Source organism: Pinus tabuliformis, chromosome 7 (assembly GCF_031772625.1).
Source record: "Pinus tabuliformis cultivar Carrire ecotype Pingquan chromosome 7, CPIR1, whole genome shotgun sequence".
In the NCBI taxonomy this organism is placed as follows: domain Eukaryota; kingdom Viridiplantae; phylum Streptophyta; class Pinopsida; order Pinales; family Pinaceae; genus Pinus; species Pinus tabuliformis.
In genome coordinates, this window is record NC_142293.1 from 16,252,711 (window position 1) to 16,324,799 (window position 72,089).

The window sequence follows — 72,089 nt, forward strand, 5'->3', positions numbered from 1 at the left end:
CTATTCATTCTTTCTGCTACACCATTCTGTTGGGGATTATAAGGTACAATTGTTTGATGTTTGATTCCATGTTGGCGAAGATAGTTGTCAAATTCATTTGATGTATATTCTTTACCATTATCAGTGCGAATAGACCCAATATGAGATTGTGCATCATTTTCAATCAATTTATGAAAGTTCTTGAATGTTTGAAAAGCATCAGATTTGTTCTTCAATAAATAAACCCAACACATTCTGGTGTAATCATCAATAAATGTCATGATATATTTATTTCCATTTGCAGAAAGAACAGGAATTGGACCACATAAATTTGAATGAATGAGTTCAAGCTTCCTATGTGCTCTTGAATGTGAATCATGAAAAGACTGTTTGCTATGCTTTCCTAGAATGCAAGCATCACATTGTTTATGTTTCCTAGGAATTGTAGGCAAACCAGCAACACCATTTTTCTTCAATAAGCGGAGACTGTCATAGTTTAAATGTCCAAATCTAGCATGCCATAATAAACTTGATGGAAGTGTACCTTCTTCATGATGAGAAATATATGAGAAATGTTGTGCATGAGCAGAGGTTCCTTGCAGTTTGAGAAGTCTTTCTTCTTCTATTCCCCTCATGACAAGTGAGTGGTCAGAAGCTTTTCTTACCTCAAGCTTTCCATGAAACATATGAATGGAGTGACCTTGCTGGCGAATGTGGACCAAGGACAACATGTTTCTCTTGAGCTATGGGAGATATAGAACATGATCCAGAAGAAAGTCTGGAAGACCAGGCAGTTTAATCCTGATTGTGCCAAGCCCTGATGGCTTGATTTTTGACTAATCTGCAAAGTATACTGCTCCATCAACATTGTCAGTGAAATCTTCAAAAAAATATTTCCTATGAGTCATATCACAGGTTGCTCCTGAATCAAGCAACCAATCATTTTTCGAAGAATCAAGTGAAGCATTAAACAAATCTTCATTTACTCCAATGTTACATTGTGCCTCAATATAGTGAGCGGATTTAGGTGCTTTAACTTTGTCTGTATCATCAGTTTTACCTTTCTGCTGGTTTCTTCTCTGCTCAATTTTGTCCCATGGTAGCTTGCATGTAGAAGCATCATGTGATCCATTTCGTTTGCAACGAATGCAATGCAGATCTGCCTTTTCTCCTTGAGAATGTCTGCCCCCCCTGCCTCTGAAATATCTTCCTCTTCCTCTTCGTCCACCTCTTCCTCTTGTAGAGTCTTGAGCAGGATGCTTTTCTTTATGAGAAAGGCACACAGTTTCTTCAGAAGATTCAGGGACTGTCTTCTTTCCAAAGGCTTTCTCTCTTTCAGCAAACTTTTTCACAAGGGAGTCAAAGGTTATATCTTTAAGATTTCCATTTGCTTGTAAAGACTCAAGATAATTGGAGTAAGTAGGATAGAGTGCCTTGAGAAAAGCAATAAGAGGGATATCCAGCTCAACCTTAGTGGATTTGATCTCATTCATTATGGATTTTACTTCAGATGCAAGAGCAAGAGGATCATTATTTTTCAGTTCAAGAGTGAAGAGTTTAATCATGAGCTGAACAACTTCAAGTGCAGAATGTGAGTCATAGAGTTCTTTGAGCTTTTGTAAAGCTTCAAAGGCAGTTGAATATGATGAAATATGGCGACTTACTTCTTCATTTACAGATGTTGCGATTAGTGCATATGCTTTGTTGTTCTTGTTATCCCAAATGACGAGCTCTTTGTCTGATGTAGGTTGTACTGGGTCATTGTCTCCTTCTCCGACACACACTCCCTTCCACAACTCATTGAAGATGAGGGTGTGTTTTATCATCCTGGACCATTCATGATAGTTCTCCTTTCCAGTGAGAACTATTCCTACCATAGAGATGATTGAATGCATTCTGTAAAAAATAACTTCTGCTTGATAAAAAAAAACTTCTGCTGATAAATAACTTCCTTACAGCCTTATGCACTATATTTTCTACAAATCCCTCTAATGTTTGACAGAAGCATCAGAATTTCATTGAAATATTATGTACATATCACTTCAATATATCACTTTATGCTTCAACGCAGCATTACCAAAAATAAAAAAAAACTGTGCAATATCACTATATCACCTCCACAAATGCTTCATAATTCCTAGAACTTGGCATAATCCGACCAGAACCAGATCGCTTGGGATCTGCAGAAGTTACTGGAGAGCTCCGCTGGCCTCCAGGGTTGTGCAATGGAATAGGACTCAAGTCAGCTGCACGTGGACGTGATGATGAATCAGCATCAGACAGAATTGCTTGCCTGCTACTCGAAATCACTCCTCGTCTTGATGTGCTGCCAGTTTGGCTAATCAGACCAGATAAATGGACACGATCTGGCCTCTCTGGACGAGCAATTACCACATCTTTTCCAGCTCCAGCATCATTTTGGACTGGGCTTTTATGCTTTGATAGACTACCAGCATTCACAATAGCACTAGAGTTTCTTCTTCGAGAACCATCAGCATGTCGAATCGTTATCTTGCGGAGTTTAAGACCAGGGATGAGGATACCCTGTCGCTAATCGAACTCACGACATGAGGATACCATGTTAACATCCATCAGACATTCCGGAAGGCTTCATCAATTTCTGCGTTCTCAGAGGCGAGCACCGGCTCCGCAACTACCACTCGGTGACCATTGAACGCATAATATCATACTTGAGCAACATCACCAATGGCGCACAGAGATATGATGGTATGGCATTATAGTATACCAACCAAGCAGAGATATGGTGGTATGGCTACTCAGAGATATGACCGAGCAGAGATATGGTGGTATGGCGTTATAGTATACCAACAGAGCCGTGGGTGGAGGCATAGCGAAGGGGATTCATACCACCAGATTTAGAAAATGGCATGCGTGCTGGCTACAATGTGCAGGATGGAATTGGTGAAGTGGAGGTATGCAGACTCAAAACATTGTAAAACCACAATGTATACCACAACAGATTCAAGATAATGTAAAACCACATCGTTTTCCAGCGGCCACACCATTCGACATAGCGAAAATTGCCTCAATGCAACGAATCGATTCTTAAACGGTAGAATAAAATGCACAGAAGATGATGGAAAAGATGCGCAGATGACTGACCATAGCAGTGAAGACTGTTACCCTAAATTGCAGGTATGAGAGAGGAGCGTTATTAGATTGCCAAAACCAGGAGAAGCAACGCTTTTATGAAAGGCAGCATATAGGCAGAATAAGGAGCACGCCAAAAAAAGGAACCTGGGACCTGCGCTCTGATACCATGTCAGGCCAGGTTAACTCCAGACTTGGCAGAAGAAAACTGATTGATTGATTTCATTAGGTAACTATTGTTTATATACAAGAATGTGACTGATCAGTTCATCTACTTGATGTCTGTTCACATTCCGGGTACACCCAACCGTTGAGGATTAGGTGTCAACACAATTTACCCTTCAAAAACTGAAAGGATTCAAAACATAAAGGTACGAAATCATCTTGCATCATTTGATCATACGTTCCAGCTTCCAAGTCTTCATCTGCAACTTGACAATCAATGGCATTTGGGGGCTGCAACTCTGGATATGAAAAGTCTTGAACAAGGTTTTCATTGCCCTCAAGATGGTCCAGATCAGGCAAAGATCCTTCACTTACTTCAAAATTTGTTGTACTTTACTTGTCATTTCCATCGCTGATATATGATGGTTGAACATTGTATTCGAGCTACTGAAAATGAACTTCCTCCTCCCACAAACTAGCTGTTGATTCGTATGAGAGATTAGCTTCTATTTGGAGAACATAATCATCATCATACTAATCAAACTGAGGCAAATCATCAGTATAAAATACATCATCAAGCATACATGTCATATCAACAGATCTCTTTTCTCCAAGATGATCTAAAAGACAATCATTATCAGATCTATGACAACTGGGATAAGGAAGAAGATGTTTTGGATCAGCAACTTGTTCTTCTTCAATCAGCAAGCCATGGGATTGAACATCATAATCATTCCTTGCGGCGATCTTTTGCATCATCTCTTCCACTGCACTTGCCAAAATGTCAAGCTTTACCTCTAGAGATGTCGATTCCGCTGGATCTATGTTTTTCATCTCTTCTTCCTTCAACTTTGCCCTCCGGATCAGCAAATGAGCCTCTACATCGACTGCATTGTTCTGCATCTTTTCAAGTGTTGTAAGGTTCCTTTCTCTCAGTTGAAACTCCATTTTCGGATCAAAGGCACCCGGGTAGTGCAAGAGAGCAGATCCAAGAGGAGGTCTTATATTAACTGGCATCAAAAAATAAACTTGGTTAAATCTGGCAGAAAATTGCTGTATTGTCTGCCCTGGCAATCGTTTCAGCTGGTTATACTCTTCTATAATCAAGAAAGGGTTCTGTCTAACCACCCACCTATCAAGGAAAACTTTGACGAACTGCTGTAAATCTGAGATGCTCGCATCAAGCAAGGTTTTGAACCAACTCTTGACTTTGCCTTGCAAAGAAAGAGCAAAAAGCCTAATACTGAAATCTTCTTCATCAACTTCAAAAAGATCAAGAAAAGACTCAAAATTCAATATATGTCTCTCGGCAGTGATGTTGTTGCTTCACTGTCAAATCTTGATAGATATAGATCACGATTTTTAGGGAAAGCATGGGATATAGGAGGTAAAATCAGAGGCTTGTATCGATCTGGAATTTTACAAGGTATAGTGGTATCTACAGAAGGTGTAGAACCAGTCATGGTCTCTTGGGGCTCATCAATTTGAATACGGTCATCACAAGATTCAAAAGAAGGGTCTTGATCAAGCTCAAAGGCACACAAATCTTTGGTATTTACAATCTTCAAAGGGAAGGAATCAAACACAGGCCGAGGATCTCTTCTCAAACATAGTATACTTTGCAAATACTTGTTGACATTCTCTGGAAAAGAGAAGAAATAATTTATAACAAAGAACAAAATGTCTTGGATGAAATTCCAACTTGAATACCTGATCTGTCCATATTTTCCTTTCATGTTTTTGCTAGTCAGGTTGATCCTCCAGTGGACTCTTTGGATCTTATCTCGAAAATTATTTGGAATCACCAAGTGAATGATTTCAGCCTTTCCAGTTTCTAATCGTTGTCCACCATCAACAATCAGACCTGAACTTGATACATGTTACTGGGGCAATTTGCAAGTCAGATTTTCAACTTATAAGACTAGACCGGAGATTTACTGAAGCAACTTTTATCTACTTTCGCTAATGCAAAGCAAGAGCGTTTCGAAGGCTACCTGGCTAACCTTAGGCTCCATCTGTAGTTTATGAAACAAGAACACTAACAAACAAATAAGCTTTTCTTCCCCAGTATGGCCACCACTATGTTAGGGCCTAGATTTACCTCAGGTTGAAAAGGTAGGATCCAGGGCCAACATCAAACCACGCTCAGCCTCGTAGCTAGCCCTACGAGGACAAGAGAGGGCTCTCTCCGGGTCAATATTAGCAAAGGATAATCAATGGGGCTTGAGATGATTGAAATAAAACTAATTTTAGACTAGGTATGAAGTACATGGATTTGATTTATTTTTTGGGGGTTTTGTTGGAATCAAGGGAAAAGCAAATTTTGGGGTGTGGGGATTAAGGCTTAGTTCTGCAGAGATCTCGATGGGGCAAGGTAGGCGATCGTTTTGGCACTTAAATTTTAATGATATGGAGGGAAACGACAAGTGAGGTGTTGAAGAGGGAAAGGGTAATCATGAATCCTCCTCAAACAGCTGAAAACATCAAACAACTAGAGCAAACCTCAAGTAGAGCATTGCACTTTCAATGAATTCTACTTACACTCTTGTTTGTTTAGTTCAGAAGAAATGAGATAGATGATGGCATACATAAACAAAATTCACAATTACAAAGAGAAGCACTGTATCAATACAAATTGCCACATGAATCCCAAAGAGTGTTGCAAATCCTGGTCTCAATTTCTTAGCCAAAATACTGAAAATGAATGTACAATGAAGCTCAAAGCTTTCTCAAGAGTCCAACCATGCTAATGACTGAAAAAACATAAGATATAGGAAAAAAACTCATCCTAGCCTCTAGGGGTCGATCTCATGAATTTAGGAGCTGTTTCAACTAATTCTAAACTGAGAACTACAAATTAGGCAGTGGAACAACTTGCCTCTATAAACTAGGGAACTGATTCATTCAATTGCAAACTACCTTTTCATGGATGAATCTACCTCCATAAGTGAAAATTTGACATATTTACCTCATGATCCATCAATGTACATTAAATTACATCAAAATTTGTCCAATAGGAAAGTGAAAAAGTCAAACTAGGCAAAGTTGGGTGAAAAACAAAGCAAAACTTGGTCAAAGTGGCAATTTTTCCTCTATGCGCCACGCCTGATTCTCTATGCATTGCGCCTATTTGGACCCACCTTTGGAGGCCTTCCCAGTGTCTAAATGAGCTCTAGGTGTGCGTGATGGAAAGGTTTGCCTGTCTACTTTCCAACCCAAGTGGAATTTTTCAATTTGGACCCCATTTTCCCCTCCAAAAGTCCATTCTCCCAGCACTGCTTCCTGTGTGTCAAAATAAGGGCAGTGAGGTAATTGTTTGAGTGTTTTTGACCTATTTGAGGGCTCAAAACCTACCCAAATTTCTTGGCAATAGGTAGGAAAGCATAAATTTTCATGAAAAATCGAGAAATGCAAAGTTTTTTTGATTTGGAGCCCCCTAGCAAAATCGAGCGCCACGTGGCAGAGCGCATAGGGAGGAAAACTCTGTTTTTTGCGCAAAAAAATCCAAAATGCAAAAATTGCTCCAAATTTTTTTAAATTTGGGTTGGAACTTCTCTATCAAGAGCTATGTTAAGCCAAGGAAGCCTCACCCAATATCTAAAGTCGATCATGCTCCTTTTGCCTCTTTTGCCTCTTTGATGCCTTCTTTAATTTTGCCTTTAAACTCCTTATTCTTGCCTTGCAAACTTTATTCCTTGCCATGTAATGAAAATCCATGTGTCTCAGCAATGCCTTGTCCTTGTCGGCCTTGTACAATAGTCTCTCTAAATGGATGTTGGCTCTTTCAAGCCAAGACTCCTAATGCTTGCTAATGTGTGAAGTTTCTTGATGAGATTTATGGTGATTAGGTTTTTGCTTCCAAAGGTATGTTTGTATGAGGGGCTGTGGAGGGAATGTGGAAGAACTGTGTATGAGAGGTTGGGTAGATTGTTTGTAGGGATTTTGAGGGAATGAGGGGGTTTTAGGGAATGATATTTAGATTTTGGGAAAACAATTAGGGTTTAGGGAATTTTGTGGTTTGGGAAAAATAGGATTGGGGATAGGGATATATGATTTTGTTTTGGGATTATGGGAATTAGGTAATAGGGGAAGAAACTAGGAAAATGAGAGAGGGAGTGGCAAGCTAAGGGAATGAATTAGCAACCAAAAAATAGTGCAAACCCTAGGTATTGTTTCCTTTGAGAGATACAAGAGGTAGGGTTTGATTCATCTTTACACGATCAGCATAAACCTTAAAGAAAACTCCTCGACTAGCAATGAAGAGATGGTGAATTACTTGCACATTCGAAGATTTAAGCAATTTTGGCAACTTGAGAGAGTTTAGGATAAAATTTGGCTTGGAAGCTCTATGCGCCATGCCTTCTCTATGCACCGCGCCAGTGTAAATTTGCACTGGAAATTGCAGCCGATGTGCGTCGCGCCACCTGCCCAATGCATTGCGCTTTTTACAGGAGACTTTTGGAGGCCTTCTAGATGTCCAAATTGGGTGCGATATAGCTCTTTGGAAAGGTATTTAAGTCTAATTTCCAAAAAAACTTTAATTTTTAAATTTGGAGTTCATTTTCCCTATAAAAAATCAAATCTCCCAAGATTGGTCAAAATGTGCCAAATGAAGCTGCCTAAAAGGAGAATGCTATTGCAGTCAAATTTTGAAGGTCTTCCTCAACTTCCAATTGAGATCACGATAGCGCATTGGAAAGATATTGTGTCTAGTTATCATTTGACTCATCAAGCAAGTCATTTGGCCAACCAAGCTAGGAGAAAACTTGATTTTCCCAAAGTCACTTCAGAGGTGCATCAATTCTCCCAAGGCAACTATATTTTTGACATTTCTCTAAAACCATGACACCTGTGTAAAAAGTTAAGGAGTTTTTTCTGAATTGGCCTATTTTGGACAAAAAACTCTCTCAGATATCCAAAATTCATATTTTATTGCTCAGAAACGTCATTTGAGTAAAACCTATCCCGATGTGTGGAACAGGCAATTTGTCGAAATGAAGCGAAATGAAGGGGATAAGGGGCTCCTAAATTCTTGAGAAATTTTTTGGAAGTAGGGAGGGATGTTAGAAAGTAGGGGAAAGTGGAATTTCAAATATTGAGTGAGAGGAAATGGTCAAAAAGGGAAAAACACAGGCCTAGCCTAGAAAATTGTCAAGTTGTAGCAAGAAACTAGGGTTTGTGGAAAAATGAGGAATTTGGGGGATCTCAGTGATGGGAAGTGTTTAATAAGGTACATTAAGGATAGGGGAAGGTGTATGAACATCAGGATACAAGTTTTTCTAATGATTTGACCATCCAAGAGAAATTACCCTCAAAACCCTAGGAGAGGGAAATGAACCTTACCTAGGCACAACTGAAACGTGAACAAGGTGTAAAATGACCCAGTGGAACTTGACATGATGATGAAAAACCTCTGAATAATGGTACACTCAACTGAATGATGACATGGACCGAAATTTGGACAACTTTGAAAGGAGTAAAAGCAAACCCTAGACCTAATACCTAATGACCAAATTTTGTTTGAAGACTCACTGAAATGACAAAATTTGACCTTAACACCTTAAAATCATTTTGTAAGAGAATGTTTGATCACTGGAGGAAGGCTGCAAAGACTGACACTAACACCAGTAATCTCCAATATTCATGAATTTGGGCTCCGCCTCCATACTAATATTTATCTGTTTCATTTTCAGTGGCATGGTTATATCAAGATTCTCAATTTGCGGTCCCTCGAGATCGTGGTGACCCTCATTTTTAGGGATATTAATATTTCATGGGTCCTCATATTATTCTTCAACAATCACATTATAGCATTCCAGCATGTGGCTCAGCTGAGTAGTCCAATCGAGTTGAATCAGATCCAAAGGATCCTACGGTATCCTAAAGATTGTTACTTTAACTTCTTGTAGTGCATCGTCAATACAATCAAACCCATCTTTGAAGCTAAACTTCATTATGAACCCTTCGCGCAGAATATCACATTCGCCTGTGCCATAGCAAAGATCTGTCTCCAAGTACCATTTCATTGGGATGACATCCAAGGTGTGACAAAACAAGTACACCCATTTAGGTTGGGGCTTCGCTCCATAGGCCTTAGCCCATTTGTCCAAGTGTGCATGTGGATTGTCCTTCCCGTCATACTTGTCTGTCACTCGTACCTTCAACTTCCCAAAGCATGTTCTGATCATCCTCCTACACTCGCGCCAATCATCAAAACTACCCTTGTGCGTGCCCCACCATCTCGCGGGCGTAGTGTGCAATGCCTAGTCCAAAGCCTAGAAGTGCTGCTTCTCTGGTACTTCCCTCTCAAATGCATATAAAAATACATCCGCATCATTCAAGCCATCATATGTGGGAATATTTCTTACCTCTGATTACACACAGTGCAACATCTGGGTCATCATGTTACAACTCAGCATGGTCACTTCATGTAGGCGATTCTTCCAACGCTCTAATTCTTCATCCAATTCTAAGTTGTAGGAACTCTTGTGATCCCATGTAATTCGTCCATATGCTGTCGAATTCACCCAATCTTGGTCTCACACTATTATTTTATAAATTCAATCCAACTCGTCATTTCTTTCATAATTGCAGACTAGCTCAATATAGCATGATCCTTCAACAGGATCTAGGGGTACTATTATGCGAAGAAATTTATTTTCAAATATCATCTTTTGCTTCTTTAGGTTGATTGCCCTGTTCATGTCAGTAGCCTAATCAATGCCAAGGAGCACAAGGTAGGGGTTGTTGTCATCCACAATTTTTATTACTTCAAAGTCACCTAAGCGCTCGCACTTTCAATATCTACAGTTACTCCTTGCATGCATCCCATGGGGACGATCTTCTGTTGATTTTCCATCCTTAAATGAATCAGAGACCACTACAGCAGGGGTCTCCCCATCCACTGCCAAGTCTTCTTCGGCAAAATGTTCACATCTGGCCCCAGGTCTAGAATAACTTGATCCATTTTATATTCTCCTATCTGTGCGGTTAGTCTTATCTCACGTCATGTCCTTGCTTTATTCTTACCAATATTTCGTACCACATGTGTTCACCCAGAGTGTTTCCAGTGCATCTATTTATAAGTTCCTGTAACCTCTTCATAGTCTTGCTATCATGCAACAGCTTCATGCAGGTCTCTAGAAAGGTCGTAAGCATCAAAGGTTCCATTTCATGAACAGGTTCATCCTGACTTCCCGAGGTAGAGGCCTCAGCGAAGCTCTTCTTTTCTTCCATGAACATTTCATGTGCATGCTCCAAATCAAATTCAGCCTCCTTCACTGGAGCTTTGCAAATCCATGCGTTGTCTTCAGATTGTTTCCCCTTATCGTTGCTTGTTGCAATTCCACTTCAGAGAATTATATTCACATTTGGATCCTCTTCGTGAGGCTTAGTACTCATCATCTACAGGTTTTGAGTCAGTTGTGGTGGTAGCACCCCTTTTTCATGTATCCTGGATATTAGTGTAGGACAGTCCTCTGTCTCATGATCAAACTGAGTAAAATATTTGTACGACATATGTGTTTGGTTAGTGCATTCACGGGCATAGTGTCCTGGTGCTCCACAATTGTAATAGATCAACTATCCCCAACCTCTGCCAAGTCCTTTGCCTTGGCCTCATCCGCACCCATGAAAGCCTATTTGTGGCATTCCAGCGCTCTGGTCAGGAGGCTGCATTTCTACCCGAACTCTATAGGTAGGTGTTGTTTCCATAACTAATTCATAACTTCAATAGTTGTGCTCATCATTCCCTACCAACCTGCAGAAGTTGCAGAACAGTTGTTGCAGCGTTTGTACAAACTTCTGTAGGAAATGACAGTTATCAGTCGTATGTTTCCCTATTACCTGACATATAGTTCACCACAACACAGGCCCCATGGTCATTCCTGCTTGGGTTTTCGGCCTCAAAGGCATTGGTCCTCCTCCTACAATATAGTTCGCAAAGACTAGGCAGTGGTCTTTGTCATGCCCATGACCTTTACATTTCAGGAACCTTATCTCTTTGCGCACCTCCGGTCGAACTGTGCTATCCTGCTTCAAACTTTTCATTTCAAGGAAAAGATTTTGCAACTGCGCATGGATCTGTTGAACCCCAAGATTCGCATCTTGCATCCGTGTTTCATGCAGTCTTATTGCAATCTTCAAGGCCTCTGCCCGAGTCGTAATATCTTGCTGTGGCAGTGCAACCCTTAGGTGAGGCAGGAGCGAAGCCATGAACCACTCACAGTGTTATCCATCTGTTAAGTTCATATTAGCTTCATGGATTTTACACTTCAATCTTTGATCCAATTCCCAAGGTGTCCATCCTGGTTTCATCGCGATTTCCTTGAATCCCATAATCAACTATGCCTTGGATTTAGGCCTACTGAACTCTTTATTCAGTACAGTCTAGATCTCTGCCAACCCAGCATTGGGTTATCATTAGAGTACTTGATGTACCATGTTAGCACGTGATCCTATAAAGCACTAATCAACGTTGCCTTCTTCATGTGATCATTTGTGACGCCCTGAGATTTCCATACAACTTTTACGACGAACCAGAACTGGTCCGTGTCCTCATTTCCAAATCTCTTAAACAAAGGCAACTTCACTGAATTCACCATGTTGAACTGGGGTGGAGGTAGTGGTGGTGTGGGCAAAGCCACAGGTGGCGATGGTGGTGAAGGTGGAGGTGGTGTGGGCAGAGGTGGTAGTCGCAAGAACCCTTCTTTTATCAACTGAACTGCACTTTGTGGAGAAGCCTACACTGCTCCCTCTTCGTCACTCAAAGGAGGTGAAATTAGTGGGTTATATCCAAGACCCTTTCTTCCTTCATTCCTGTAAGTATTTACACTTCACATAGCTCTGAACATCAAGGTAGCTGCATAACCCATTTTTCACACAATAACATATTAATCCAAGTGTTTAAAGACTTCAAGTACTTACCTCACAAACCTTTGAAAAAGTGTCACTCTGCCTCGCTATAACTGACTGAGGTATCGACCACGAATTCTATCACAAACCCCCCTATGATTTGATCGAGCCAATGATTGACAGTGCTGGTGATCTTATCCTCAAAGGCTTCTAGTATCTAAACTAACTATGGGCTCCAAACAATAGGACCATCAAACTTCAACCTTCCTTCGCTATCTACTAGCTTCGTGATCCACTCGTATAACTCAACTGGAAAGGAACAGAAAAAGATCTCGTGGATTTCTATATACAGGTACCTGTCTAGCCACTGTTCCTTTGTCAACCGTGGATTTCTGTTATCCTACGCCGTGAATTCGTGGATCTTCCTATCCAACGAGTCTTTGACCTCTTTCTTAGTTGAATTCTAGTGATACGACATCGCACATCTCTCATGCAGATTCCAGTCTCAACAACAGAACCATTTGTTGGCTTTGTGGGCCCTGACCCAGGTTCAACATTAGTTAGCCAAACAAATCCCTACACTACTGGCCCTTTCAGCATCAACCCGGAGCACAAACTAAAGTATCACCCAAAACAGTATGGGGGGATGTTGGAACCAGGTTTCTGCACCCTGAGATGGTTGTGATGTCGGTTTATACCCTCTACCCCTACTTTCACGTGGGTCGCTAAGACTTAGAAATCTATCAATCTATCCTTTATTCTGCCCTTCAGTACCTCCGCGAAGGTGTACAATTGACCTTCGTGTAGCCCTAACCCATGGTTTAGGTTCTTTCGTGCAATTGTGATAATGTATTGTATAGGTTCCCAAGTTATCTCAAGTGTTTTACTTATCTTACTAATAAATCACAATTAGCGTCGCGTAAACTGATGTCTTTACTTGCATTCAATTAATAGATATAATCACATACATTCGTGCATCAAATAAACATTCTAAATTAAACCCAAAATGCAATATAATCATATGCATTAATAGAGACTAAAGACATAGTAACTATAGAATACTTCTCTTTATTGATATCTTCCAGTTTAATACAGACTCTATCTGCCCTACGCACACAGTTGTGGACTTCCACCCTAGGCCTCTGCGCACTTAGCTGAAGAGCCTCTACCTACGCTAAGACCCAAAAACACTTAGACTTCTCTACCAAACTCAAATGCTTAATCCTTCTCTAACTTCTTAGAGCTTACTTACTTAGTTCTTTTTTATACAATCCAACTTGACACTTTACAAAATAATTGCGGACAACCCTTTATGACTTTTGACACCTTCGCGTTGTTAATCTAGGTTGTCATTGATGTCAATATGGCAATATTCTGGTAAGTAAACAATTATGTGAAGCCAAGTAGAACAAATCCATGAAGCAACAGGAGTATGTCAATATGGCAATACTCTAGGATACTAAATGAAGATATGAAGCTAAGGAGAAGCAGAGCAGATCCGTGAAGAAACAAGAGCAAGAAGCCAGGGAGAAAAGCCATGAGGAAAAGCTAGAGGAAAGATAAGCTAGCCAAGCCATGAATATTTCAGAGTATCAGAGGAGTTAACAGAGGAGACATATCAGACTAGAGAAGAGCGGAAAGTCAAGGGAGCTGAGATGATTAGGTTTTGAGTGAGAAGTGAGAGGTTGAGTGTTAGAGGGGGTTTGAGACAAAGGTCAATTTATTGTTGTAATTGAGCCGAGATGGCAAGACTCTGTAACATATGTTAAATTAATGAATTTGATTCAAGTGTGTATCATTATCGTGCCTGGTGTGGAATATTGTTACTCCATGTATCCGCGTTCAACAGTTAACCGGGTATTTCTTTGTATTCCCACTGAAAAACGTAAATCTCAATGCTTAACGCTTTTATTCACAAATCATGATTATCTTGTGTTAAGTGTTAATCTCGTGGTTAAACGATTAAGCGCTTTATTTAAGTGATTTATTAATGCATGTGGTTATATTCCAAAAAGCGGATTTGTAATAGTGGCAGTGGTTATCGGGTGGACGCTAGACAGTAAGTAGTATTTAGAGGAGCTCCCCCGATTCCATTAACCGAGTGACACATAGCACTCGGGTGGAGAGAGAAAACCACCTTTTTTGGGTGGTTATTTCCCTTACAAGTGGCTCACCCGCAATGCATGTAGGCCATTAGATCTAGCGCGGGTTGATTGACGACGAAGGATCAACATATATTTTTTGGGTTAATCAGGTTAAGTCAGGACCATTAGATCTAGAGCGAAGAGATCTACGACACAACAAGATTTCGATGGATTGTGTTGATCGGACCGAGTGTTGATCGTCGGATCTAATATAGAAGAAATCGATGGTGAGGAATGAGGCGACGATTAAAAGCAAAAGGTCAATGTGGGACCGAAGGGAGGAGTTGAAAAGAGGGATCCTCCGTATATAATGAAGTCTATTGTATGGATATTAAAAAGGGATGAATATTAAAAAGAGCCTCTTTGATATTTCTTAATTTGTAACTCTATTTTAATGCGGCCTCTCTTTTGAATTAATGTGTCCTGTGAGCATTGGCGAACATGAAGAGACAAAGGAAGCCAAAGTTCAAGTGATCAAAGGAGGAAGCCAAAAGGGCAAGCGAGCACAAAGGAAGCAGAAGTTCAAGTGAGCGAAAGAGAAGCCAAAGATTAGGCATATCAATATAAGAAAACAATGAATTTCCTTTATGAGTTGTTGTTGGCGAACTGGGAGAAAGGAGCAAGCCATAGGTCTAGCAGGACAGAAAAGGGACGAAGGTACAGTAGGACAGGAGGAAGCTGAAGGTCCAGCAAGACAGGAGGAAGCTGACAGACGAGAAACTTTGTTGATCATGCTAACCTGTGAACGACTTAGACCAACGATGAATTAATCAGGTACATAACAAAACCTGAAGAACAATTTTGTGAAAAGATAAATAAAGTTTCATTTGATATTGCTTGAAGGGAATCGTAGCTAGCACTAGTATTGAAGCATATGTGAATGTATTTTTGGGAAATAAGAGATTGCAATAGCAAGAATGGTACGTAGTAGTCACGCTGGAAGCATTCACCGTGACAGTGAGAATAGAGGCTTGAAACAGAGAGTTGGTTCTTGTGTAGAGCTTAGTGCAGCTAATAATAGACTCATTAAAGTTGTGTGGAGACATTATCAAGATCATGATGGCTATTTGATATCATCATGAGAAAACTTTTGCAGAATCTGTGCGGATAGTATGAAGAGTTGTAAAGACTTCTTCATATGAAGACTGGTTGCCATTGATGTTGTAGCATGGAGACTATAATGAAGCTGTAAACAGACAGAATTCAGTAAAGAAAATTTTTTGGAGCAGAAAATTATTATCAATCATGCCTTGACAAGATTTGGTTATAGCCCTTTGGGTTGGTGCCTCAAAAGTTGGCAGGTTTGGTGTCCTTGGAGTTGGTGCTCCTATATCCAAGTTTGGTGCCTTGATAGCAGAGGTTTGGAGCCCTTGAGGTTGGTGCCTCAGAACTGGAAGGATTGGTGTCCTAGGAGTTGGTGCTCCTAAGCCCAAGGTTGGTGCCTTGACAAAACAAAGTTGGTGCTCTGGAGGTTGAAGCCTCACAAAGGTCCAAGTTGGTGCTTGGAAACAGATTGGAACCATATATATTGTATCTATTTTATTGAAAACATTATATTAATAAAAGCATTTATTCTTGTTGTTCATCTTGTGTTCTGAATATAAATGTTTTAACTGGTAAAATAACAGTTGAAAAGAAGTACTGATTCACCCCGCCCCCTCAGTATTTCCAACAATTGGTATCAGATCCAATACCTTCACTCAAAGCCTAACAACTTTAGTTTTGATCTTTAGAACACAAATGTTGAATCCAAGGAAGAAAGTCTCCAATCCTCATAAAGGTGTGTCTCCCTCTACCACTGAAATAGAAGACAATCAATTTGAGAAGGCTCCATGGTTAAATGGAAAGTTTAATATATGGGAAGCAAGAATAAGGAATTTCTTAAAGACTCAAGGCACTGAAATTTGGAAATCAGTGATTATTGATAGCATGATGGATGGAGAATCCAAGGAGTACAATGCAACAACAATGAAGGCAATCTTGAATGGGCTACCTGATTCTATAAAGAAAAATTTAGGAAAATTTTCGTCAACAAAGGGTATATGGGACAAACTTCATGAACTTCACTCAAAAGAAGCATTGACCATGGCCATCAGTCAAGAAAATGATGGAAATCAAGAAGGAAATCCAGAACCCATCACAGAAGCTGAAAATGAGAATGATGATATCAAGGCTAAAGAAGATTTAGAAGATGAAGAGAACGAAAAAGATTTTTTAGAAGATATCCTCACTCAACTTATGGCTGCCATGGAAGAGATTATCAATTTGAAAAAGGAAAATTAGGAACTTAAGAAGAAAGCACTTGCTGGTGACCAAGACCAAACAATGAAGAAAGTTAACCCTGTCAAGCTTCAAGTACAAGAAATGGATGAAGAGCTTGCCAAGCTTAAGAGGGAATTTCATCAAAGAAAAAGAAAGCAGCATGAAGAAGTCATATCCATGACAAATCAATTGGATAAAGCAAAGAAATGGGAAGATACCTTGTCAAGTGAACTTGAACAAAGACGCAAGAGCTTGAACAAACTTGAAGAAGACATTGGTCAGTACAAGGTAGAGGCCTCCTCTCTCAAATCTCAACTACAAGAAGCAATAAAGTTAGCACAAGGACCTAAGAAGACAATGAAAGCATTAGCAATCATAGAAGAATAGGTCGATGAAGCAGAAAAGGAGATAAACACCATGATATGTCAAATAAAAGCAAAGGATGAAGAAATCTTCAAATTGAAATCTAACATCAAACTTCTCAAGGCCGAAACATGTAAAGCTACAAGGACCAATGAAGAAATGGAGAGCAGTATAGCAAAGGAAAATGAAGAAATCTTCAAATGAAGTTAGGTATCATCTCCCTTAAAATAGAAGCAAATTAAGCTACTCATATCAAGAAACTGAGAAACAACTTGCTAAGAAAAATAATGACTGTGAAATATTGGAAGAAGAGCTTGTCTCCCTCAAGAAAAATGTTGAAGGGATGGAAAAAACCTTGAAGATCTCTCAAGCCTTGGATGACATGCTCAGCCATCAAATATTTCTATTTGATAAATCAGTTCTTGGGTATGCAGGTGAATCCTCAAACAAGAATCATAATGCTTCAAACAAAAGTGATGTGAAGAAGCCAGAAAGAAATGGTGATGCTCCCAGTTCCAGCAAAGGCAAAAAATCAAGGCAACAGTGGAAGAAACCCTGCTCCAAGAATAAATGTAGATGATGTCAAAGATGCGAGAATCAATGGTTATCATCAAAGGATCTCAAGACATAAATACTTCAGAAGTACATCAAGGAAATCTCCATCTCCCAGGTACCAAAGTTTATTTCTTGGCTATTGTTATTCTTGTACAAACTTTGGACACATGGTAAAAGATTGTAGGGAATATCATAAAGATAGATATTATGGTCCCCAACTATCTCTGAGGAAGAATTTTTCTAGAAGAAATCATGAATTCTTATTCATGAACAATATAGAATGCTTCAAGTGTCATAACATTGGTCATATGGCATGTGATTATAACTTAACTTGGGCTCTTACACAAGCTAGAACCATGCAAAAGAAGAAAGTTTCACAAGTATGGAGAAGGAAGCAAATACAATCCGAACGTCCCTTGAACTCTCTAGCCAAAAACATGTGTTGTTGACCTGATATTCGACAATCTGAGTAGAGCATTTGATAGGAAGATTTTTCCAAAAGAGATGATGCATACAGTTAGGGGGAGCCTGTGATTCTTGATCATTATTGTAGAAGATATTAGTGAAATGTTCCTTATGAAATCCTTGTTGAGCTATATTAACTATCATTCATTGATAAAGATCATTTCTCAGGAGCACTCCATTGAAGAACTTGATCTCTTAACTATTCTTTGGACTGGTGTTGAAGATTTTTTCCACTTGATCACTAAGTAGAAATTGGAACAACAGAGAATGTCATCTAATACTAGAGAAATAGGGAAAATAACCATGTTGCTATTATTACAGAAGTTTATGTCTCGAGTCAGGGACTGAATGTGAGAACAGGTAAATTATGGACACAAATAAAGGCAACATTCAAGAAAACAGATACATCTGGGAATGAAGTATGAAGCAAGAGCAGTTGGCAACATCTAACAAAACTGAAGCATTGCAAAAAGATGCCAATCAGTGAAAAGAATTTAAAAGACAGTCACAGATTGGATATAAAAATCAGCTATTGGAGATAACTTGCAAAAACTTTTACAGGAACAAAAGGAAATGATGGATCATCAAAAGGACTATAGAAAATAGAATTTTGTGTAGTGGAATATAGCTTAGTAACTTAAGAAGAAGCATATATATACAAAGGAACTTGGATCTTAAGAAAGATAGAAATTTCAGTGGAAACTTGTCTCTTGATCGGACTATGAAGGCCCTTTAATTCTAATTGTGGAGACAACAAAATATGGATTGAACAATAAAAACTTGGACTTGAACATTTGGTGTGTGGCTATTTGCAATCTGTTTAGAAGAATTGAAGTGAAGAATCCGTAAGCATTGATGAAGCCATGATAAAGTAGTTCTGAGACATGAAGAGGGGATAATGTGCTAGTTGCAGCAATCCTTCTATCTTGAGTAAAAAGAAGAGCACTATGAAAGGGGGAGTAAAAAACCCATGAAGATCTACTATTCGTGAAGAAGAGTAGCAGTTCAATAGGGGGAGTCCTTGTGCACTCCTTTTCCATTGATGTCAAAGGGGGAGAGAGGAAGAATATTGCCATCAATAACAAAGGGGGAGATTGTTAATCTAGGTTGTCATTGATGTCAAAATGGAAATATTATGTACAGTAAAAAATGATGTGAATTCAAGTAGAGCAGATCCATGAAGCAACATGAGTATGTCAATATGGAAATATTCTAGGATACTAAATGATGATATGAAGCCAAGGAGAAGCAGAGCATATCCATGAAGAAACAGGAGCAAGAAGCCAAGGAGCAAAGCCATGAGGAGAAGCCAGAGGAAAGCCAAGCCAACCAAGCCATGAGTATTGCAAAGTATCAGAGGAGTTAACAGAGGAGCCATATCAGACCAGAGAAGAGTGGAAAGTCAAGGGAGCTGAGATGGTTAAGTTTTGAGTGAGAAGCAAGAGGTTGAGTGTTAGAGGGGGTTTGAGATAGAGGTCAACTTATTGTTGTAATTGAGTCGAGAGGGCAAGACTCTGTAATAGATGTTAAATTAATGAATTTTATTCAAGTGTTTATCATTATCGTGCTTGGTGTGGACTCTTGTTACTTTGTGTATACGCATTCAATAGTTAACTGGGTATTCCTTTGTATTCCCACTGAAAAACATAAATCACAGTGCTTAACACTTTTATTCACAAATCATGATTATCTTGTGTTAAGTGTTAATCTTGTGGTTAAAGTATTAAGCACTTTATTTAAGTGATTGATTAATGCACGTGGTTATATTCCAAAAAGCGGTTTTGTAATAGTGGCTGTGGTTATCCGATGGATTCTAGGTAGTAGGTGGTATTTAGAGGAGCTCCCTAGATTCCATTAACCAAGCAACACGTAGCACTCGGGTCGAGAGAAAAAACCACCTTCTTCAGGTGGTTATTTCCCTTGCAAGTGGCTCACCCAAAATGCATGTAGGCTGTTGGGTCTAGCAGGTTGATTGATGGCGAAGGATCAACGGATGATTTTTAGGTTGATCAGGTTAAGTCGGGACCATTAGATCTGGAGAGAAGAGCTCTACAGCGCAGCAAGCTTTCGATGGATTGTGTTGATCAGACTGAGTGTGGATTGTCGGATCTAATATAGAAGAAATTGATGGTGCAGAACAAAGCACTGATTAAAAAGCAAAAAGTCAATGTGGGAACGAAGGTAGGAGTTGAAAAGAGGGATCCTTCATAAATAATGAAGTCTATTGTATGAATATTAAAAAGGGATGAATATTAAAAAGGGCCTCTTTGATATTTTTTAATATGTAACTCTATTTTAATTCGGCCTCTCTTCTGAATTAACATGTCCTGTGAGCGTTGGTGAACACGAAGAGGCAGAGGAAGCCAGAGATCGGGAAGCCGAAGATCAAGCGATCAAAGGAGGAAGCCAAAAGGTCAAGTGAGCATAGAGGAAGCAGAATTTCAAGTGAGCGAAAGGGAAGCCAAAGGTTAGGCATATCAGTATAAGAAAATAGAGAATTGCCTTTATGAGTTGTTGTTGGCAAACTGGAAGAAAGGAGCAAGCCATAGGTCCAGCAGGACAGATAATGGTCGAAGGTCCAGCAAGACAGGAGGAAGCCGAAGGTCTAGCAGGACAAGAGGAAGCCGACGGACGAACAACTCTGTTGATCGGGCTAACCTGTGAAAGGCTCAGACTAGTGATGAATTAATCAGGTACATAACACAACCTGAAGAACAATTTTGTGAAAAGATAAAGAAAGTTTCAATTGATATCACTTGAAGGGAACAGTAGCTAGCATCAGTATCGAAGCATATGTGAATGTATTTCTGGGAAGTAAGAGATTGCAATAGCAAGAACAGTGCGCAATAGTCATGTTGGAAGCATTCACAGTGACAGTGAGAACAAAGGCTTGAAACAGAGAGTTGGTTCTTATGAAGAGCTTAGTGCAGCTAATAGTAGACTCACTAAAGCTGTGTGGAGACATTATCAGAGATCATGATGGCTATTTGATATCATCATGAGATAAATTTTGTAGAATTTGTGTGGACAATATGAAGAGTTGTAAAGACTTCTTAATATGAAGACTAGTTGCCATTGATGTTGTAGCATGGAGACTACAGTGAAGCTATAAACAGACAGAATTCAGTAAAGAAAAGTTTTGGGAGTAGAACATTACTATTAAACATTCCTTGATAAGATTGGGTCGGAGCCCTTGGGGTTGGTCCCTCAAAAATTGGAAGGATTGGTGTCCTTAGCGTTGGTGCCTTGACAGCAGAGGGTTGGAGCCCTTGAGGTTGGTGCCTCAGAACTGGAAGGATTGGTGTCCTAGGAGTTGGTGCTCCTAAGTCCAAGGTTGGTGCCTTGAAAAAATATAGTTGGTGCTCTGGAGGTTGGAGCCTCACAAAAGTCCAAGTTTGTGCTTGGCAACAGATTGGAACCATATAAATGGTATCTATTTTATTACAAAGATTATATTAATAAAAGCATTTATTCTTGTTGTTCATCTTGTGTTCTAAATATAAATGTTTTAAATAGTAAAATAACAGTTGAAAAGAAACAATGATTCACCCCCCCCCTCAATATTTCCAACATGCGTTCCACGACCATAAAATGCAGAGACTTTACAATTTTATTACAAAATTGTCCCAAAACATGGGCTTTTAGCCCCAAAACTGCTCTTGGGGGAACACGTTCCCAACACTACACAATCCATAAGCATAGTGTATTGTGGTGTAATGTGAAATACGTATCAATAGTTAATGTGCACTCTCATTTGCTATTCTTCCTCACTTCGATTGGAATTTCACTTTCATTTCAGCGAGTTTTCTCAACTATCACTCTAGTGCACCTTTGTTTTCCCAAGTGTCGATTTAACGTTTGCAACTATCATTTTCACTTGCATTCACTTTGATAAGTGTCAATTTCATGTTATCTTCACTCTGGGATGTGTTTCCTTCACTTTCTTTAAGCCTTTGCAAGTTCCATTTTCACTTTTCTCTTACATTCGCAAGTGTCGTCTTTTGGCTTGGGAAGTGTCGCACAATGGAAAAACCGGAGTTATGGTTCATTTCAAGGGGAAGTTGATCCAGATTTAAACAAGAACACAATAAAGTATAGAAATAACCATAAATAAAAAGATGCAATGGAATTAATACTTCATTTCATTAATGTAAAATACTGAAATAGGCTTACAAAACAGAATGGAAATAAGACTAGCTCGGGCAATGGTAGCTTATCTCTGAGAAGAGATGTACCGGCTACATGCCTCTCAAATGTGTTACAATAAGGCTCCAAGGCCTATTTATTATTGAGAAATAATGGAAAACCCTAAACATCCAAAATCTAACCCTAGGAGATGAAGCGCCAAACTATGGGCCCCATTTGGGTAAATTGGTACATCACCTTCCTGGGGTCATAACTTTGGCATATGATCTCCGTTTGACGCACAAAATACCTTGTTAGAAAGATATATCTAACGACTACAACTTTTGAGCGAGAAACATCAAACCATGGCCCATGTTTCTCTTGTTTTTCCAAAAAAATGTCGTTTAGGGCCTCAAAACGGCTCCAGAAGTTCAAGACCCAAAAAACTGCCAAAAATAGTAAATTGTGCTACAATTAAGGAAACTGAAAAACTGAAAGAGATAGTTGTGGGGGGCCAAGTGAGATAGGCCGGTGGCCACCAAAATTCACCTAGATCATTCCTCCCCCCTTAGGAAGTAATGGTCCCCATTGCGTTGAGTGCCTCCAAGAGATGCATAAACTTCTCTTGAACTTGGTCCTTGGTGAGTTGTTATGCAATCTCTGATGTGTCCAGTAATGGTGGGAAGCATGGTCGAGGGTGATACACATTGAACACTAGGTGCAAGCCAAGGAATGGGGGAATGTTGTGTTCCAAAGCATTGTTTCCCACAACCTTGGTAATGGTGTAAGGACCATATCAGAGTGGTCTGAGCTTCTGATGGGCTCTTGTAAGGCGTTCTTTCTACAGATGCAACAAGAATTTGTTGCCCACCTAAAACATATGTGGCACCCAATGTTGATCATGTCACTGCTTTTACTTGGCATTTTTCACAATGGAGCGGCGATATATCGACCCATTAGGTAGAAGTGCTCCGGGAGTCAAATCAAATGAATGCTTGACCTAACAGTGAAACGGTACCCCTGTGGGTGTGGAGAAGATGTCCCTATATTCTTTCATGACCGTATCCACCTACTTCTGCTGTGTGGAGGAACCCTTCCCGGGGGTCATGGATGTGGCGACAATCTTCCCCTTACTTTGGGAGCGAACCAAACATAAAATAAATTTCCTAGTCTGGGAGATGATCTTACTGCATTTCTTAGCAGAGATCAAAGAGGTGACAGTATGTGAGGCTACCTCCTGTATCCTGTATGTTAGTGTCAGTGTCTACACACTGCCATCAGTGATCAAAATTTACTCTTTTGCATTTCATACTAGGAGTCGCATTCTGATGATTTGCATTCCATTAGGTCATGGATCTACTAATGGTAGGGCTCATTTCAGTTTTTTCCCTCATGACATATATCTACTGACCTCGTTTTATACTTTTCAGTTAATGATTCATGCTTATTTTCAGTTCATTTCATCAATTATTTAGGGTTTCAGTCTCATTAGGTCTTAGGGTTTTACCATGGTCAAATTTCAGTGACTATTGTTAATAATGGTCAGCAGACACATGAGGATGTTAATAATGATCAGAAGGTTCTAATTTCTTAATTTGTAAGCTTAATAAAGTTCTCACCTCAAAACTAGTTTTGAGGTGAAAACAGAGCATTTGTATTTTATTGTTAAATTTCATGTAATTTTATTTATCTCATATGTAATAAATGGTTCCATGCTGCTCTTGGTCACCTGGTGATATTGCCAAGTACTTGCCACTGCAAAAGTCAAAGAAATTTGAGCATCAGTTCACCTATCCAAGCAAAAAGATCAAGCATCCAAAAAACAAAGTATTTGAAAAAGCAAATAGACATTACAAAGTGGGTTTTGTACATCAAAAATCAAAAAGTTGAAAAGCTATATAAAGATCATCCCTCTATTGATCATTTCATTGTTTGAGTTGAAGTTCAAGAGCTAAAAGGCGATTTTAAAGTGTCATTGAGTGAAAGAAGTGCAGTTGTTGTGTTTTTGGACAAGTTCTGACCGACACTGCATACCAGAGGCCGGTGCTGCGCACCTGGCAGACTTTCTCAGTGTAAAACTACACGAGCGCTGCACACCTAGCAACCAAGCCCCAAATCGCTCCAAATTGCCCAAATTGCCTCAAAACATCCAAGTTTACCTCATTCCAAGTAAGTACATCAATGCTTCTTGTTGAAAAGGGTTTATACATCAAGCTTTGGTAATTCTTTCACACACAAAGTCAAAACCCTAGTTTTCACACAAACTGTCTCATAAAATTGACAAGCTCGCTCTCTTATTTTTTTCCTATTTTATCCATTTTTCTATTGTTCCCTAAATCCCATTCTCACATACAAATTTCCCAAACCCTATACATTCTCCCCAAAACCCTATACACTTTATCCTACATACATCCCTAAACCCTACACTATCCCCAAACCCTACTCACTCCCTAAATCCTATTCACACTCCCATTCACTCTCACCTACTCATCCATAAAATCTCTTCATACTCATCTTTCATTCATCCACCCTATCTCCTCATTCACCACAAGTGATCACAGCTATAAAAACAATGGAAAGAGACAGTGAATATGAGCTTGAAGAAGACACCCTTAGTGACAGTTCCAGGGAGAGAAACATACAACACAGGAAGCCTCATAAAGGAGGAAGGATTATCAGAGAGGAGCCCACCAGTTTGAGGGAGTTGCAAGCCTGTCCACTTGCCATTTCTTTTTTAAACACCAGTCATGTTTTGGTTTTTGTGAAATGGTAGAAAGAGTTAAATTTCATCATGAGTTGGCAAGGTTGTTTGTGACACATTTGCACAATAATGAAGTATCCCTTATTGGAATTACATTCACCTTATCACTAGCTGTCATTCTAGAGGCTACAGGTATTCCAAATGTGGGTGAAAAATGGAACAAAGGTCAGGATATTGATAGGGAGTACTATGAGCCTTACATCAAGGCTAGATACAAAGACAAACTCAAGAGAGTATTCCCCTTCAAGTTTTTGGAAGATAGGTTTTCTCCTTTGATGAAGATCATTATCAAGTACTTCACTTGTGAAGGTAGGTTCTCCCATTTGTATGCCTACCACATTAGATTGCTGATGCATTTCACTAGAGTGAGAAAGAGGAATATCCCTTACTTCATGTTCAGAAATATTGAGAAGATGGCACTGATTATAAAGAAGAAACCATACCCCCAGCAGTTGAATAGCATTTTCCACTACTCTTTGATTAAAATCATTGTTCTACATCAGCTAAACCTTTTTAACATGCCATGGGAGGCTTTCATTTCTCATGAGATGTTCAAAGGCCCACAAATCTTTTCATCGATGCATCATGAAGAAGGTGGACCTTCAGAACATGAAAAGGTCAGAGAGACTGAAACTATTGGAATGCCAGTGTTTGTGACATATGAGAGGGGTAATACGAAAATTTTTGCAGCTGCTAGACAAGTATTATCTCCACAAGGTGTGGAAGGGGTCTTGCCTTCATCATCAGGCTACACGCAAATGCTATATCCATAAAGAGTGGAAGGGGCTTTGCCTTCTTCTTCAGCTAAACAGGTACAGGTTGAGCAACAAAGCAAGGGAAAAGGTAAAGGAAAGAAAAAGATGCATAAGAAGGATCTTAATGATGAGAAAGAAAGAGATTTTGACCTTGTTGATCATGAGGAGACACAAGGAGTTGATGTCATTGACTTGGAAACTCAGGATCCAAAGACTGCCAAAGACATGATCATAAAAGAACAAGAGGTTGAGATACAATTCTTATCAGATAACTTAGAGAGGGCTAAGTGGGTCATCAAATATTTAGAGCAAGAAAACAAACAATTGAGCGACAAGCAAGTCCTCATGGAGCTACAAATGATCAAGGAAAACAGGCAAAAGGCCAAGAAGGCTAAGGTCAAGTTGACTTCAATTGAACAAGAGATTGAGAATGACAGGGAAACTTGGCTTGAGAGGGTTAATATACACCTTGAGGGGCTGATTGAGAAGGCCAACAGAGACAAGAAGATGCTTCGCCACATGGCCTACCACTACATGACTCACAACAAGATCTGCAATATAAGAATGAGGAATCTTAAGGCTAGGTTAAGGAAGGCCTTATGGTGCAAAAAGGAGCAATTTGAAAACCTTAGCAAAAGCCTCACTAGCCCATCAAAGCAACTAATGGTGGTGCCTTGTGCCAAATCTGGGCAAGTTTCGATAAATTTTTATCATTTTCAAATTTTGAAATCTTGAACACAAAAAATTTCCCGGTGGCACTGCGCTTTTGCTTGGAGGACTTTTTGGAGGAATGGCTTATATATCTAGATTCATCATGATGATAACATCAAACCCAGAAAATATCAGCAATTTTGGAGCAAAACTAGGTCACCAAAAGGTCAAAAAACTACCAAACAATGACCTCTCTACCTCTTCTTGGACACACAGAAGTAGCCTTGGGAGATTTCCCTTTTGAGGGGGGAAATGACCTTAAAATTCAAAAATTCAAGATGTTCCAGAAGCTAGATAGGAATACCTTTCCAATGAGCTATCTTGGGCTCAATTTTGCTAAGGGGAAGGCCTCCAAAAGTGGTTGTGAAGTAGCACTGTGCACCTGGCCAGTGGCGCTGCGCATAGAGCCAGTTTGCCTAAAAATCTAGTTTTCGCCTTGTTTCACTGCAAGTTGAATTTTTCTCTCTTCATGGATGAATTTATGATTGTAATTAATGCCATGGTATGTAATTTTAATTTTGAAATGATCTTAGAGGGTAGATTCATCAGTTTGAGGTGGTTTAGGGGTTAATGACTCAGTTTCCATGCTTATAGAGGCAAGTTGTTTCACTGCCTATATTCATGTTCCTTTTTCGGAAATGGTTGTAACAATTACTTATCTCTTGGATTCAACCTCTGATGGCTAGCATAGGTGGTTTTATGTCTATATTATGTATTTTTTTAGTCATTAGCAAAGGTTGGGCTCTCTTGGATGCTCTGAGCTATATTGTACACCTTTATCAGCAGTTTGGCAAGGAAATAAACTAGGATTTGCAACTATTTTTATGGGATACTTGTGGTAAAGTGTTTTTGCATAGTTTCTTCTTCTGTTATTAGTTTTTCTCATGTGTTATGTGTGCCACAATCTAATTCATTTCTTCTAGCTAAATGATATCAAGATAGATAGGTAGAATACATTGGTTACAATGCTCTGCCTTGGGAAACCATTTAGTTTTTTATGTTTTATACTGTTTGAGAAGGGTACATGATTTTTGTATGTCCTCCTCAGCTCCTCACCAGTCTTATACCTACCATCTCACTCGAATTCAAGTGCCAAAACACCTACCTACCACGCCCCATAGAACACCCTGCATTCCTGATTTGATTTCCCGGACCCAAAGCTGCCTACTCCATTTGATCCAACAAAAACAAAATCAAAAAAACCCTAGAGCTACTATACATAGCCTAAAATCCAAATTTCATCTAGTAATATCAACTGATATTGACAAGGAGAGAGCCCTCTCCCGACCTGGTAGGGCTAGCTACCAAGTTAAGCGTGGTTTGTGGTTACCCTAGAATTGCCTTCCTTCAGCCTGAGTTCAATCTAGGCTCTAACACTGTACAATGAATTACCCAAAGAAATAATAACAGTACAAGGCCTTGAATCATACACAGCATGACGCTTCCACAAGTATGGTTGGCCTAATAACACATCACAAACATCAAGAGGTGCAACATCACACACTACCTCATATGTGAAGGGCTTGATGTTGTAGGGAAGGCGAAACTGCTGGCGGACTCGGAGATCTCATCCTTGGTGAAGCCACCTGATTCTGTATGACTGCGGGTGTGGTATTGTCTGTAGGCCCAGTCGCTTCACGACCTCTACTGAAATGAGGTTCTTTTGGCTGCCACTGTCGACAATGAATTGCAGCGACGAACCCTTCACCCAGATTTGTGAGTGGAAAAGATGCTCCCCCTCCTCTAGATCTTAGGGCGCATTCTTGTGGATCTTGGCAATGGCAACAGTGGCGTTAGGATCTGTATCAATGATCTGCTTCCCTTTTTCATTCCTCTTATCAGGTTCTGACTCAGGGTTAGAACATGCACCTCATTCTGAAGCCTTCAACTTGGCCACCAACGATTGCTTGGCCCAACACTCACTTGTGGCATGAGTGGGGCTCTTATGGAACTCACACCACTTTCCTGTGTCCTTTTTTGTCTTCGTGGTGTTGTTATTTTCTTGTGGCTTCGGCAGGTTGTCTTGGGTCACACCATCTTGGATTTGTCCTTGGTTCTGTGGTTTGAGGAAGAATTTCCCTTGCTTTGGATTCACGGATCCAAAGTCTCACTTCTTCTTTTTAAATTTTTGCTAGATCTTAACAGCATATCAGTACACCATGCCAAGCAAGGAGAACTCCATCTCATCCTAGATGTACCTATGTAGGCAGTTGTAGTATTTGAGTACCAATTGCCGCTTAGCATCCTTGATACCCAACTTTGTGTGAAGGGTATGAAAAATATTGGTGAACTCTAGCATGTCTTGGTCCCTTCCCTGCTATAGTGTGGTCCACTTTATGTATTTATCCTCATAACTCCCGACAGGGTAGTACTTCTCTTTGATGGCATCCCGGAACGAATTCCAAGTGGGTGTAGCTGAAAATAGTGAGGTTGTACTTTCATCCTTTTGCTCGTAGTAGGTTTCCCACTAGTCCTTGACGTGGGAGGCAACTTTGAGAAGAGAGAAAGTAATCTTTTCCCGGCTAGAAAAATCATGAATTGATGCAGCCCAGCCCACTCCCAAGCTGCTACTACTAGGATCTTTCTCCCATCATGCATATAATGCTTGATACTTGGCTTGTAATATCATGATAAAAAAACCCATGCTTGGTTAATACGGTGCGCTCCATGTTTGCTTAAAAGAATTCTTCTGATTGGCGGTTTACACAAGATATGTATATACTACCTTATATACAACATCATATATTTCCATAACCTCAAAATATATTAGCTAATCACAATTAAAGAGTGCGCCTTACACAATATTATAATTGTAATATGCACCGGAATTGAATATATCGCTGCAGCCGAAGTTATATAACTTATAACAGTCACGTTCTGTTCGTTTGCATATGTATAAAACATATACCACCATATGTTCGACCAAACCTTGGCACTTGTATGCCGTGGCGTGGACGGCTTATGACTTTGTTCAACACCCTTTATCAACACAATTGATCCGCCAGCTACACTCAGAACTTTCCTTGTAAATATATATAACTGAAATTATGTAACTTTACACATATTCAGTCAACCCTTTATCGCTCAATGTCCGAGCTCCAGAGTTCTTCGACGCCGACAGATACACGGTTATACTGTTCGCATCTAGCTGCTCTCGGTCTAGGTTCCGTTTGGAAGGGTTGAATAATATGCGTGGGTGTGGAAGCGTATATGCGTATATGGAACAACTCCAATATATGGGATGCACAAGGTCGCTCTCGGCTATATCTGCAGAGGCGCATAACAAATTCACACTGAAAACCATTCAATACATCAGCAGTCAATACATATACCCATTTCACATCAGAAAACACCACCAACAGATTAATATACAACAGTTGTATGATGAATAACTAGAACCACCCGCAGCTCACAATTTCAACACTATATAACACCCATATATGTGCGCCATATAAACCCAAGCCTGTTTATATATCAAACGAAAAAGAAACCGATTCATCATTATTACACATCAGAGAGCGCATGAGAAAACAAATAAGAACCATATACCACATCGATTTCTACCATCATGTACAGAACCATCTCAGAATTCATTAAACACAAACACATCCATATCAATTGAATTCAAATACTCATATTTACATAAAACAAGCATTTACAAAAGTTCTATTCATGGCCAGATATACAAATCCATGGCCCTTTTACAAACTGCCCGAAGGCTCCCAAGGAGAAACCTTGCTCACTCTTCACTCACTCCTCACACTCTTCTCTGCCTTCAATGCCTTTGAGGCTCCATAATTTATTAATCTTAGCATGATAAAAAATCCCAAAATCACTCAACTAAAAGCTCTAACTCTACATGCAATGCATACATATGGCAAAAGCATCTTTTTAGCTTTATTCTATCTTTTTCCTATTCTAAAATAGAAAAGCTATCCTTATCACTTAAAGTCCCCATCCATTCCTTTTTAAGCCTAAAAGCTCTCCTAGTTTTATTTGAGAATATCTAATTAACTAATGCATGATCCCTATTTCTATTATTTACAATAATTTCCTTTTGGCTGGATGCTCCCGCATCATACTCCCAAGGTAGAAAAATTCATGATCTCCTGATCATGTGTTCAACTCCATGTTTGCCTGGATTCCATATCTTGTGTTGTAACTTTGCACTTGCCGCTGCTTCTCTCTGTTCTTCTCCAGGTCTCCATATTTTATGTTGCTTTGCTCCACTAGCTATACTCTTGCAATCTTCTGCTGTCTTCCTCTTGCTGCTTCTACTACTTCTCTTCTTTGCTGATTCGACTGTACTCATTCAAGAAACAAACAATCTTCAACAAAGTATTCCTGCTCTGATACCACCTAAAGCAGCCCAGGCCACTCCCAAGCCGCTACTACCAGGATCTTTCTCCCATCATGCATATAATGCTTGATTCTTGGCTTGTAATATCATGATAAAAAAACCCATGCTTGGTTAATACGGTGCGCTCCATGTTTTCTTAAAAGAATTCTTCTGACTGGCGGTTTACACAAGATATGTATATACTACCTTATATACAACAGCATATATTTCCATAACCTCAAAATATATTAGCTGAGCACAATTAAAGAGTGCGCTTACACAATATTATAATTGTAATACGCACCGGAATTGAATATATCGCTGCAGCCGAAGTTATATAACTTATAACAGTCACGTTCTGTTCGTGCATATGTATAAAACATATACCACCATATGTTCGACCAAACCTTGGCACTTGTATGCCGTGGCATGGACGGCTTCCGACTTTTTTCAACACCCTTTATCAACACAATTGATCGCCAGCTACACTCAGAACTTTCCTTGTAAATATATACAACTGAAATTATGTAACTTTACACATATTTAGTCAACCCTTTATCGCTCAATGTCTGAGCTCCAGAGTTCTTCGACGCCGACAGATACATGGTTATACTGTTCGCATCCAGCTGCTCTCGGTCTAGGTTCCGCTTGGAAGGGTTGAATAATATGCGTGGGTGTGGAAGCGTATATGCGTATATGGAACAGCTCCAATATATGGGATGCACAAGGTCGCTCTCGGCTATATCTGCAGAGGCGCATAACAAATTCGCACTGAAAACCATTCAATACATCAGCAGTCAATACATATACCCATTTCACATCGGAAAACACCACCAACAGATTAATATACAACAGTTGTATGATGAATAACTAGAACCACCCGCAGCTCACAATTTCAACACTATATAACACCCATATATGTGCGCCATATAAACCCAAGCCTGTTTATATATCAAACGAAAAAGAAACCGATTCATCATTATTACACAGCAGAGAGCGCATGAGAAAACAAATAAGAACCATATACCACATCGATTTCTGCCATCATGTACAGAACCATCTCAGAATTCATTAAACACAAACGCATCCATATCAATTGAATTCAAATACTCATATTTACATAAAACAAGCATTTACAAAAGTTCTATTCATGGCCAGATATACAAATCCATGGCCCTTTTACAAACTGCCCGAAGGCTCCCAAGGAGAAACCTTGCTCACTCTTCACTCACTCCTCACACTCTTCGCTGCCTTCAATGCCTTTGAGGCTCCATAATTTATTAAACTTAGCATGATAAAAAATCCCAAAATCACTCAACTAAAAGCTCTAACTCTACATGCAATGCATACATATGGCAAAAGCATCTTTTTAGCTTTATTCTGTCTTTTTCCTATTCTAAAATAGAAAAGCTATCCTTATCACTTAAAGTCCCCATCCATTCCTTTTTATGCCTAAAAGCTCTCCTAGTTTTATTTGAGAATATCTAATTAACTAATGCATGATCCCTATTTCTATTATTTACAATAATTTCCTTTTGGCTGGATGCTCCCGCATCATACTCCCGAGGTAGAAAAATTCATGATCTCCTGATCATGTGTTCAGCTCCATGTTTGCCTGGATCCCATATCTTGTGTTGTAACTTTGCACTTGCCGCTGCTTCTCTCTGTTCTTCTCCAGGTCTCCATATTTTATGCTGCTTTGCTCCACTAGTTGTACTCTTGCAATCTTCTGCTGTCTTCCTCTTGCTGCTTCTGCTACTTCTCTTCTTTGCTAATGTCTTTTTCTGAGACACTTTCAGCATGATTCTTCTGATTAATTCAATTTCCTTGTCCAATAAATCTTCAAGTTGCTGATTTCTTGCCTCTATGCTGGTCTCTGTTCTGACTTCTATGCTGGTCTCTGTTCTGACTGCCACCCGATCATCCACCCTCTCTTGTCTTCTGGAACAGAGAATTTCTTTCCCCTTTAATTGACTGTTCAGCTGAGTCAAATGTTTCTCAGCACTGGCGACCATACCTGCATTCACAAAACACATGTTAAAACAAAAATCACAAGGCATCAATGCCTTACTTCCCTCTGCCAGTATCTCAGTATGTTGTTTCATCCCAATCAGCACATCAGTATGCTGATTTGCCTTCACCATGAGACTGTTAGCTAGTCCTTCCTTCTTACCATCTTCAGCTTTATGACTGTCATTCCCAAAGACTCTCTTCCCTTGTTTCTTCATCCAATGAGTCCTCTGTCTCTCCAACTCTCTTCTTTGGAGATCTAGTTTCCTATACAATTCAACAACTTCATTAGGAGTAGACCTTGGAAATTTCACATGATTTTCTATACCTCCACTAGTTTTTGACCAATCATCAGCTGGTCCTTCTCTTTCTGCCTCAACATCCTGATTAGACTCCTTCTTCTCCATCTGCTTCTGAGATCTTGCTAACTCATTATCGATCTGAACAGCTTTCAGGTTCAACTCTTCTTGCACAAACTCTAAAGTTTGTTTATCTTCCTGTTCTGTACCTGCAAACATGCACAACTCATTAGTTTTTAAATTATGAGACTTTTCAGTCTTGACTGCTTTCTTCAACATTTTTCTCTTAATATATCTGCACGCGGGAATTTCAAACTCCAACTCTGGCGCAAGAACTCTAAGTCCCTTTTTCAACAAGGCAATCATAATTTGCTTCAACCTTCTCTGCAACTGTCGCCAAATCACTCTCTTTCCCTTCAGTGGAAAGATCCATTTTCCATTTTGATCTTTATGCTCTTGTAGCCATTCTTCCAGTACCTGCAATTGTACCTTCATTACTGTAATCTCTCTTTCTCGAATTCCTGGAGTCATCCCAACAACTAATTTTCTTTCACCTGCAAACATTCACAAATTGTCAGATTTAAAAATATGTGACCCTTTGGTCTTACTTGAAGTTTCAGTCTTCAAGCCTTCATCATCACTATCTCCCATAAATTCTCCTTGTTCTGGTTCACAGATGTATTCTTCCATTTCAACTTTCTCTGGACTCATCTTCTTGCCATTTACCTTGGCATCCTCTTTCTTATGTCCTCTACCGTGGCTTTTTCCTGAACCTCTGCTATGACTATCAATAATCATCTTCTCCTTCGCCATGAGTTCCTCACCTATGAGTTGCATGAAGCCTCTACCACAGCAACCTCTCTTGCTGCCACTTACCTCACCAATCCTTCCCTCCGGATCTGGTCTTTTGGTAATCATTGGTCCTCTGCTGGAACCTTTCGAGCATCCTCCACTGCTCTTTCAGGCTTCTCTTATCTGCAACTTTCTTCAACCTCTGTTGATTCACCTTTGCAACAAGCCTCTGCAACAGCTAGTCCTCCTGGCTGCAATCTTACCTCACTAAGCTTCTCCTTACTTAGTCTTTTGGTAAGCACGGTCCTTAGTCTGGAACCTTCTCCTGAGCAACACCTTTGCTCCCTCTAGGCTTCTGCAATCTCCTTCTGAAAACACTTCAGTCGTCTTCTCTATCCAATTCCTTATTGGATTCTTCAGGTTCACTGCCACCTTCTCTGAAACCATAAACTTCAATTAAAAATTTCAAGTCAGAAAAATAATCTCACCTCTTAAGATCTTACATGATCTTGTCCTCCTTCCTCTTCTGCAATCCTGTTCACTTGTGTAGTTTGCATATCAGATTAAAAAATCATTCATCACACATTCAAAGAAACATACTTCAGTTTTCGACTGTACTCATTCAAGAAACAAATAATCTTCAACAAAGTATTCCTGCTCTGATACCACCTGATGCAGCCCAGGCCACTCCCAAGCCGCTACTACCAGGATCTTTCTCCCATCATGCATATAATGCTTGATTCTTGGCTTGTAATATCATGATAAAAAAACCCATGCTTGGTTAATACGGTGCGCTCCATGTTTTCTTAAAAGAATTCTTCTGACTTGCGGTTTACACAAGATATGTATATACTACCTTATATACAGCAGCATATATTTCCATAACCTCAAAATATATTAGCTGAGCACAATTAAAGAGTGCGCCTTACACAATATTATAATTGTAATACGCACCGGAATTGAATATATCGCTGCAGCCGAAGTTATATAACTTATAGCAGTCACGTTCTATTCGTTTGCATATGTATAAAACATATACCACCATATGTTCGACCAAACCTTGGCACTTGTATGCCGTGGCGTGGACGGCTTCCGACTTTGTTCAACACCCTTTATCAACGCAATTGATCCGCCAGCTACACTCAGAACTTTCCTTGTAAATATATATAACTGAAATTATGTAACTTTACACATATTCAGTCAACCCTTTATCGCTCAATGTCCGAGCTCCAGAGTTCTTCGACGCCGACAGATACACGGTTATACTGTTCGCATCCAGCTGCTCTCGGTCTAGGTTCCGCTTGGAAGGGTTGAATAATATGCGTGGGTGTGGAAGCGTATATACGTATATGGAACAGCTCCAATATATGGGATGCACAAGGTCGCTCTCGGCTATATCTGCAGAGGCGCATAACAAATTCGCACTGAAAACCATTCAATACATCAACAGTCAATACATATACCCATTTCACATCGGAAAACACCACCAACAGATTAATATATAGCAGTTGTATGATGAATAACTAGAACCACCCGCAGCTCACAATTTCAACACTATATAACACCCATATATGTGCACCATATAAACCCAAGCCTATTTATATATCAAACGAAAAAGAAACCGATTCATCATTATTACACAGCAGAGAGCGCATGAGAAAACAAATAAGAACCATATACCACATCGATTTCTGCCATCATGTACAGAACCATCTCAGAATTCATTAAACACAAACACATCCATATCAATTGAATTCAAATACTCATATTTACATAAAACAAGCATTTACAAAAGTTCTATTCATGGCCAGATATACAAATCCATGGCCCTTTTACAAACTACCCGAAGGCTCCCAAGGAGAAACCTTGCTCACTCTTCACTCACTCCTCACACTCTTCTCTGCCTTCAATGCCTTTGAGGCTCCATAATTTATTAAACTTAGCATGATAAAAAATCCCAAAATCACTCAACTAAAAGCTCTAACTCTACATGCAATGCATACATATGGCAAAAGCATATTTTTAGCTTTATTCTGTCTTTTTCCTATTCTAAAATAGAAAAGCTATCCTTATCACTTAAAGTCCCCATCCATTCCTTTTTATGCCTAAAATCTCTCCTAGTTTTATTTGAGAATATCTAATTAACTAATGCATGATCCCTATTTCTATTATTTACAATAATTTCCTTTTGGCTGGATGCTCCCGCATCATGAATAGAAAATACCCTTCTGGAAAATCTAACCATTTATCTATGACATCTACATCTATATAACCCTCGAATATGGGAATATCAAAGTTAACTTATACCTTAAAGGGTGTGGCGCTTCCAGAGTAGTTGTTGGAAGTAGATGTGTTGCCCCTAGGTAGCCTCTGAAGTATCTCGGCAAAGTTGTCCATCATTGCATTCCTTTGTCGCTTGAGGGCTTCTTTGAGCAAGATTTTGATAGGATCTCCTGCCCCCTTGTCCTTCTTTTCTTTTTCCATGGGAGGCCATCGGGATTTGCGAGGTTGGTCTTGCAAAGGTTTGACCAGTTCAAGCCCTAACTCCTTATATCTCGACCTCATTGGGAACATGTAAAGAAAAACAGAGAAAAAGCAAACCGCTCAGATACCACTGATTCAGACATAAACAAGAACACAATAAAGTACATAAATAACCATAAATACAGAGATGCAGCGGAAATAATACTTCATTTTATTAATATAAAATATTGAAATATGATTACAAAACATAATGGAAATAAGACTAGCGGGGGCGATGGTAACTTATCTCTGAGAAGAGATGTGGCAGCTACATGCCTCTCAACTGTTACAATGAGGCTCGCCTATTTATTATTGAGAAACAATGGAAAACCCTAAACATCCAAAAACCTAACCCTAGGAGATGAAGCACCAAACTATGGGCTCCATTTGGGTAAATTAGTACATCAACTTCCCAGGGTTGTAACTTTGGCATACGATCTCCATTTGATGTGTACACTACCTCATTAGTCCGAGGACTGCAAATTTTGAGTCAAAAACATCAATCTGCAATCCATGTTGTTATCGGTTTTCCCAAAAAAGGTCGTTTAGGGCTTCAAAACGGCTCCGAAAGTTCACAACCCGAAAAACTGCCAAAAATAGTAAATTGTGCTACAATTAAGGAAACTGAAAAACTAAAAGAGACAGTTGTGGAGGTCCAAGTGAGATAGGTGGTGGCCACCAACATCCACTTGGATCATAATATTTGGTGTTGATGGGTCCTACTTATCATATAGATATGTGTTAGATTCATTGCCAAATTTTCATGCACTATTGCACAAGTTTCATCACTATCGTCGCAAAGCGTATCATAAGTGTCGTACTTGAAGGATTATGTTGTTTTGTCATTGCATGAAGGGGACGATTTTGTTTCTAAGTGTTGAGTGTTCAATGTTGGGTCATCATATGTTCTGAGTATGTGATCATGTTCAAGTCCAACCTTGGCTTCATCTCTATTTTGTTAATCCCACACTTAGTCAAATACTGGAAGATCCTCTACTTGATCAACTTGACCGCACTCAGCCTCCTTGAACTGCACATTATGCAGTAACAAGCCTCAAGTTGATCCCTTTCCTCTTGAAAATGTGCAATGCATAATTTCTTCCTCCAAGGACTGCACATTGCACAGTCACAGTGCTTAAGGATTGCCTCTTAACCTCCATAACTGTGCAATTTTTCCCTCTAGCCAGTCTCATTTTGGGAATTGCGTAGTGGTAAGCAAAAAGTTTTCTCCCTACCTTCCTCAGTTGTGCAATCCCCTGTCCTCTCTCTCTCTTTGAATCTTCATTGTAGAGTCTTATTGGGAAAGCCTACCTCACTAATCTCCTCAACTGTGCAATCTTCCTTCCTAGGCTTCCAACATTAAGCCTTTCACAATCACAAGCTTTAATCTCGTACTCCTACCCTCTATAATTGTGCACTGTATAATCCCTGAGCCTTCCTCCTGGTCTAGTACCCAGTTCCAGATCAACTAATGGTTTTCATATAGCAAGTTATACTAGGAGATTTCCAAACTGATGGAATCTTGTCATGAGTGGATTTCACTTGCAGGTACTACATCTTGACATGATAGGGTGACACTTGGAGAGGAGGAGAAGGATACTATCCTAAAAGACATTTGTGAAGTTGGAACCATGAAGAGGTCATCATGCGAGAAGATGAAGGGATACCAGTTTACAACTTAAGAATAAAGATCGGGGCTACATGAAGACTCCATACCATTCATCCCCTTGGAGGGTGAAGATGAAGAATAAAGAATATCTTTCATGAAGATGAAGCATCAAATAAACCTCTCATGAATATTGAGGGCAAAGCAACAAGAGAAACAACTTGGCATTTCCATTTCATCATGGAGTCCATGTCATCATTGTCAAGTTGTGACTTGTACTAGTGCCATCATAATGTCATATGTGTCTGTGTGCCTTGCCACATCATTTGTGGATGTAATGATGTAATTATGAAAAAGAAATGAGAAAATGTAATTTGTGGAAGTCTAAGAGTCATATGTGGAATATGAAAAGTCAGATAGTCATATACGGACAAAAGAGTATTTAGGAAAAGTCCAAAAGTCGTATAGAAGTCCAAAGGTCACAATAGAAGTCTAAGAGTCATGAGGGAAACTCAAGGGTAATGGGGCTATGAAAGGTAATCCTTCTTGTTATAAATACACCCTCATAACTCAAGCAAATGGCTTTTGGAGACTCATCATTTGGAGAGCTAGCCTTGACTTCTCTAGCTTGGCATAGGAGAAAAGATCATTCTTTGAAGAAGCAAGAAGTGACTTAATGTTCCACTATTGGAGCTAGTGGCTTTCCGTTGTAACTATGTACTTGTTTCTTTCACTTAATAATCAGAAGTTTGTTGAGCCAACACACTTTTATGTGTACTTTGTCAATGTTGTAAGTATATTCTTTGAATGTTTGTAATATATGTTGTTCTCATTTGTATTAAAGAAATTGAACTATTTCAGTGGATTTGGTGCTTATCTTGCTGAATGTGTGTTGTAGTTGCTTTCATGTTTGTTGTATCTATGAGAATTATTTCACTACATAACTAATGAACCTTTCCTTGCTTTCATGTGTCTCTCTTGGATAATACTATTATTTTCCTTCTAGATTCTAACTTTTATTTCCCTCTCGTTAAAGTCTTCGTTTACACATTGCAATTGGTGTTTCACGGTGTCAACTTTCTTTTTGATTTCAAAGGTTATGATACTCTCTTATATGATTAATTGTAGCTAATGAAAACCTTAGAGCTATGGTGGTTAGGCCGATACTCTGGAGGGGGCTCCTACTCCAAACAATGTGAGGTCTAATTGAAACTTCATATTGGGGAGACCCCCTTGGTTGACGGATTTCAAACACCATCAACACCATTGAAAAGTAAACCGAATTAATGTCCATGAATGTACTAAACTTATTCATTCCCCCTCTCAGTTTATCAAACACAACTTAGATGATAAGGGGCTTTCCAAAAATACTTCTTCCTTCAAACAAAACCACAACCAACTCAAGAGAGGATGGCATAAAGATGTTGAGTTTTGATTAAATGATTGGGGAATAAAGCAAGAATTCATTCTACATAATACAGATAATATTAAAAATATAATTGCATCTAAGTTTAAGGAGAATCTGTGGTGCCATAAGAAATTAGAGGATGAAAGGAAATTAAGATACTATAAGGAGGTGGCCGACTTTAATCTAAAATATCAAAAGTATCTTTGTTTTGACTAGTGTAAAGAAGAAATCAACACTGTGAAAATAAGAACGAACTCTCATGAGATACATAGTAAAACTAAACATTGGACAATTTCAAAACAACCTGTGACAAAAGAATCTATTATCTTTGTGACACTAAAATGATTGAAAATCGAATAACAATTTCAAAACATTTACCAAAATACCAACCATCCTAACTTTTGTAAATCTTCACAACCATAATAACCATGAAACACTTCCAAATATATTTGAACATAAAAATTGGAAAAAAATATAATTTAAATTAATATTATAATTTCAAAAAAATTATATATGCAAGAAAGAACAAAAATAAAGAAAGATATCAACTCCAGACAACTCATGTTATTTTACAGAATAAATATCAAGAAAGATGTGGACTCCAAACAAGGCATGCGGCCATTTCCTTAGAAAGCGGGGGTGTCAAACTGAAAATGAATCTCAAAAGTTACAGACCTGAGACTGCTTGCAATGTATCTCCTCCATTTCCTCAACTTTTATGCAAAGTTAGTGATTCCTTTTTATAAGATGTGCAGATGTCAACTTTGCAAAGAGAATGGAACAAGTTCCTGGTTATTCTATCTAATATAAAAATTCTATCGTCAAAGCAATATTCTTGATGTCTGCCACGCCAAAGATTTTTAAGGTTTTATTGAAAGGTAGTTTGGTATGTTTAATTATTATGCAAGGAACATACCATTTTAAATTTGTTTTCTTTAAATAGATTTTATACTAAAGTGGTATGACAAAGTTTTCCATGTATAAATTGTCCTGCAGGGGACCATGACAATTTTAAGGTTTTGAGAGGAATATTTGTTACTTTTATGCAGAAATTTTACGTCAAAAACATTCTAACGTTTTATTGATAAAATATATATATATATATCATATGATATGATATGATCTGGTATGACAAAGTTTTCCAGGTATAAATTGTCCTGCAGGGACCATGACAATTTTAAGGTTTTGAAAGGAATATTGGTTACTTTTATGCAAAAATTTTAAATCAAAAACATTCTTTATATATATATATATATATATATATATATATAAAATATAATATAATATAATCATGTAATTTACAAAAATATATATAGATAGATATATGTATATAGATCATGATCATGTAATTTACAAAATATTATTAGATGATTGATAGTATGTGTTACAGGCATTCACTTTAAAAATAAATAAATCTTGCAGATCTCATAAGTGATCCCAAAAGCTAATTATGGAATATGTTTAAATAAAACTAAAATTATTTTGGTATAGTTTAGCATATTTTTTTTGTTTCTTGGGTTATTTTTTGTTTTTTAAATTGGTTGGACTATTTTTAGATGATAATACTATTTAAATAGAATTGTTTTAGTATGACTTTTTTGACCATCAGAAAAATTTGAGGTGAAATTTTGATTGTGTTATTTTTTAATAGTATTAGGTACATTGAAAAATCCCATGGGCAGGTTTACTATCAATTTTGTGATTTCAATAAATTTATGGAGATTTTAGAGAAATTAGACCAGAAAAACCCACCTAAAAAACTTCCAAAAAATCTCACTAAAAACAGCTCTCATTTAAATTGCATTTTTTTGAATGAGATAGTAAATTGAGTGAACATTAGAATTATGTAAATTTAATGATTTATAATTACTTTTTTATCTAGATTTTATACAAATTTTATTAAAAAAAATCAAAATAAATTATTATTTGTGTTTTCCATAATTGATAATGATAATGATTAATTTCCACTAAAACCAATATTCTTTAAAAAAAAAAAAATTCATTAATTTAAATGTTAAGTCTGATCAGCTGTTAGCTATATCTTTTTAAGACATGTCCGAAATCTTTGTCTTACTTAATCTGACCTTTAGTCACAAAAGAATTTCTCTTACTTCAAGTTTTTCTTGACAGTATTTTTAATATGATCCCAATTTAAATTGTATTTTTAAATGCAAATATAAATTTCATCACTGTAAAAACTCTAAAAACACTATCATATTATATTATATTTATTCCTGAAGCTGTATCTGAAATGTCTGTCCAACTTGACCTGACCTTTAGCCACAGGAATTTCTCTGAACTCATCCAAGTTTTTGAACACAGCTGACTTTTAACCATTTATTCTCGAGAAGGGCCATGAAAGAGGTCCCACTGTTGCTTTTTCAAAAAGGGCACACTGTTGTCAACTTAAAACTCAGAATATTGGAGGGAGGCATCGAGTTTATCCAAATCTGTTCTGCAGCAGAGTCCGGTCTCCTGGAGAATATAATCAATGACATCTGGTCCTGGAAAGAAGAAACAAAATGAAAAGCAGGACAGACAGAGGATATATTGGTCTATAGTGATATTTAATTTGAAGTATAGTGATATTTAATTTGGAGTAGTCTAATTATTAGATGTTTTTGTTTTTTTCTAATATTTAGTTTCTGAGAAAAGAAATAAAATGGTGAGTAAGACAAGTAGGACAGATAGAGGACACTGATAAACAGTCTGTTTATATTTATGTCGGAGCAATGTAATTATTAGATGTTTAATTTGGAGTAGTCTAATTATTAGATGTTTTTGTTTTTTTCTATCATTTGGTTTCTGAAAAAAAACAAAATAGTAAGTCAAGTAGAAAAAACAAAATAGTAAGTCAAGTAGAATAGATAAGACAAGTAAGATAGATAAAAGACACAATGAACAGCCTGTCTATATTTATATCCGATCAATTTAATTATTAGATGTTTTGTTTTATTATAAACTTAATAATCTAAATTTTAATAAAATTATAATTCAAATGATTTAAAATATGTTTTTAAATATATAAATAAATTTAACCCATTTAAAAATTCCAAAACCACTTCTGCCTAAATTTCAATCCAAATTAATTAAGGTAATTTGGGAAAAAAAAAAAAAAAACCTGACCATTACAATGAAAATGTACCGGCCAAAACAAGCATCTGTCGATAAAAGGTTTACTAGTCGTATGGTGTTTAATGGGTGATAATTGAAAGAATCGTAACTGCTCATATTACTAGGTTTGTCAAAATATATCATTCTACAAAATAAGTCTATCCATACGTGGGCTGATAACTAAATCGCGAGCACCAAAAAAATCACGTAAACCATCCAATACGAAATCAAAGTAAAGAAAATATGGAAATATAGGAGAAGAATTCATTAAAATAGTATAAGGAAATATGGAAATATATGAGAAGAATTCATTAAAATAGTATAAGGAAATATGGAAATATATGAGAAGAATTCATTAAAATTTATTATAAAAATGTAGTTGTTAAATTAATAAGAATTAATTAAAATTTAATAAAGTAGTGGTTAAATCAATAATATAAATATGATATTGGGAAGTTTGATGGGTAATTACTTTGTTATATTGTATTATGTAAATTAGGAGATTTAAAGTTCAATTTTTTTATCAATTAAGTTAATAAAAAACAATAAAATTATAGAAGTTATTCAAACAATTTATTATTGTTATAATGTATTGATGATTTATAAGAAAGTTACTTTCATTTTTGCAAAATATATTTGGCTTTTGCCAATTAACATTTTTTCTATATTCTAGAAAAATTAAATTTAAGAAAAAAATATTGAAACAATATTTTTTAATATTATTTAAATTAAAGAGATAATTGGAAGAAGAGATTTTTTCAAAACCTACTTAATGTTATATTTTTGCTAATTTTTCAAAAAAATTATGAAATTAAATAATATAAAACAAAAAAATTATATTATAATTTAATATTTCATTATTAATATCATAAAATAATATTAGTCATATAATAAACTTTTTGAGAGAAATATTGAGAGTTTAAGAAGAATAAGTTTTTAATCTAATCTTATAAAACAATGTTGGTCGTATATATACCTTTTGGGAAAAATATTGAGAGTTGAAGAAGAATAAGTTTTTAATCTAATTTTATAAAAAGAAAATATGACATTATAAAATGCTACAATAAATGAGATTTAATAGTATTTTCATTAAGGATTTTGAGGGTGATTATTTAACATTAAATAAATAAATAAATAAGAAAAAAAAACTAATATAGAAAATGCAAAATGAATTTGAAAAAATTGTCATTGTGGGGAAAAGTTATTCAAAATAAAAGATGTAAAAGGAATTTGACAAAGTTGTCATTATAAGGAGAAAAAAAGTCAATACAGAAAATGAAAAAAGAATTTAACAAAGTTCTCACAATAAAGAAGGCATAGATATTTTTTGTCTTAAAAATCATAGTCAAAGCTTATTGAACAATTTAAGAAGTTTAAAATCACAACAAAAAATACTAAAACAACTTACTAGCAAGGAAACTATTGATAGATAAAGATGCAATGACCAATCTCATTGGAATATAGAAGTCATCAAATATATAGTATAGAAATTGGAGAAAGGAACTAATATAAATACAACTAATATCAAAAATAAAAACATTAAGCTTATATTGAAATTGTATCAATCAATCATTAGATATTAATAGAACAATATTCTAAAACCAAGACAAAGATACAGACATGCCTTATGGACATCATAAAAGATATCATATCCCTAGTGTGAAATCTTATATTTTTTAGACATAAAAGTTGTTGTTGTATAGTTTTGCTAAAAAATAAATTAGGGTGGTTTGACTTTGGTAACTCATATCATATCATATTGTGTTGTGAATCATCACAACTTTTAGAACGAATCATAAGAAACACTACAAGTTAAAACATAGTTTTTTTTTTTATAAATACTTTGCTAAAAAAATCTTTAAATATATAAGCAATCTAATAAAATGTAATAAATGTAATTACATAAATAAATAAATAAAACAACACCAACAACAATATAATAATGTATAACAACAATATTAAATAAAGTAACACATCATGACGAAAGAAAGTGACCCATCAATCATCATGATACTCAATGCATATAAGTACATTGTCACATGACAATGTATTAAGTATTATTTACCGCATATCTACTCATTATTTTATATTTTTTTGTCCTATATGAATGCCATTTTTTTGTCCTTCTTATGTTGAATATTCTTTGAGAAATATTCCTTGCAAAATGAACTTGTTCATTTTAGATTTAGTTAGCTTATGGGGTATCATACACTATGTAGGGAATAAGTCTTATATACCAGATATCTAATAAGATTTTAACTATCCCATAGCAACTAGATTACAGACAACATTGAAAAACAATTGTTAAAATTCAAAAATTGAAACTGAAATGTTCAATTAAACTATTAAAATTAAAGCAATTTATACAATTAAAAAGAAATAAATTGAAATGTATATATTCTACTCCTACTTTAATGGGTTATAGATTTGTCCCTTTATGTAGGCAAGTGGGCACTACCTTGTTTCAGATGAAAGAGATCTACATGACCTCTTTAACTCATAAATTAAATTAAGATAAAAGAAAAATTAAAACAAAATACATTAAACTAAATCTTAGAAATGTTCATTAATCTAAAAGCTAAGAATACTTAAAATAGAAGGGAGAGGAAAAAATTATTACCATAGGGAATGCCTCAATACATTATATTTCTATATGGTATTCAATCTCTCATTTGAGTTATTTTTTTTTTCCCAATTTCTCTTTAATGCAATAAGTTTCATTTTTTTTTAAAATATTATATAACAAACTCCATAACCTCTAATAAAATTTAAATATATTATTTAAAAATATCCAATTACATAGAAATAGTTAACCACAATAATCAACCTATAAGGTAACAATGAAATGTAATCATATTAATTGAAAATAACTCAATTAAATTGGACTATAAAAAAATAAGTTTAAAAAAGGCATACATTACTAAACAAAAATACTCAGCAACTTCTATAATTTGTTTGTTATTTATTTTTATTAATTGGAAAATATTATCTTCTATCCTATTAGTATTAGTTGAAAAATAATTTTACTTATTTTGTCTTATGGGTTATTTATTTAAAATGAAAAGTATTTTATTAAACTTTCAAATTAGACAATAATAATCATATAATTATAATCTTTTATATAAAATTAAATAAAATAAATAAATAAACAAACAAACAAACAAACAAACATATTTTTACACTTTAAAGTATTGTCATAGTGTATTTTATTTTGGACTCATCACCTCTACCAAGACAAACAAACAAACATGATGTTGGTTTCATAGCAAAAAAATATCTTGCTTACTTATTGTAATATTTCTAATTCATTTATTGCTAGAAGTTAATGCTTTGGTTATTAAGTTATAAATGCCTCCATTGTGTATAGATATTTAACTTGGTTGTTTGATAATTTTTATTTTTTTTCAATTTAATGTTGTTTTTTTTGTTTTTTGAAATGCATAAAAATGTGTGTGTGTGTGTGTTGAAATCTACCAAAACCATAGCTAAAAAATATTTCCATCACCAATATATAATATCCCATAAGATTGGAGCTTTGAATAATGGAAAAACCTCCTATCGTGAGGGCAAAACCAAAAAAAAAAAAAAAAACAAGACCATATTTGAAGTCTTCAACAATTTTCTTGTTTATAACCAGCAATGTCAATAGATATGAAAAATTTAATAATACAAAAGTGTACTCCCCCAACCAAGTTGTCATAAGTCCCTTAATGGCATAATAAAGAAAATAATGGAATAGGCAAACCTTTGTTTTCCTATTTTGTTTATTTGCCATATTCTTTTTTCTAGATATGTAATAAGACTATTTTTTTTTCTATTTTTTCTTTCCATTTTTCAATCATCTACTTTTAAGAAAAGAAAATAGCTAGAATAATGTAATAAAAAATGGTGCTTCATCCCTATGCAAGGTTCTGTTATGGTTATGTATGGTTGGTAACCCCCTAAAAGGTTTCTTTAGCAAGATGGTGTCATTTTATAGCAAAAAAATAGAAGGTTTGTAACAAGACTATAGCATTCTATAGTGTTTAAAAAAAATTGGGAAGTTCCCCATAAATGTTGTAGAATTTCACAACAACCTATAATGCTCGATAACAACCTATATTAGAGTAAAAAAGTTTTTACAATGCTAGTGTATTTATGAAAGCATTTTATAACTTTCTCACAATCCTCCACAACAATATTTAGCTTATGTAGCATGGAAAAGTGAGATTTATGTGGAGAACTAGATCAAAATAAATATTTTGTAAGTTTTTCATGGTTGTCTGGTTGGTTGTAGAATTTTGAAAATAAACATGAGCAAAAATAAAATTTATGTTTAATAATGTTTTTGCTAAATATTTAGGGCTCAAATGAATTACCACCCAATTGTGTCGCAAGGTCTTTCACCTTTTACCATTGAAGACATTTTTTTTAAAGGAAATCCAACCAAAAAAAACTAGTTTTCTAACATCCCAATGTCTAATAGTACCCATAAAGAGGTTTTTTGTCATTATAATTGTTTATTTTTATTTTTATTTATTTTAATCTGAAATAAGAGTCAACCCATATGTTGAGAATTTAGGTCCAAATCGTAGTTTCCATAATCATCCCAAGCCCCCAAAACCATACATTGAGTAAAGCTGAAGAAGATAAAAAATTATTGAACATTCCATATGTCTTCAATCTTTCATAGTAGCCAAGTCATTAGAAAATTTTCCTAACCTTTATATTTGATAAAAGAGCAGTTTTATATTATGATAATATGCAGCGTGACAACACACCATATGTTTTTAGTCTTTCAAAGTAGTCAATTCAACCTGCCTACTAGAATATTTATGATCAAATCTCTTCCTTCATGTTTAGTTAGTGATACTCACATTCTAATATATTTTAAGCAATGTCATGGTTTGAGGTGCACAAACATGTCAATGTTCCTTCTCATTGTCATCGAAACAACATTCATGAAATGAATGCAACTACATAAAATAGATTGTCATAAGATTATTGTGTTTGTTGAGTTGAAAAATACTTGCATATATACATATTTTCCCATAGTTTCAATATCCCACTAATCCTTCTAACATTATTCGATACGTATATACCATGCAACATAATCCTTAGCAACGAAAGGTGTGAGATATGGTTTTTCAGTAAGGATGTGCAAACAAGTGGTAAGATATCACAGTTTTCAATGTACACTGGTATTATTTAACTCTATTTGAAGAATCATCACTAAGTTGTTAGGACCATCTCTACAGTGTATTTTTGTTAATCGTTAATCGCGATGTGTTTTTATAATAATACTTCACAACAAATTATAAAACTTTTTGTAAGTAACTCATTTAAAAAAAAATAACAAGAAATGAATGTTGAAGTGGTCTTTCTCTTTCTTTTCTAATCTATTCATTTTGTTGCCATTCATTCTAAAAGAAAATTGATAATATAGTCACATGCAACAATTAATATGCCATTCTTTTTTACTGCTATTACTAAAATCTATTAAAAACATGTTACATAGTAGACTTTATGGTCAAACAACTTCATGTCATGCATAAATTCACCATACAAAATTAGTGTCATGTGCTTAAAAGGGGGAATAGAAGAGGACTTGGAGGAATATAAGTGGCATTAATATAAAACTGGAAATTAAGCATTAGCCTCCTCAATCCAAAAATAAATTACCTTGTTGAATTTAAAAATTTTCAATCAACAATTTAAGGTGAAAAAGATTGTTTTTCTTATAATTCCTTTATCTAAAACTAGAAAGAGATTAATTAAAGTTTTTATTGACCTAGATTCACAAAGTTGTTGTTTTTTCCATCGTACTAGAATCTAGGTTAGGGTCTTAGAACCAATGACACTACCAATCCAAATAACACAACCAACTACTTTGCACAGTGGACAAAATAAAATAGTAAATTAACATGTGAACAAATATATACAACCTTTTACAATTTTTAACTTCTCAAATTTGTTATATCAAAAAATTGTAATACAATAGTCTAGGGCTCCCCTACCATGGATAATGGCCCTCATACATCTACTGATACACGACTACATCTTGGACTTGGTTTTGACAACTACGACAACCAAGCTGCCCGAATACTATACAATGACCATCTCTCAGCTCCTCTTGGTTGTATCCTGAACACACCTATCTGGTCCTTTGGCTCCCAATCTACAACAACACCAACCTTCCTCTATCAATGAACCAACTCCATTTGTGAACAACTCTCAAATGCCCATTTTTTCTTCTCAACTCCTTTGGGACTTCTTGCCTGCTAGCTACTCCTTAGCCCTTCAAGCGGAAAACTAACTTAGAGACTTCTTCCAACTATTTCATTCTTATGTTTCCAAATGAAGAAACACTTAGGGCACAGAGGGTTTCCCACTTTGTGTCCTTCTCTAACATATAATATAGGGTTGTTGTGATGGTGTTGAAAATACGTCAACCAAGGGGGTCTCCGTGATGTGAAGTCTCAATCTCTATGAGTGTCACCTTGCATGGTATCCTTGTCATATTTCTTGAACACCATATTGTCATGTCAAGGTACAATACCTACAAGTGAAATTCACTCATGAAAAGACAATATTAGTCTAGAAAACCCCTAGTATAACCAACTTTATGAAATCCACTAATTGAAATGGAAATGAGTAATGGACAGGAAGGAAGGCTTAGGGATTGAGCAGTGCCTAATTCTAGAGGCCAGGAGTGAGATACTGATGTTTGTGATTGTGCAATGCATATCACTAGAGGCTTAGGAGACAAGGCTGTGGAATTGAGGGTCATAGTGAGGTAGGTTTGCCCATTGTAAATGCGCAATATCTAGTTCAAGAGAGAGAGAGAGGGCCAAAGGATTGCGTAGTTTCATAGTTCAGGAAGATAGGGAGACAAATTGTTGCTTACAATTGCAGAATGCACAAAAAAGGACAGGATGGGAGGAAAGATTTTGCAATCCTAGAGGTTAGAAGGCAGTTATTGAGCATTGTGACTACACAATGCGCAATCCTTTGAGGAAAATATTGTACATTACATAGTTCCAAGAGGCAAGGGTGCATGCTTGAGGCTTGCAACTATGTAAGGTACAGTTTAAGAGAGCAAAGTGAGCTCAAGTTGGTCGGGCATGAGATCTTCTTGAATTTGACTAAGTATGGGATCAGTGAGGCATAAATGAAACCAAGGTTGGGATTGAAAATGATCACACACTTAGAACAATCAACAACACAAAAAAGAACATTTAAAACTCAAAATCAACATGATTCCCTTGATGTGACAAAAAAAATGATGCTCTCCTCCAAGTGCGACACTTAGGATACACTTTGGGATGATAGTGACGACAATAGTGAAACATTGCTCAAGACTTGGGGAATGTTTCTAATACATATTTTTACGATAGATAGAACACAAAAGTATAGAATAATGCATCAAAACTTCCCTTTGAGAATGTACAAATGACTCCCTTTGACTGGATGCAACACTTCCCTAACCATAAGACAACATTTTTTAAAGTAAGAAAAAAGTGCAAATGACACTTGCAAAGGCTTAAAGAAAGTGAAAGTGGTGAATGCCAGAGAAAAGATAATATGAAAAAGACACTTGTTAAAGTGAAACCAAGCCAAGGAAAAATTCACAAATATGAAAGCAACACTTATGAAAACAAAGGTGCACCAAAGAGACAGTCGAGAAAACTCACCAAAATAGAAGTATAATTTGCAATCAAAGTGATGAAGATTGTCTGTGGAGAGTACGCACCAGTTGTTGACACGTGTTGTGCAATAAAATGTTCTTATAGATTGCGTAGTCACTATCACTCATGATTGTACAAGCCTTACCTTCAGGAGCTGCGCAATGTCTATCTAAGCTTGCAGAGAAAGATGTGTGTTTGTGAATTAATTGAAGTTATAACATATGTGAGAAAGTGGATTTAACACTTAAATAAGACTTAATACTTTCCAAAAAATTATATGACCATGAAGTGACCATGGAATGACAAACTGCAAGATCCTCAATAGGATCCAAAATTCAAGTGTAAGCAAAATTTTAGAGTGTGTTTGTCACAACGACAACACTTGGTGACACATTGGTAGAAGTCCAACTTATCTGATCAGGTTTTATATTTAAGTGCAAGGAATCAATATTTTAGGAATTATTGTTTTCCATGTGGATTTCCTCGACTTTTCCACTTACCTTAGATAAAGATATGGTCTCTTATTATTCCTTGCTCAACTTGAAACACATCAACATAAGACTAGTCATACCTCAATTGTTTCGATGGGGTGAAGGATAATAAGTATACCGAGCATTTGATATTCAAATTTAAGCACATTCTCTGGTGTTTCTCTACTGCCAGAAAGCCTATTTGGTACCTCGATGAAGTCACCCAAAGGAAAAACAAGCATCACTTTGCTTCCAGTGGGCCTATCAAGTATCTCGGAAAAGTTGCTTGCTTCACCTCTCTACGCAAGAAGAATTTCTCTTCTTCTCCTCTTTATTTAGTTACTAATAGAATGTGCAAAGGAACTTATTTAATTTGAAGGTGGAAGAGGGATATTGTCTTATTTATTTGCAAGATAGGTTGTTCCTTGTTTAAGGGATTTGAAAGATAATTGAAATTGATATACGCATTTAGAGTTTTCTCCTTTCCCTTCTCTACTTAGTCGAGTTGATAGGTTAAAACACCATTTAATACAAGGATGAGTTAGGAATAAAAATGTTTTAATGATATAATATTTTTAGTTCAACCAAAGACTTTATGTCCAAAACAAATTCTATTTTACATTGAGACCTCAATGAGTTTAAAGATATATAACCAAGACAAAGAAGAGGAAGAAAAATTAGCCAAACATTGTTCGTCGTCACAATTGACCTTTTTAAATTTTGAAACATTTTATTTTGAGAAAAACAAAAGTATCCTTCATGCAAAGTCTTATTGAATAAAACACGAAAGAAAAGACATGAAAAAACCAGAGATCAAAAGAAAAAAGCAAATGGGAAAATGAACTAAAAATAACATGCGAGATAAAAGTATGAAAATAAAACAAATGTAGCGACTAGATGGAGAGCAAGTGCATGATGAGTATGTGAGGGTAACTAGAATGAAACTATACCTACTCCAAACCTATCCATCTAGAAGGCCAGGGATAAGTATAATGAAATTTCCAGTGCAACCATCATAACCTCTCTTGACCTGCATACACAAATATATAAGTGATAAAAATAGGTATAAAATAATGTGCAAAAGAAAAGATATAAACTTGAATAATTGCACATCAAATTGAAGGTCTTTGCTAAAGGAAGAAAAAATTGTCCTAAAAACTAACCTTAACCAACCGACAACCTTACCATTTTGATGAGAACAATAGCCATACAAATGTGGAAGGCTTCCTGTGAATGTACCTTCATATGTATTGTCCTTCTTAGCAAGCATCAAGAAAGGTTGAAGCTTATTATTAGAAAAGGGACTTGCTAAGTACAATTCTTCCAACCAATCATAGATTTGGTCCTAAAATCTAAAACAATCCTTTTGGAAACCCTGAAATTCTAGGAAATATGAACTTTCAATTAGTGTACTTGAATTATAATGAGAATCGGCAAGATCAAATGATGCAGTAAAACTATCATTGAATGTGCTAATGGGAAAATTTGAATTCATCAAGTGATAGTTGTTAGGACCAATGTTAAGACCAAGTTGATGAATTAGCATATAATTCTCTTGATTCTCCATTGGTATCCTTTGTATTTGATTATAAACCAGACTAGTAATATGAAAGATTGTGAAATTAGAAGCAATTGTTTGCCTCATAAATCTAGGAAACTAATTTAAATAACATGCTAACAAAATCTTAGAAGGGTATGTCACATCAAGTCTAGAATCGATATCAGCATGAGGGTTTTTCTCAACTAAATGATTGAGGAATTAAATGTTGCTCAAAAGGATTGGTTGATCCAGAATCTTCTATTTGATTAAAAAGCAAATATTGAAAGTTAGAAAAACTATATCTGAAATACTGAAAATATTTCAAGAAAGAGTTTACATCTAGTGAAACAACACAAAGGAAAGAATTTTGCAAGGAAATTCAGATCTGAAATGGTTTGAGGATATCATCAAGATTGTGAGAACTTGACATAACCATCAATGAAAGTTGAAGTGCCTTGACTTCCTAACAAGTTCCAAAACTTTCAAAAGTTGGATAACTACATTTTAGGGATCGATCCAGACCAAAATTTGCATATGGACAACTGCAATTAGTTAAGTTAAATAGATCATTATTGTCTAGATTACAACCATGATTACAACCATCTGTATCACTAGTTTGATCAATTTTTTCAACTTCAACCTGAGAAATATTACTCAAGTCATAAGATTCTTTTAATCGCAAATATTCTGATGTATAAATTGGAGAAATTGCATGAGCAACCTGATTTGAAGGGTTATGCTTATGCAAGTCTTGAAATGATAAGGAATGGAATGGATACATGATTTTAATTTTTCCTTCTTTTTCATGGATAACCTCACTAGCTTGGGTCAATTCAAAGTTCAACTAATTAGATGATAAACTTGTAGAGAATGGAGTATCTTCTTCATAAGTTATTACATTACAAATAGTAGAGCACACATGATAGTGAGGTGAAGAGGAATAAAAAAAACCTTCTTCGACCAAATCATATTCTAGATCAAGATCTTTGAAATTAAAATCCTCTTGAGAAACTGAAATAAAAATTGGTGCACTTGAGCATTCATCGTCATTTACTTCAATAGATTCATCATCATTAGTATGATGATTGCCCAAGCCTATAGATTGATTAGAAAAATTAACTTCATTTGATTTACTATCGATGTTAGTAGATTCTAAATCAACCAAGAATGAAGGAACATTATCTTGACATAGAGGATTTTGAAAAAGAGTAGAAATATCGAAAGAATCTTCACATTTTTACTCCTCTATCTACGAAATGTGACTATCATGCACTTGATCATTGTTTATATTAACAAACTAAGAATCAAAAGAGTTCAGAAGAGATCGATCAAGCAAATTAAGGGGCAAGGGTTATGAAGATGATATGATAGAGGAGGAAAAACATCCAAATCAAATTCAAGAGTGAAATTATGAGTTTTAATATCATCTTGAGGAATGGAAGGATTAGTCTTCACCCTAAGCTCCATGAACCATCCCAAGGTTTCCTCCATGGGATCTAGATCATGGGAAGTGGATGAAAGGTCAAGAAACAGACCAACCATTTGATTTGCCAATTTCCCAACTTCAATTCCATCACAAGGAGGCGCTCACATTAGAATTAAAAAAGGAGGAGGAAAAGGAAAAAAAGGAGTAGTAGGTTCCTCCTCTAAAATTAGGGGTATATCATGGTTCACAAAAATTGGGAGAGGAGAAACGTTAGTGGGGTTTAGATTCACAATGTAAAGAGGTTTACCAGTTGTATGGTGTTTAATGGTTGACAATTGAAAGAATCGTCACTGCTCATATTACTACAGTTGTCAAAATATATCATTCTACAGTGAAAATAAGTATGTATATCCATACATGGGTGGATAACTAAATCATGAGCACCAAAAAATATCATGTAAACCATCCAATATGAAATCAAAGTATAAGAAAATATGGAAATATATGAGAAGTATTCATTAAAATTTATTATAATAATGTAGTTGTTAAATCAACAATGGGAGATTTTGATTGGTAATAACCTTGTTATACAGTATTATGCAAATTATGAGATTAAAAATTCAAATTTTTTATTGAACAAATTAAGCAAAAATAAAAATAAAACTTCTTGTTATTCAAATGATTTATTACTATTATAATGTGCTAATGATTTATAAGAAAGTTAATTTCACTTTTTACAAAATATATTTGGTTTTTCCCTATGAACATTTTTTTATATAGTAAAAAAACTAAATTAAAAATAATATTAAAACAATATTATTTAATGTTATTTAAACTAAAGAGATAATGGAAAGAAGAGATTTTTTCAAAACCTACTTAATGTTGTATTTGCTAATTTTCCAAATATTTTGAGAAAGTAAATAATATAAAACAAATAATTTAATAAATTTAATGGTATATTATTAATATCATAAAATAATGTTATACATATAATAAACCTTTTGAGAGAAATATTGAGAGTTTAAGAAGAATAAGTTTTTAATCGAATCTTATAAAAAAATTATGATATTATAAGATGTTATAATGAAATGAGATTCAATAGTATTTTTATTAAAGATTTTGAAGATGTTTTTAAGATGATCGTTTAACATTAAATAAAAAGTAAAAGTCAATATAGAATATGCAAAAAGAATTTGAAAAAATTTCATTGTAATGGGAAAACTTAGTCAATATAAAATATGTAAAAAGAAATTGACAAAGTTGTCACTATAAGGGGAAAAAAGAAAGTCAATCTAGAAAATGAAAAAGGAATTTAACAAATTCATCACCGTAGAAAAATATTTGTCTTAAAATCATAATCAAATCTTGATTGAACAATTTAAGAAGTTAAAAAACACAACAAGAAATACTAAAACAACTTACTAGCAAGGAAACTATTGATAGATAAAGATGCAATGACCACTCTCATTGGAATATAGAAGTCATCAAATATAAGGTATAGAAATTGGTGAAAGGAACCAATATATATACAACTAATATCAAAAATAAAAACGTTAAGCTTATATTGAAATTGTGTCAACCAATCATTAGAAGTATTAATCGACCAATATTCCAAAAACAAGACATAAGATGCAAACATGCCTTATCGTCATCATAAAAGTTATCATATCCCTAGTGTGAAATTTTATATTTTTTAGAACATAAAAATTGTTGCTACATAGTTTTGCTAAAAATTAAATTAGGGTGGTTTGACTCTGGTAACTCGACATATCATATTCTATTGTCAACCATCACATTTTTTAGAACAAAGAATCACGAGAGACACTACAATTTAAAACATAGTTTTTTTTTAAATACTTTGCTAAAAAAATCTTTAAAGATATAAACAATCTAATAAATGTAAATACACAGAATAATCAACAACACCAACAACAATATAATAAAATATAACAGTAATATTAAATAAAGTAACACATCATGACAAAAGAAAGTGACCTAACAAAAAATATGATCCATCAACCATCATGACTACTCAAGGCATATAAGTACATTGTCATGACAGTGTATTAAGTATCATTTACCTCATATGCACTCATTATTTTACATTTTTTTGTCCTATATGAATGCCATTTGTTTGTCCTTCTTATGTTGAATATTCCTTGAGAAATGAACTTTGTTCATTTTAGATTTAGTGAGCTTATGAGTTATCATACACTATGTAGGGAATAAGTTTTATATACAAAATATCTAATAAGATTTTAACTATCCAATAGCAACTAGATTACATACAACAATGAAAAACAATTTTTAAAATTCAAAAGTTGAAATCGAAATGTTCAATTTAAACTATTAAAATTAAAACAATTTATACAATTAAAATGAAATAAATTGAAATGCATCTATTCTACTCCTACTTTAATGGGTAATAGATTTGTCCCTTTATGTAGGTAAGTGGGCACCATTGTGTTTCATATGAAAAAGATCTACATGACCTCTTTAACTCATAAATTAAATTAAGATAAAAGAAAAAGTAATTGAAACAAAATACATTAAACTAAACTTTATAAAAGTTTATTAATCTAAAAACAAAGAATACTTAAAATACAAGGGAGAGAATAAATTATTACCATCGAGAATGTCTCAATACATTATATTTCTATATGATATTCAATCTCTGATTTGATTTGTTTTTTTTCCAATTTCTTTTTAATGCAATAAGTTTTCACTTTTCAAAAGATATTATATAACAAACTTCATAAAATCTAATAAAATTTAAATATATTATTTTAAAATATCCAACTAAAGATGAATAATTAACCACAATAATCATATAAAGTAACAATAATATGTAATCATATTAATTGAAAATAACTCAACTAAATTGGACTATAAAAAAATAACCTTAAAAAATGACCTACATTACTAAACCAAAATAGTTGGTAACTTCTATCATTTGTTTGTTATTTATTTTGATTAATTGGAAAATATTATCTTCTATTAATTGAAAAATAGTTCTACTTATTGTGTCTTATGGTTTATTTATTTAAAATAAAAAAATATTTTATTACGTTTTCAAATTAGATAATAATTATGATATAATTTTGTGTAGAAAAAGAAACACATTTTAACAAAGTATTGCCAAAGTGTATTTTATTTTGGGACTCGTCATTGCCACCCAAACAAACATGATGTTAGTCTCATAGAAAAAAATATCTTGCTCACTTATTCCAATACTCCTAATTTATTTATTGCTAGAAGTTAATGCTTTGATTATTAAGTTGTAAATGTCTCGATCATTTATAGGTTTTTAACTTAGTTGTTTGTTAAATTTTTTGTTTTTTCTTATCAATTTAATGTTGTTGTTTTTGTTTTTCGAAATGCATAAAAAATGTTGTCAACACACACACATCATTTATAAGTGTTGAAATTTACCAAAATTATAGCTAAAAAATGTTTCCATCACCAATATATAATATACCTTAAGCTTGGAGCTTTGAATAATGGAAAAACTTCCTACCTTGAGGGGAAAACAAAAAAAAAAAAAAAAAAGTTTTCCAAAAATTAACCTTGAATCTATATTTGAAGTTTTCAACAATTTTCTTGTTTATAATTGGAAATGTAAAAAGATAAGAAAAAATTGATAATACAAAAGTTTACTCCCCCAACCAAGTCATTATGAGCCCCCTAATGACATAAATAAGAAAATAATGGAATAGGAAAATCTTTGTTTTCCTATTTCGTTTATTTGCCCTTTTTTTTTTCTAAATATGTAACAAGACTATATTTTTTTTACTTTTTCATTCCATTTTTTGTTCATCTAGTTTTAAGAAAAGAAAATAGCTAGAATAATGTAAGAAAAAATGGTGCTTCATCCCTATTCAGGGTTCTATTGTGGTTGTGTATAGTTCGTAACATCCTAAAAGGTTTTTTAGCAAGATAGTGTCATTTTATGGTAAAAAATAGAAGGTTTGTAACAAGACTATAACATTCTACAACAAATTATAAGATTTTGTAGCATTTTATAGTGTTTAAAAACAAATTCGAAGGTTCCACATAAATGTTGTAGCCTTTCACAACAACCTATAATGCTCGATAACAACCTATATTGGAGTAAAGAAGTTTCTACAATGCTAGTGTATTTATGAAACCATTTTATAACTTTCTCACAATCCTCCACAACAATCTTTAGCTTATGTAGCATGGAAAAGTGAGATTTATGTGGAGAACTAGATCAAAATAAATATTTTGCAGGTTTTTCAGCATTGTCTTGTTGGTTGTAGAATTTTGAAAAGAAACATGAGAAAAAAGAAAATTTATGTTTAATCATTTTTTTTGCTAAATATTTAGGTTTTAAATGAATTACCACCTGATCCAAGGGATCGGTTTAGTGCTCAAAATTCAAAGTGTGTGATAGAGATCGAAATTTGTACTAGAGCATAGATCTCGGTGACCTAAATCCAACACAACCTGAATCGTTCAAAATCTATATCATATGGTCCTAAAATCACCTGATAATCGATTCCCAAATAGGTAAAAAAATTGTAGGTCACAGGATGATTTTCACTTATGGGCCAATGGCATGCTGCCACTTGGCCAGTCCAGATTGGTCAAAAAATATTTGAATCTTATTGGCTTGAATTTTTTATTATTATTTTGGAGTTTGACTGTAATTTTAGTGCTCCAATGGTTGGAGGCCATGTGGGCCAATGGATGGCCCCCACATGGCATACTCATGGCATAATAAAATTTATTTAAGGGCGAATAGGCCTTTGGGAGAGTCGAATGTCATGGGCCCCTAAATTAGACATAAATTAAGGCTCATGCCTATAAATTAAACATAAATTAAGGTCCATATAACCATCTTCCAGCATATTAAACCTCTCTTCTTGCAATAGATAATTTACTTTTAACTTTAATATATTCATTAGAAAGGTTTATGAATAATTGGATATTTGTGCCTAATATTACTTATTTTTGTGGAATATTATGAGAATATTGGGCAGATTGTGAAGATTTGGAGGAGATAATTTAGGGACTTGTTCCCTACTGCATGAGGATCAATAATAAATAATAAATCAACAAGATATTATGGAATTATGGCACAGATTGTGGAACTCCAATGATTGACAAAATCTAGGAATGTGTTCCACTAATTAAGGGACCAGATCCACTAATCAAGGTATCTTGGTGGGGAAATCTTCCTGCATTCATGGGGAATGGTTCCTAATTATTTTGTATAAGTACCAAGTCGAATTTGCCTCTAGGGAATAATTGAGAAAATCTAGGAATGTGTTCCCTGCCATTTAATGCAGATTCCTATTATTGGGGACCAGATCCACTAATCAAGGGATTTTGGTGGGGAAATCTTACTCCATTCATGGGGAATGATTCCTAATCATTTTGTATAAGTACCAAGTCGAATTTTCCTCTAGGGATAGATTTTCATTAGTGTTATTGTGGAGAGAACTTGTATTTTTGTAGCTCCATTATATTTTCTTACAGGGATGTAATTGTGTTGACGAAAATAATGAAGATTGGTGTCATATTCAGCTTCTAAATCTTGTTCTCTTCCATAGGTCTCTGAGTTTCCTTGGGCTTGGCCATCCCATGAGCCTTAGATCCCTTTCGTACCATTTTCTTTCCTTCTTTACACTGCTTATTCACATGCATCTCTTTTTTTTTTATTTCTTTCTATTTCTGCATTCAGTATTAATGATTTCTTGTTGTAGGATTGAGTTAAATGGTTGATGTAAGTTCTTTTGCAGGATCACAAGAATTATTTCATCCTTGGAAAAGCTTTGGAGGTTCATAGTAATCATTGAGCTGCTTGGATTAGTCTTCTTATTCCCAAATCTAGATTGTTGGACCACCTTTTTAGCAAAGAAAAATAAATTTCTGCTATTATTTACAGCATGTTAAAAAGATTCAATCGAGTTGGTTCCACTTGCATTATATCACAAAAACATTCTAGTTCATAAAAAAAACTACCCCACTGCATTTTCACTTGATTAGGTTAGGCATTTTTTAGATTTACTAGGTCACTAGTTCTCGAATTTCTATATTTTCGACTAGTAATGTTTTTCTATTTATTTTGCATGGGTTAACAGAGGTATTTTTCAGTGATTCCACTTGGAATGGGGACATAAGACATCCTAGTTAATAAAAAAAAAAATCCCATCCAATTTGGATTTGATTTTCTTGGTCATTTGATGAATTATAGTAAAACTGTACATCCTGTAGTAAATAACTATAGCATCCTGTAGGAACGCCTGTTTTGAGCCCGAATTGAAAAAATTCATCATTGTAGATGGGATTAGGCCTCTACTTGACCTCGATGCCATCAAGACCAAATTTACCCTCTTGCTCCACACTTAGGTCAACATTTTGCTAGTTTTCAAGTGTAGGATTTAATTTCCATTTCTTCCTTCTTCAGCCTTATAGTAGATCTCATTAATGGCTTCATCTTATTCTGCAAATTTTCCTCATGCATGAAGTAGACAACTAGCTCATTAAAACTTTGTTTTTCTAGCTTATTGAAATTCTTCTTGTTTACATGATTTGGGGAAAATATCAGTGTTTGATGCAATGCATGTGTTTCAAAAGAAAAGAGAGACCTCATAGACAACAACCTCCTCCCAACTTCATCCTTCCATGATCATTCCATGTTTTCACTAAGACCCTCAACAATTTCATCATTTTCCAAGGAAACTTCTCCAAGCATGTTGATAAAATCCAACCATCTCCCAACCTTGGTTTTGAGTTCTGAGTGATCTTATGCATTTTCTCACTCCATTCCACCCACCAACCACCTTCCCTAAGCCTTCCATCACCTTGAGCACCCATCGTTTTTCTCTCGGTTATATCTTGTAAGTTTTAAGGGGATCCTGTAGGTTTTTAGGACATCTTGTAGGTTTTCCTATAGTGGCCTATTTTGAGGCCAAATTGAGGGAAAATCCTCTAGGAAGCTAGACAAGGTCACCTAAGGGTCTCCCAAAACTTCCAACCATCCACCATCATTCCTAAGCCACTTGCCACATCACCAAAAGAGATTAGCTTTCACACTTTTCCATTAAAAAAAAAACAAAAGAAAAACTGATTTATTTTATTCATTTACATGCACAATAGTAGAAGGTTTGATGGTTTGAATATTCATGCTTAGGAAAATAGGATTGCATACATGTTAACTTAGCATTCTTTCCAAGCAAAGCCTCTTAGCAGTTAGTTAGAAAATGGTGTGTTTTATCATTCATTTTTGTCTCTTTCCTTGTACTTTCTTTCTTGCAATAGGTTAAGGTTCCATTTCGAACATTTATTTTTTGCAATTAGTTTAGGATTTGACTTCAGTACGTGCACTCCATTACATCATGACAGCAAAGGAAGGACACATTGTATGCTGCACATATAGTGTCGATACCTCTTAAATTTGTATGAATCCCAGGTTAATAAGTAAAGTCAGTAGCCTTGGGAGTTGCAACATTATTGTTGCAATACCGAGGGTCATCAGAACGCCAGTCCTCCCACCAAGCAAAAAGACTCATTACCACTACACCATAGTGCTATGACTTGATCATATGGCAGCCCATGTTCTATTTAAGTTTGAGCGAAAATTTTGTTTGGTGTTGGGTTGGGGCTAAGCCCCAGCCTTGGGTACCACGCCCATAAGAAACAAGGGGCGGGATCAAGGGCCAGGGCTTAGCCCTAGCCTCGAGTCACATGGTTGATCAACAAGACCATTGGCAAAGCTTTGGAGAAGGGTCAGCCCTTAAGCGCACGCAGAGGGGGCCCAACCCCAGGCCACATGGGTTGTTAATGTGACCACAATCCTCAAGTCTTGGCGCGAGCGTGGAATTTTAGTGCTCAAGCCTGGGTTTTATGTGCATTATGTGACTAGTGGCCACTCAAGACTGGGTTTATGTGCATTATGTGACTAGTGGCCAATTCATTGGGGGTTGGTCGATGGGGGTGGAAGGTTAGCCCCAGCCCCTAGGCATTTGCCCCCATACAACTGAAATTTTCGGAAAATGGGGGTTATTGGGCATTTAACGCTTCCAAAAAAATGCAATGTCCGACATGATTGTAAGCAAAATTTCTATGTCAGTTCTGGGTTTGGGGTGCTCAAGCTAGGTTTGGGGTGAATTGTAGGACGAGTTAGCTGTAGAAATTGAAAATAAACTTGGGAGAAGCATAAATTTCTCAGTTTTTCACCAAATGAGGTGCAGAAAGAACCCAGATGGGGGGTTTTTACAGTTATAAAGCCATTGGAGACATAATATTTATATTCTAAGCATTGTAAATCAATGTGAACACAAATTTGATAACTTAATGAAAGAGGCCCACTATTGAAAGTTGGACCAAGAGATGTAGCCTAGGAAAGGGGTGAACTCCTTTATCATTTTTTATGTTATGTGTTTATGATATGGTCTATTGTCTCTATTTTATGTTGTTAACTAAGTTTAAAAACCATAATTTTATGTGTTTTTAAAAGCGATCCAGTGTCTACAATACATAAAAAAATTTACTTGCAATTTTACCATCACCTTCAAGTTTGCATTACAGATCATTTTGGTATCAGAGCTCAAGGTTATTATGGAGGTTTGATTTTGTTTGCAAGTGTTTTTCTAATTCTTACAAGGTTGAAGCTTAAAAGAGGATAAGGATAACTTGTGGAGCCAACATCTCAAATTGTTTCAAGAAGAACAAACACACCTCAAGCTTCAATATGCACGGCACATGAAGAAGGTCCTGAATGGATATCTGAATATGAAAGAAATCTTAGAAAAGTTTTCTTTGAGATGTCTAAAATGGTAAGGTATCTTTATGAAGAGAGGAATTCAAGGTTGTATGCAGAGATATCAAAACCTCCAAAAGGATATGGAGGAAAGGAAGACAAGCCTCCAAAAGGGAATGGAAGTAATGGTGACAAACCACCACCTTCACCTCCATCCTCATCCTCATATTCTTCTACTTCTTCAACCCTTTCACAAACACCTCCAAATTCTCCAAAAGGACATGGTAAAACTCATTTTTTAAACTTTACATTAAGTTTTAATTGCCTATGTATGATGGAGAGGTAAATGATGAGAAATTAGATAATTGGATTCATCAGATTCAAGTGTATTGCAGGATAAAAAGAATCAAGGATGATGAGACCAAAATTCAGCTTGTTCCTCTTAGGTTGTAAGGTGCAACACTTATTTGGTTGGAGGCCAAAACTCAAGAGGACATGAAGAAACATGGTAAGGTTTCATCATCTTGGAATCATTTTTCGTTGCAATAAGAAGGAATTTTTATCCATTAGCATACATGCAAAAAGCTTGTATGGATTGCAAAACTTTAGGCAAGCTAAGGGTCAAAATGTGCAAATCTATACCCAAGAATTTAGGAAAAGGTCTTTGATTTTGGGTATAGATTTGTCCTCCCAAGATACTCTACTCAAATACATTGGAGGATTACATAGTTATTTAAGACACAATTCTCATGTTTAACCTTACAAAACTAGATGAAGTTTGCATATAGGAAAATCATTTAGAAGCAAGAGGGGAAACGTTTCTAAAGAAACTAGTGAGAAGTCATTCAAGTCTGGAGAAAAAGGAAAAGGGAAGTTCAAAGGCAAGGATAAAAAGGATGCTTAAGTCAAGAAAGAGAGCAAAAAACTCACATGTAAACAATGTTCTAAAGAAGGCCATCATGAAGACCAATGTTGGAAACTTCATCCTAAGATGAGACCCAAAAAGTTCAATAACAAGGAGAAAGAAAATATTGTTGCAACTACACAACAATATTTAGGATCTGATTCCAAAGATGAAAAAAAAATCATAGCCATGGGATTGAAAGGTAAATATTCAATTGCAAGTACTAGTTCTTCTAGCAAAACCATTGAAACTCAAAATGAAAGAGAAAGAATAGAGTTGTTCCATATTAGAGTCATCACAAAACATAACAAGGTAGATACTTTGTTTGATAGTGGTTCACAAGAAAACCTCGTTTCAGAAGACATTGTCAAGAAACTAAATTTGGAAACCATTCCTCATTCTAAACCTTATCCTTTGAGTTGGGTTTTGTAAGTGATAATAAAATGCATACTTAGATTTTCCATCACTGCTAATTTTATTGATGATGTATAACTTGAAGTGGTACCACTTGACATTTGTGGGATTGTTTTGGGAATGTTGAAACATGGCAACAAGAATATTCCAATTTAATTTGTCCTTGAATTAAATTGTGAATTAAAATCAAATTTAGTCTTAGCAGCTACTTGGAAATAATAAATTAATTTATTTTAAATTAATTAGTTGGATATTTTCAAGTTAGAAGTCTTTCTGATGCCATGCAAGAGTTATCCCTTAAATTAAGGAGATAAGATTGAGTTATATTTGAGTTGTAATTATTTAACTCAATTTACTGAGTTAAGTCCAGTTAAATTAGTTCCAAACTATTTGACGAACTAATAGTGAGTTAACAGTCAGTTGATGCATTAATGCACTCAACTAGTACTACTCCAGTTAACTAAAGATTCCCTCATCAAAAACTCATGCATGTCTATTATGAGAAATACCTAGTTGAGATTAATGTTCAAGGATAGTGTACTATTAGCTGCATGTGTTTTCTCATGGAGAAAACTCATGCATGCAGTCAAGGATTCATCCTTGAGGATTGCACAGTTTTGAAGGCTTGTTTTTCCACTTGGTAATAGGCTAATCATCCACAAGGAACAGCGCAAGGAAATAGGAGCTTGGAGGGCAGCGAGGAAGGCTAGAGAGAAGCCAAGATTTCTTGTGAGCATCTATGAGGATTGTACTGAGAGCTGGTTAGCTGTGAGAGCTAAGGCTTTGTATAGTTCCTATGTATTTCCACCATGTATGATAATACGATAGTGTGGGGTTTTTATCTAAGACTTTCCCCAAAGTATTTTCTTGTGTATTGTTCCATTGATTCTTCTTCTTCTCATTATATTGTTCAGCTCAATCTTTAAGCTTCTGCAAATTGATAGTAGAAGTAGGTTATAGTATTCTTCTTTGATTTATATTGCATTATCAGGTTAACCTATCACAGATTTTCTACATGGTATTAGAGCTATGAACAGTATACTGAGAAGAGAATCCAAAGTTTGAAGTTCGGGGTTGCAGGTGAAAATCAAATTCATATCATACTTCAAGGTTGGCCAATGGCATTCTATGGCTTGAGACTCGAGTATGCCTTGGAAGGTAGTTTGAATTACATAGCATGGAAAGATAGAATGGAGGTTGTATTAGAAGACAATGGTTTGAAGGAATTCATTAATCAAGAAATCCCAAAGCTAGCTTCAACTAATGCACAAGAGTTGGCTGAGTGGAAGAAGTGTGTGGTGAAGGTGAGATGGATCATCCTTGAGGGAGTTCGAGACCATATTGTCTCAAGTCTCCATGGGAAGGATACTCCATTTTCAATGTGGAAGACATTGAAGGACCTCTACCAGAACAGTAGCGACTAGAGGAAACTGGCGCTCCAGGCTAAACTTCAAAGAATCAAGATGGAGAAGGGCGATACTATTTCCACATATCTGAACAAGCTCACCACCTACAGAGGTGAGCTTTGTAGTGTGGGAATAACTACTATCGATGATGATATGGTGAGCCTCACTCTCCTTGGCCTTCCAAAGAGTTGGAATAGCTACCAGGACTCTATGAATGGAAGGGAGAAACTGCCAGATTGGGAATGACTATGGTCAGATCTTATGCAGGAGGAGATCATGAGGAGCACATGAGATGGCTCTTCATCCAAGAATGATGATGAAGAAAATCTGGCCTTAGCAAGTAAGGCAAGGAAAGGGAAGGAGAAGGCTTCCCATTTCAAATCGAATTCTTCTCATGGAGGGATGAAGGGTAACATGTCTATTTGAAAAGTTATTTCATGAGGAGATGCATATGGATGATGGTAACATGCCCAAGCAATTTCACCAACTTCTAGTGCTCAGTTTTCGAGAAATTGACCTCCATCACCTACAACAATTTTTTATTTTTCGCGAGATTCGTGCATCCATTGGCCAAGATTTTTTATGGGGAGGTGCATAAGGATGATGGAAACATGCTCAGAAAATTTCAGATCAATAAATTCTACCGTTTGGGAGATATGGACAAAACAAGTCTACTACAGGAGGTTGTCATGAATTACTACAGGAAGATACTGTAGTACTACAGGATGGCTAGGTAGAAGCTATAGGAGGCAATATGATTGGAGAAAGGGGTCAAAAGGTCATGTATTCTTTAGGGAAGGTTGATATAGGTCCCCCAACACCACTTTCATCACTCATCCACTCCATTTAACCAAAATCCATCTTCGAATTCCACACTGCCTTACATGAAAAAAAAAAAAAAAAAACTGTCATCAACTTTTCCACCACCTACACCACCTATTGATGATTTTAACCCTATGTTTATACCTATGACTTTCCATCAATCCCACATGAATCAATGAGGTCTCCAAGAGGAATTAAATGATTGTTATAAACAAAGTTGTATTCACAATAACTATAATAAAAACTTGCCTTGATGGCTTCGGTGGGCCCTTGCCGAGCTACCAAGGAAAGCTGAAATAACTTAAAAAACTTTCTTTGAAGGAAAAAAATTGCATAATGTGTTTTTCCATTTAATGGTTGTATTTGTGACAAGATGTCATAGGATTTTAGAAGGTCCATTCTTGAGCAATATTTTCATGCTTAGCCTTCATTCTCAAATCATGACATGAGTAGCATGTTAAACCAGAGGATGATAGAGGCAAGAAGCGAAAGTGGATGAGATGCCAAAAAATTACAGCCATTGTAGACCGTTGTATGTGTTGACGCCAAGATTCTCGGTGGGAAGGCTATTAGGTTGTATCAGTTTTCCAAGCACTGAGGGATCAATGTGGTACAACAAAGGTATTTTGCAACCAAAAAGTTTCCAGCAAGTGTTGGATTGGGTCAGCAGCACAAGGAGAATAGTGGTTGAGGGACATAGCCATTTGTAATGCAAGGCATGTTAGTGTACCCACGTGGTTGTCAAGGAGACTTTTCAAGTAGAATTAGTTGATAGAAATTGGGAAAGAGAACATTATTCCACTCTCATTAAATAACCATCTTTTTTGGGTCCAAAATCCCATCAATGGGAAGGAGTGATCGGAATATGGATTAGGGGCAAAAATTAGCTCAAAATCCAAAGTTTCTGGAATAACTCAAAACCTAAATGACCGCGTCCGTCTCGATAATACGATCCAAATGTAACTCATTTCATTCAAAACGGAGTTTATATGAGGAAGTTAGAGCCCGCTGACCTTTTCACCAAATAGGCAAAATTTTGGGAAAGGTTAATGGGGATGTTGACTGGGCATCCATACAACCCAGTCAAAAGGGATAATATTGTAGAAATTCCCACTGTAGATCAATAGATTATGCAATATACTAAAACACAATACAAGATCTACTTCTACAACACTTTGCGGAAGCTTAATCAAATTGAGCAAGATCAAGAGAACACATATAACTGAGAATTAGAAATCAATCACACATAACACAGAAGAAATAACTTGGGGAAAGCCTCAGCCTAAAACCCCAATCTCTGTATTATCATACAAGTGGAAATCTTGTTCAATTTACAAAAAGAATCAGCTCTCAAGCTATCATGCTCTCTCTGCAATCAAAAAATGCTGCTCATAGACAATCAAAGGTTCTCACAACCTTCTCCTCTGCCCTCCAAGCCTCCTATTTCCTAGCACAATTTTCCTTGGGGTCCAGTACTACCACCTGTGTGAATTGGCCTCTTCACACACTCACTAACCTCTAATCTAACTGCGCAATCCTAAAGGAGATAAATCCTTCTGCATATTGAGTTTCCTTTATTGGAAAAATCCATCCAACTGATAGTACATTTTCCCTCCTCTAATCTCAACTGGGTCTTTGTCTGAACTGACATGCATGAGTTATTTATGAGAGAATATTGAGTTATCTAAAGTGCATTAGTTACATGCATGCAAGCATTAACTAACTGAACTTACATTAACTCAACAAACTGTTTGAATTAATCTAACTGGACTTGACTCAGTTAACTGAGCCAACTAATTACAACTCATCCTTATCTCTTTAACTAATGGATAAATTCCTCAATTAATGGAGAAACTGTTGCATGTTCCCACATAGACTTCATGTTTGATTTTCCTTAACTAATTAACTTAAGATGAATTAATTAATTATTTTACTAACAACTGCTCAGATCAAATTCGAATTTTACTTCACTATTTTATTTCAGGGACTAACTAAAATAGGAATCTATCCCGAACTGCTAAAAATAGAAATGCTATTTTTAGCACTTCCAATTTTCATTCCCTGTTGCTCAATCCAACACTGGTACCTAAACTACTATTTATAACAGTGCTATTTTTAGCTCTTCTATTTTTATCATTTCTTGTTACCATTTTCAACACTCCATCTCAATAAGAAAGGCTTCAACTCGAACCCGATCCTGAACCTTAGGAATGTTCTGCATGCAACACTTCTTCCAAGTGTGGACGCTCCAGCAACTCTAGAAACAAAAAAACTCCCAACTAACCTCTTTGTTGGGCTAGAAACATACTCTGATGTTGAAGCTCCCTCTACCGCTAACAAGGGCTCCCTCTGAGACCTCTGAGCTACTGCAACACTCCATGCATCTTGCACCATTGCACACCTCTTTGTGCCATCCTGCACTGGTGCAACACTCATGTGCCTCTCGTATTTTTGCAGCCTACTAGCTCTGCACTGTCTTGGGATTCCTGCACTGTAGCTCTCTCTGCCACTCCATCTGCATCTGCCTCTACCCACTCAGCCAGTCTTGCTACTCCTCGTCGAGGCTCCCGTAGCAAGGTCTAATCAAAGAGGTTGGGTACCTTAATGATCCTACCCCTATTCCAACCTTCTTAGGGCTATCACTCCACATCGCCCCACCTCCTACCTAGAGGTATGGATGCATGTGATCCCTTTGCCCACTTGGCTCGAAATTTCCCCCTACTGGAGGTCTTTGCATGAGTGGATGCCTCCACTCTGTCTTCTCTCGGCTTCCCTAGTTGTGGCTGCTCCATAACCTCCTGAAGCTTCTTCACCAATCGTGGCTCCTCCACAATCATCTGAGACTTATCCTGTGGCTGCATGTTGAGAGGCAATGTACTCTCCCTCTCAACCACCAAGTCTCCATCAGTTGCCTTGCTCCTCAAGGCTTTGCATGCATCTTGAACCTCAAGAGCATACAGGTTCTTGACTCGTGAACCGATCTACTTCACCTATCTAGTGGTGATGTGTCGAAGGAAAACCTTTCCCTTACTGAAGACTACATCATAGCCATTGTCTTCCAGCATGGTGATCAACACCAAATTTTTCTTTAATCCTGGTACATACTTGACATCATTCAAGGTAATGCAAGCATCATGCTCCCTCTGAAAAACAATTGTGCCTACACCTGAGACACTATACTTTTCATCATTACCCATCGCGATCTGCATTTGGAGATCCTTCTCCTCCAAGGTACTGAAAAAACTCTTGTCACCGATCATGTGGAAAGAAGCTCCATTGTCAAGAAACCAACCACCTCCCACCATGGATGAAACCACGCATACGAAAAGTGTGAAATCCAACTCAAACTATGAGGCAAGTGCCTCACCTTCTAATCCTTCCACGGATCTATTCTTGGATTTTCTCAGTTGACAATTTGTAACAAAATGGCCCACTTCATGACAACAAAAGCATCGCACTTTCAATTTGTCAAACTTCTTCCCACCATAGGAAGAACTTGATTTGGGATGAGAATCCTTCTCATTCCCTTTCTTTGCCTTACTCGCTAAGGCACAATTTTCTTCATCCTCCTTGGATGATGAAGATCCATCTCTTGTACTTCTTCTAATCTCCTCTTGCATCAGATCTGACCAAAGTCATTCCCAATCTGGAAGTTTCTCTCTTCCATTAACCAAGTCTTGGTAGCTACGCCAGCTCTTAGGAAGATCGAGGAGTGTAAGACTCACCATGTCATCATCAACAGTCGTGATCCCTACACTTCCAAGCTCATCCCTGCAGGTGGTGAGCTTGTTCAGATATGTAGAGATCACATCGTCCTTTTCGCACTTGATCTTATGAATCTTGTCTTTTAGCACCAACTTCCTCTGATCGTTGTTGTTCTAATATAGATCTTTCAATGTTTTCCACATCAAAAATGGTGTCTCCTTCCCATGGAGGCTCGAGACAATGTGATCTCAAACTCCCTCTAGGATGGTTCTTCTTGCTCTATCCACACATTTCTTCCATTCCACCAGTTGAGTAGCATCAGTCAGTTTGGGGACTTCTTGATCATTGAAGTCCTTTAGACTATTATCCTCTAATACTACCTCCATGCGATCCTTCTAGGATATATAATTCGAGCTACCATCAAGGGCATACTCGAGTCTTAAACCACTAAATGCCATTGGTGAAATTGAGATGTGATAAGAACTCGATTTCTATATTCAGGAACCACAAACTTCAAACTCCTCCTTCTTGTATATTGTTCTTCACCTTGATCACCTTTGATCCAATACCATGTAGAAATTCCCACTGTAGATCAATAGATTATGCAATATACTAAAACACAATACAAGATCTACTTCTACAACACTTTGCGGAAGCTTAATCGAATTGAGCAAGATCAAGAGAACACATATAACTAAGAATGAGAAATCAATCACACATAACACAGAAGAAATAACTCGGGGAAAGCCTCAGCCTAAAACCCCAATCTCTGTATTATCATACAAGTGGAAATCTTGTTGAAGTTACAAAAAGAATCAACTCTCAAGCTATCATGCTCTTTCTGCAATCAAACAATGCTGCTCATAGACAGTCAAAGGTTCTCACAACCTTCTCCTCTACCCTCCAAGCCTCCTATTTCCTTGAGCAGTTTTCCTTGGGGTCTAGTGCTACCACCTGTGTGAATTGGCCTCTTCACACACTCACTAACCTCTGATCTAACTGCGCAATCTTGAAGGAGATAAATCCTTCTGCATAGATGATTTTCCTTTGTAGGAAAAATCTATCCAATTGATAGTACAATGTCCCTCCTCTGATCTCAACTGGGTCTCTGTTTGAACTGACATGCATGAGTTATTTATGAGAGAATATTCAGTTATCTGAAGTGCAGCAGTTACATGCATGCAAAAATTAACTAACTAAATTTACATTAATTCAACAAACAATTTGAATTAATCTAACTGGACTTGACTCAGTTAACTAAGCCAACTAATTACAACTCAATATTACAACTCATCCTTATCTCTTTAACTGATGGATAAATTCCTCAATTAATGGAGAAACTGTTGCATGTCCCCACATAGACTTCATGTTTGATTTTCCTTAACTAATTAACTCAAGATGAATTAATTAAATATTTTACAAACAACTGCTCAGATCAAATTCGAATTTTACTTTACTATTTTAGTTCAGGGACTAACTAAAATAGGAATCTATCCCGAACTGCTAAAAATAGCAATGTTATTTTTAACACTTCCATTTTTCATTCCTTGTTGCTCAATCCAACAATGGTACCTGAACTGCTATTTATAGTAGTGCTATTTTTAGCACTTCTATTTTTAGCATTTCTTGTTGCCATTTTCAACAAATATTCCATGGAATATTCCTATATAGGTGGGAGAATTATAGGTTGACAAGTGGCGACGCATTATTGGGTCTGTGTAGTTAAGTTGGACCAATTTGAAGGTGACACGTGACAAGCCCAGAGGTTGCCACGTACCCCTACAATGGTGTGATAAAATTTTATGGAGACACAAGGGTTCGACCCTGTGACCTCCCCTCCATGACCAAAGCTCTCCACCAACTCCACTACCATTTAGTTCTTAACCTTATGGTGGACCACATAAATTTAAGGTTTAAAGGTTTGAGGATTGGTAGTTACAGAGGGCCAGCCCTCCCCATGTGAACGCGCCAACTATTAAGTCAAATGGTTAAAAAGCAGTGGCTCCAATGTAAAAGAAGACGGTTAAAGGTCCCCATGTGAATGTGCCAACCATTATGTCAAACGATTAACAAGCGGCGGCTCCAACGTAAACATTGACGGTTAAAGATCCCCATGTGAACCCGCCCACAGTCATCAAACAGTTAACGTTACCGACAGCTCCAACATGGACAACAACACCAATGGTTAGAAAACCATGTGAACACACACACATTCATCAAACAGTTAACGTTACTAGCAGCTCCAACATGGACCATGACCCCAACGGTTAGAAAACCATGTGAACACACCCACAGTCATCAAACTGTTAACGTTACTGGTGGCTCCGACATGGACCACAACACAAACAGTTAGCAAACCATGTGAATGCATTACTATGACGGTTACGGTGGAGGTCAGTTGAGGCGGCGGACAATGCTAATCGACCATGACTGCGATGGTTAATGTAGCATGTGACCTCCACCTAAAACACCAGCAGTTACGGAACAATCAGCCACAAAACTGGGCTTAGTGCGCTAATATTCTAGTTACGGGTTTAACTCTAATTAACCCAAAATTTAAATCGACGATGCTTTTAGCAATACCACTAAATCCAACCTTTTATCCAAGTTTAGTGACCTTAACTAGAGTTCTTCCATATTTGGAGGAGCCTTTCTAGGAAGAAACTC